The sequence below is a fragment of the Rhipicephalus microplus genome, chromosome 3 (genome assembly GCF_043290135.1).
Source record: "Rhipicephalus microplus isolate Deutch F79 chromosome 3, USDA_Rmic, whole genome shotgun sequence".
Classification (NCBI taxonomy): domain Eukaryota; kingdom Metazoa; phylum Arthropoda; class Arachnida; order Ixodida; family Ixodidae; genus Rhipicephalus; species Rhipicephalus microplus.
In genome coordinates, this window is record NC_134702.1 from 251,642,741 (window position 1) to 251,714,829 (window position 72,089).

General features: G+C 45.0%; 1 protein-coding gene and 1 pseudogene across 2 annotated transcripts; one reads left to right on the plus strand and one right to left on the minus strand.

Moving 5' to 3' along the window:
- Positions 1-18,320: 18,320 nt before the first annotated feature.
- On the minus strand, positions 18,321-37,410 carry LOC119159800 (uncharacterized). 2 transcript variants are annotated; one of them, XM_075890896.1, is made up of 5 exons: positions 37,222-37,410; positions 34,747-34,860; positions 23,557-23,668; positions 22,478-22,571; positions 18,321-19,530 (listed from the first exon to the last, which is right to left on the minus strand). In XM_075890896.1, the coding sequence occupies exon 5, from the start codon at positions 18,946-18,948 to the stop codon at positions 18,406-18,408; it is 543 nt and encodes a 180-aa protein (XP_075747011.1). In that variant the 5' UTR covers positions 18,949-19,530; positions 22,478-22,571; positions 23,557-23,668; positions 34,747-34,860; positions 37,222-37,410; the 3' UTR covers positions 18,321-18,405. The 2 variants fall into 2 exon arrangements, with proteins under 2 accessions (XP_075747011.1, XP_075747010.1); XM_075890895.1 differs by lacking the exon at positions 34,747-34,860.
- Positions 37,411-50,526: 13,116 nt separating this feature from the next.
- Positions 50,527-51,528, plus strand: LOC142803191 (uncharacterized; annotated as a pseudogene).
- Positions 51,529-72,089: the final 20,561 nt, after the last annotated feature.

Consider the following 72,089-nt stretch of genomic DNA (forward strand, 5'->3'; position numbering starts at 1 on the left):
TCGAGCAGCAGCTATGCAGTCGACTAAGAACCCGTTTTTTCTTCTACTCCAGGTTGGTAAATTTCACTCATGCCACTCTAAAAAGTCAAACAACCTGTGTCTGCTGCTTGTACCATGCCCAAGTGTACTTTTTTTATGTATTTGCGAATGTGTTCATGTTGTGAAACTATTGCTTTTGAGTGGTGACGTCGAATCCAATCCAGGTCCCAATAATTCTTCTAGTCTTCCTGATGAGCTGGCTGAAGTCGTGAAGGCAATTAATGCGCACGTTGACGCACGCCATAAAGAATTAAAAACAGTTCTTGATGAATTGAAGTCCAGTCAGGCGATTTTGGAGCAAACTGTGTCAGATATTAACTCAAGATTGGTTGCTGTAGAAGCTCGTGTAAATTCCTTCGACAAAATGCCTCCAAGTAACCTGCAGCAAACTATAAGTGATACTGTTCGTGGGGCGAACGCTGAATTACGTTCACGCCTAGATGATTTCGAGGATAGGTCACGGCGAGAAAACCTTCTATTCTTCGGAATACCTGATGCTGCAGCCGAAACATGGTCCCAGTCCGAAGATAAGGTTCGCGAGATTATGTCCACTCTAGGTCTCCAACTGCCGACCGATGCCATTTCACGTGCGCATAGGCTTGGTTCATACGCAAATAAGAAGTGCCGTCCTGTAATTGTAAAGCTTTCTAATTTTAAAGTTAAGGAAAGCATTATGGCAAATAAGGCCAAATTAAAAGGTATCGGTGTCAGCTTAAGTGAAGATTTTTGCAAAGAAACTAGGAACACGCGTAAAAAATTGTACGAGTACGGAAAGTCGACTGGTCAACAGTTTGCAGTGCGTTACAACAAGTTATTCATTAACAAAAAATGCTTCGTTTACTGCAGTCAAACCGACAGCGTTTGTGAACTTACCCGTGAATTTACTTCTTCACTTTCCCCTTCAAGTACCAATATTCCTAGCAGTGTTCTTCCCTCTTCCTAGCAATCCCAACCTACTAAACGTGCCACAACACCTGAACCAGTTTCAGTCTTGTTTACAAATATTAGAAGTGTGCTAAGTAAACGTGACGAGTTATCTTCTATAATTGATGACTGTTCTGCGGACATAGTAGTGTTAACAGAAACTTGGTTGTCAAGTAAAATTCGCAACACTGAGGTTTTACACTGCAAAAACACCTACAATTTTTACAGATCAGATCGAATAACAAGAACAGGGGGCGGTGTTCTTATCGCGATATCAGATAGATTTTCCTCTCATATTGTTCCCATAAGTTCGCCACTAGAAATCGTATGCGCGTGCGTTCGATTTGCGTATCAGGACGTGATTTTGTGCGTTTGCTACCGACCGCCTCGCTGCCCCTCAGACTTTTGCGAAAACTTCCATGACTGTTTGCACGCAGTTTCTGTCAGGTACCCAAATTCTCATATATTTGTCATGGGCGATTTTAATTTCCCAGAAGTTACTTGGGGCAGTGGGGATGGAACGGCTAGCTGTCTTTCAGCGGAAGGTAATTGCTTTTTAAACATATGCAATGATTTTAATTTAACCCAAGTAATCCATGAACCCACGCGCATCACAGCATTTTCTTCAAATATACTTGATTTGGTTTTCACAACTAATCCTTCGGTCATTTCATCGATTCACTACCTACCCGGGCTTAGTGATCATCGCATTGTACACTTCACCTGCGCAATGCAACCACAGCGTCCTATGCACGCAACTAAAGTTATAAAAGATTATGCGAAAGCTGATTATGCATCTATATGTACTGAGTTGGAAGTTTTCACTGAAAAATACATTGAATGTGCCGCTGATAACACTGTAGAGGAGAACTGGGTATCGTTCAAAAATAAGTTTAATTCACTTATAGATTGTTATGTTCCTTTACGAACTGTTCGAACGGCGTTCCGCTCTCCGTGGTTCACATCAGCACTTCTTCGCTTACGTAATAAAAAAAAACGACTTTACCGCAGCGCTTCATCATCTGACACCACGGAGAGATGGGCGGCTTATCACAACGCAACATTAGAATACAAAAAAGCTTATGCAGTAGCTAAACATAGTTTCTTCAGCGATACCCTTCCCTCTCTTCTACAGTCTAACCCTCGTAAGTTTTGGTGTCTAGTAAATGGTCCAAAAAATAAGAACATTGATCTTTGTGACGAACTTGGTTTGGCGATTGCAAGTGACAGGTGCTGCGAGGCTTTGCAAGACGTATTTAAAAAATCATTTTCCGTTGACAACTCCAATCATTTACCAATTCAAGCCGATCCTGGATATCCCCGAATGGAACCAATCATCATTGATCAATTGGGGCTATTTCACCTCATATTAAAAATGAAAGCCTCGGCACCTGGCATAGATGGAATCGCTCCCCAATTTCTCAAACAAACTGCCACTTATTGTTCAGTCATTTTTTCACAGCTCTTTTCACAGTCATTACAAAATGCCTCATTGCCCAGTGACTGGAAGGCGGGGAAGGTGGTTCCTGTGCCTAAACCAGGTGACTCATCTAATCCTTCTAACTACAGGCCCATCACCTTGACTAGTATTCCATGTAAGCTTCTCGAACACATAATCTATTCTAACTTAATTATATTTCTCGAAGAAAATAACTTCTTTCACAACAGTCAGCATGGTTTTAGGAAACACTACTCATGTGAAACCCAACTACTTCTCTTCACCAACGACTTATTTTCAGCTTCTGACACTGGCTCCATTATCGATTGCATTTTCCTTGATTTTCAAAAAGCTTTTGACACCGTTTCTCACCGTTTACTCCTACTAAAACTAAGCATGCTAAATATTGACTCAAACACATTACGATGGATCGAATGCTTCTTATCTAACAGAACCCAACATGTAACAGCTAACGATCATGACTCACGCAATTGTTCAGTAATCTCTGGTGTGCCGCAAGGTTCTGTACTTGGACCCTTACTCTTTCTAATTTATATTAATGACCTTCCATCCAGCATTACATCAACAATCAGGCTATTTGCCGACGATTGTGTCATCTACCGCATAATAACTAACTCTCATGATTCATCACTACTTCAATCTGATCTTGACAACATTACATCTTGGTGCTCACTCTGGTCAATGAAACTAAATATTGGCAAGTGCAAAATAATGAGGATCTCTCGAGGAAGTACTGACTGCACTAGCCCTGTTTATTCAATTTCTAATTTTCTGTTGTCGTCTGTCAATACTTACAAATATCTTGGTGTTCACATAGATAACAATTTAACATGGAATAATCATGTCAGTTATGTGATTAACAATGCTAACCGCACTCTCGGCTTCTTGCGCCGTAACTTTTCATTAGCACCTGTTTCATTAAAACTTCTTCTTTATAAAACACTAGTCAGATCTAAACTCGAATACGCCTCATCAATCTGGGATCCTCATTCTTGTTCACTTGTTAATGCACTGGAAGCCATCCAAAATCGCTCAGCTCGCTTCATTGTCGCTAATTACTCCCGTACCGCTAGCATCTCATCAATTAAAAATTCTCTAGACCTTCCTACCCTTTCTAACAGGAGGAAACAGGCCCGACTCTGTCTCTTTCACAAAATTTTTTTTATGAATCCTTAAATAAAGGGCACATTGTTCTCGTCACCTTCTTACGTTTCATCTCGCATCGACCATAACTTCAAAGTCCATGTGCCACTCTGCCATACCAACATATACTTCCACTCCTACGTGCCGAAGACTTCATCCGAATGGAACCACCTTCCTGCCTCCATCGCCAGCAACCCTGATCATGCATCATTCAAGACTGCCATCTCTAACTTGTAACCACTCCTCTCTGTAACGCCGCAAATGGCATTGAGAGTATTTAAATAAATAAATAAATAAATAAAAGGGTGTACTCATTGACAACTCGAAGCATATAGACACAAGCTTTACAAATGTGTGTTGCAAATGTGTCTCATTTGCAACATACATGTAAGTAGCACTGCATACACAGCTGTTTGAGCTGCTAGATGTAATACATACACCGTGCACTGAAGCCAAGTCATTGTACACAGCCTCTCTTCCACCAAGAATAGAATAAGAATGGACAGACTGACAACTCGTGAAAGCACCTTTTTGTTTTGTACGAAGCTGCTTCACTGGAAGTGAATGCAGCTCGAGCCACAGAGCATGCTGTTTCTGCTCTTTAGTATAGCAGTAAGTATGTGAACATGACATAATTATTAGAATAAATCAGGAAATTTCGCCCTCAAGCCACTTCTTGGATTGGAACCACAACTTGAAAACAATGCTGCGCTTACAGGGGGGTCGACCTCTAAGGAGGGGAATGAAAACCCCTGATTCTCGCCCCCTTCGGTGCACCACTGACGCAAGAACTCGGCGACAAGTACATGAGGGCATATAAGAGAGGGGTTATGTCGGCCTCTAGGGGGTGGTGTACAACCCCCTGCCGGTGCACCAATGCTTATTATATTCCAGCCAAAAAGGGCAAGGGGCAGCACAGGAAAGTGAAGGTGGCTTGCACCGCCATACTCTGGAACCACAGAACACCAACGACGCGCTGCGCAGAACTGAGAAGGAATCTAGCAATACAGGGCTTTGCTCAAGGAGACAGTCCATATTTATATAGTATTGGCAAATTTCTCTCCATTTCTCTCAATTTGAACGACTCTTTGCTCTCTTCTCCTCACTAGAGTATACCCCCCCTCCCCTCTTCCGCACCGTGCCATCGCCGATCCTATGAGTTAAAACACCGGCGCACAGGTCTACTGCAGGACGGGGAGTAGCTTTTTTTGGGAGGCATGCGGGATTTTCGGTGTCCGCAGTATAACGAGGCGTACAACCGAGGGGACTCTTTGACAGTCTGTATGGACAAATAGGATTCCAAAGTGGCACAAATATCCAAGACACGTAGAGTCAGGGGAACAAATTGACTTAGGAACAAGGGTGGAGCAAATTCAGACTTATGGTATATCACCATGAAGGGTAGCAGGAATAGGTTGAAGTGAGGAGAGATAAAAGAACAGCTAAGGGAGGAGAAGCTGATAGTATATGGGTTTGTAGACACACATCGTACCTGGAACAACTATCTAGCAATCCAGACTACAAACTGGAATAGTGTAATAGAACAGAAGGCCGCAGAAAGGGGGGCGATATTACGACATTTATTAATAAAAGTACAGACTGGCAAGTGGTCAAGCAGGAATGCAGAAAACATTTATGGCTAAAAGGGAAAGTGCCACAACAGATGATGCTCCTGGGCTTTGTATACTTGTGGACAGGTGTAAAAGCCAAAGAGGAAAACCAAGAAATGATGCAGTACATAGAAAATGACATTGATGAACTAGGAGAAGAGTGCGAGGTAATTACATTAGGAGATATGAATGCGCACATAGAAGATATGGATGGATATACTGACCCAACAGGAAGAATGGTAATGGATATGTGTGAAAGACAGGATTTAATCATTTGCAACAATACTGAGAAATGCAAATAGCAGATAACATGTGTGGTGGGAAGTATGCAATCGACGATAGATTACGCAATGATGTCACATAGGATGTATGATAGGCTAAGGGTGACAACATAGCTGAATATGCGTCCAGAAGATTAGGTAGTTATCACAAACGTATCAAGCTAAGTTTTGGAAGAGAGATGAAAATGGGAAGGAGGCATTACGAGCAACCACATGGTAATATATATATGTATACTTATTCAGAAAGGCAAATAGAAATAGAAACTAAAGAGATTTAGAAAATAATCACCGAGGATACTAAAACAGAATGGACATACACAAATCTAACTCGATGGTTTGAGTTGCAGCTTGCTAAGGTACGCATCAAATCAACTGGGTAAAGGAGACAAAAACCCAAGAGCTGGTGGGATGAGGAAGTTAAGAGAGCCATAGTAAGACGACAGGAAGCCTCCAGGGAACACAGGTATGCTAAACAGAGCAGTGAACCGGAAGATGATGTAAAAAAAAAAAGGGGGATAACTTTTTGAGCTGCAAAAGAGAAGCGTCCAGTGTTATCAGTGAAAAGATAAGAAGAATGGGGCCGAATGGATGGCAGACGTAAACAGAAAAGATAGAAAGGCAGCAGCTCTATTGGAACCATCTAAATTCTCTGAGTAATAAGACAAGCACGGAACAGAGGTTTATAACTACAGTTCAAGGGGTTAGGCAAGAAGGGGATGAGGCAGTAGAATATAAAAGAACAATAATTAGAGGAAAATTTAAACACCAAGGAAGCGCTGCATGCACCATACTGGATGAAGATAGACCATGCAATTAATGCAGTGGCTCCACTGGGACAACAAAAGTGGGAAAGGGCAAAGAAGAGGGTTTCTAATAGCACATCAACAGGCCCTGACAGCATCCCAATTATGCAAATCAAGAAATTAGGACCAAACTCTAAGCAAATATTAAGAGAGGCAGCGAACACAGCAATAATTATTGGTTAAGCCCCCAATGGGTGGAAACTAAGCAGGATGAGCATGATCTCTAAAGGAAAGAGGGAGAAAGCTGACATAAACAACTACCAACCTATAACAGTGACATCAGTAGTTTACAGGCTGGTGATGCAGATAGTTAAAGAAAGACTACAGACATAGGTGGAGAATGAGGGAGTGCTGGGAGAACTACAAATTCGGTTCCGTAAACGAAGGAGGTTGGAGGACAATCGGTTTTCATTGAAGCAGTGTATTGAAATATGGTAGGTGGAAAAGATTACAGGCTCCTGTGACTGGCATGTCTAGATATCAAAGGAGCTTATGATAATGGGATACAAGAAGACTTGTGGGGAATACTGGACACACTAGATGTGGAAGATAAAATAAATAATCTTATAAAGGATATCTATAAAAGTAACAGGCAGTTATAAAATGGGAAGAACAGGTATCCGAACCTTACAAATAGAATGCGGGCTTCGACAGGGATGTCCCTTGTTACCTTTGTTATTTATGTTGTATCTACAGGGACTAGATGCCAAATTAGAGGGGAGTCGACTCGGCTTCTGTTTCTCTATTGCCAAGCAAGGAAAACACGTTGAACAGTCATTACCAGCATTGATGTATGCAGATGATATAGCATTAATAGCCGACAACAAGGAAGATCTGCAGGGATTGTTAGACACCTGTGGTAATGAAGGAGATAGGTTAAATTTGATGTTCAGTAGGGAAAAATCGACAATGATGATTTTTGAGGATAACAAAGGCAGTGAGCATAAGATGCAGGAAGCCACACTATAAATCGTGGATAAATACAAATTTTTGGGCATATGGAGCAATAACGGGGATGAGTACCTAAGGGAGCACGAAAGATACGTAATGAGTGAGGGTAACAGGTAATGCAGCTGTAATGAACAATAGGGCACTGTGGTAGGGCACTGTGGAACTAAAATCGGTATGACATTGTGAGAGCGATTTGGAAAGGTGTCATGGTTTCGGGTTTGACGTTCGGCAATGTGGTCTTGTGCATGAAATCAAAGGTTCAAGCAAGATTGCAAATTAAATGTGGCATAAGTAGACTTGCTTTGGGAGCACACGGGAATATCCCAAATCAGGAGGTACAGGGTGACATGAGGTGGACATCGTTCAAGTGTAGGGAAGCTAGCAGCAAGGAAAAATTTGAGGAGCGATTGAAAAAAACGCCAGGCCTGCACGGAAGGCGGAGCACAGTTATAGTGAAAGCTACAAGAGTGGCCTTTCAGAGCCTTTTCAAAACACTCATTGGGTAATTACTGCAAGCGCACTTGCTTGATACCCACTAAGGTATTAATAACACATTTTTTTGGGTAGTAGGCCCGCATTCGTTATGCTATTTTTCATCATTCTTCTGAGAATTGTGGTATCCGCTAAACACTTGCAAGGGATTTCGTGCCAATTGTTCATGCAGTGGCTGAGGACGATGAAGAATTATGGCTGAAATGGGTATGGGCCACTGTTAATAGGGGAACAATAATAAGCTTTTGTTGCCTTTCGCGTCACTCATGATGCGCATGCATGGGATTCATTCGAGTGTCAAGACAATAGTTATAGTGCGAGAACAGAACGAAGACAAAGAGACGCGCTATAAGTATCGTCATGTCATACCAACTATACCAAACTGCCACACTTCGAGTGTCAAGTTTAGATGTCATATATTTTCGGTTCAAAGAATAAAGCTTTCATTTGTGAGTAAGCGCTCGTGGTGTTCAATTTCTTGTCCTCGTCTTATTTTTTTGAGCTAAATTTCTGCCCAAATGTGTAAACTTAGTCTTGCAAGACTTTTTTTAGCTGACAACTAACAGGACATTATGCTAGCTATCCGACAGTCAGATAGTTGTCTACCAGCTATAAAATGACGTGACAAAGATATCTATTAGCCCTTTCGACTGGTCGTTCAAGACATTCATTACACGTGAAATAGTTTTTTTGTGTGTTTCATGAGCTGGATGTTGCCAACCTTGATTTCGTATGTGAACGAAAACACGTATTGTGCTCGAGGCAAGTGGTGGGTTCGAGGCAATTGAAGTGACGGCTGTGGAATTTGAACACAGTAAACGGAGACGAGTGGCAGAAACGTACTAAGACTACGTCGGCATATTCCGCAGCATTATGCGTCGGCATGTGGGCCGAAACAAGAACCCCGTGGGTCACATTATGGCAGCACAAGGAAGTTACCTAGGCATGACAGGCACGCTGAGAGCCAAACCGTGGCCACCGCCGCGTGGTCAAGGCAAAAGACCTTGACGGCTGTAGCGACGAATGGCAGCTCTAGTTGAAGCTGAAGCATGAAATGCAGGCCCTGGTTCAAGTAAAGCTTGCCAATGCTAATAAACAGACCTTACAGAACCTGCGGGAAGAGGAAAACTAATGGGTGCAAAGTTCTAGAACCATTTCCGGTCACTAAATAGAAAAGAACAGCCAGAGTTCCAAATCATGGATAGCGAAGGAGGACAGTGAGGTGTATACCTTAATGAGTATGAGATGACATATTTGAAGCCCCTCTATTGTGATACAAGCATTATTGACAATAGTACATCGTCGAGACTAGAAGCATGCCGACGTTTCCGCACTTCTCGTAAACAAACTGGGTTTTCTCTAACCTGGTTGTTGAGCAGGCGCTCTCCCGCCTTCGGACACACGGTCAAGCAGCCAGACAGCATAATAGCTCGCATAACTAAGAGCCCAGACTCAGACTATAAGGATATGCTGGCTGGTTTCTTCCCCATGTTAGATGGTGCGGAGACAGGAAAGAAATTACGACTGGGCAAAGTAGCGCTGATCCGCAAGAAAGGGGGCCATCAGGTCGACTGACTACAGGCCGCTGGCAACTCACCTGCACACCCTGCAGAGCCTTCACGCAAATGATCAAATACTGGGTCTACGTATGGGTGGAGTCTATAGGTCGAGGTACAAAATGGCTTCAGAAAGGGCAGTCGGCTGGAAGACAAATTCTTCGTGATAACGGTATGTGCTGAGATTGCCAAAAAGAAAAACCGACGACTGCTTTCTGGATGCGGAGCATATGATAATGTCCCGCATGCCAATCTCTTCAGCTGCTTGAAAGACCTGGACCATCTGAAAACACTACTGCTAACAATTAAGCAGTTGTACAGCGTCAACACTTTTACGACTTTTTTTTATAGAGGCATGACACAATCTGTTATGGTTTCTAAGGGATTTCGTCACAGTTGCCCAATATCACCAATACTGTACCTACTGTATGTGTCCGAACTTCAGCTGGCGATAGAAGGGTCTTGTCTTGGTTTCAGCCTGAAATGCAGCTTCACCGTGTTAAAGAATTGCTAGCATGTCCACGATATGCACGTACCCTGTTGTGAAAGTGAAGGAAGACGACAGGGTGGAAGAAAGGCGCTCGTGCTATTTTTGCCTGTGTGGTGGTTGTAGCCTGTGTGGCTTGTGCGTTTCTTAAAAGTGAAGTATCCTCCTTTAACAATGTCTTGTGTGCTTCAAGGACGCCGCGAAGACAACAATTTCTGAAGAGGGATGGTCATTCCGTTGCCTCGGATGAGCAAACATGAGTTTTATCAGTGCTCGAGACTGGTTAGACCTAAAGGGAACGCATCGACGAATGATTCAACCTGATTGTTGGTGGAGACGCGGACTCACACCGCGGGGACACAATCACGGCTAGTAAACCACTACAAGTTCTTCAAGAAAAAGACAGACTGCTAGCAACTCTGCTGAAATGACTAATTTTGGCTGGGGTAGCAAAACTTAAAGCAGTCCCAACATTCCAGGTGATCACTGGCTTTAGCCACATCATCAGTCCCTTGGACAGCTCCGAAGATGCTCCTTCGGCGCACGAGTAGATTCAGAAAATTAATCGAACGTGTGTCTAACTTCATGGGTTGCCAGCTCTGTACATACTAAAAACCGTCAAGTTCTGAATGGTTAGAGCTGCCAAGCACTTGTACCATTCGAGGAGCTCCCAAATCACATCATGGGAGAATTTCCAGATATGTTTCCTTTGTACCTTTGTCAGCCATGGCTTCTGATTTTACGTGACAGGCTACTGTCTGCTTTCTACCGGAAGTGCGCGGCGGAAGCAGGTGACGCCCAGAGTCTACAGGAGCCAGAAGTCGCGCCTCCTGTAATCCACAAGAGACACGACAAACTCCTCTTTCAACAAGCCCCACCACATGTTGAGAACTCCAGAAATAGCAAAGCACTGACACAAAGGAAGGGGAAGAACCGAAGTTCAAGATATCGGCCGTAGCAACAGTAAACCCAAAAGACAAAGACAAATCTGAAGCCGAGGGCAAAAGAAAGCAGACCAACTCCAAACCTGGTGTTGCGAGAAAAGACAGCGAGGTGGACAGACTGAGAGAAAAACCCGGAAGGGTGAATGTAAAAGCAGGCTGTGAAAAGGGGAAGAAAAAGGAAGAAGACGAAGAAGGAATCTGGGGACTAAAGGCAACACTTAAGGATAAGCAGAAGGAGGGAGAGGTTGCAGAAGACAAAAAGCCAAAGACCAACAAAGCTTAAACAATGAAACGAAAGACAAGGTACCGGAAGAATCGGTAAAAGCGCTAGAGAGCAGACGAGAAGTAAGGAGAAAGAAGAGCCCTGGACCAAGCCGAAGGAAGGTAAGGAGCCAAAACCAACAGATCCACAAAACACCAAGGAGGTCGAAAACACCGGAGGAAATCCAGAGGAAGGATCACCGCAGACGTGCCAAAAGCCGAAGCCGGCTGACCAAGCTTCGAAGCTGAAGTCGGGAAAAGTGGACAATGGCACCATGCGTGTTTTAGATTTCCTTAAGGTCAAGCCAGTCAAGACTGCCAGAAAGTCCAACATTTTGACGAAAGTTTTGCACTATGAACGAGCGAACTTCTGCATGCCCTGAAGGGTTTTACGCATTCATGTTTTTTCTTTGTTATTTTGCTCATTGTTCATCTTGTTTCTATTATGCATGTGTCATTTAGTAAGCAGTTAAGTTAAAGGAGGATGGCAAAACATTTGCATGCAAAAACCATCTAAGTATTTTGGCTGAGAGCGACTTAACGAGAACGTTGAGTCACTTCAGGATGGTCGAATGTTGGAAAATGACAAGCGCGTCCACAGTATGCACGTGCCCTGTTGAACAGTGAAGGAACATGATAAGTTGGAAGAAAGACACTCGTGTTGTTTTCACCTGTGTGGCTTGTGCGTTTCTTAAAGAATTTAGTAAAGTATCTTCATTTAGAACGTCCGGTGTATTTTAAGGATACTTCCTGGGTACAACCGGGATAGACAAAAATCGTAAAATATAGAGTCTTGCTTGTGTAGGTGAAATCGTCTTAGTGGCAGCAAATCCTCAAGACATGCAGGCACTGCTCAACATCTGTACATCGGAAATTGAAGAATGAAGGCTTCGCTATAACGCCAAGTAAACAATTGTACTACACTTCGTGGGTGTGGCACTAGCAACAAAAGCCTGACCCTTGTTTGAAATGCGCTGGAGGTTGCCTCATCGTGCAGGTACCTGGGAGCGACTTTGATTATTTGGATTAATATGGCTGTACTCTTCAGATCGGGTGGCGGCTATTCCACCTAGCCGTAATACTTCGTGAACACAAACTAGATATTTTTTCCCTTTAAATAATGAAGTTAAGAACTGGCGTTTGCAGTGAAAGATTTAATTTTCACTCGTGCCTTGATTGTATTCACCAATCAGATAACCTCCTTTTAGTATATTAGTTTATTTTGCTTTCTTTGTCACTAAACCCCATTGCTTTGAAAAATTCTGCGCCATCATCTTGAACTATAGGGTGACGCCCTTTGCAGAACATTATCGATTGTTCGGCAGTTCCCTCCACCTCTCCACTTGCACGGCATACCGTGTCTACCCCTTCGTATTTTGCCCGATAAGCCTTGGTTCAAATCTTCCCGTCCTGGCCTCAAACAGTAGAGAATACCCCGAGAATTGCCATAGATCCTTTCCTTGGCAATTTCCTGCTATAAGTTCGATATATCTATATTGCCAACTTCTTAATTTTACCTAATCTTCACATGCCAGTCTTTGTTTCCCCCACCTTGTTTTTAACCAATAGTTTTTTTGGTTTGGCCCCTGCTGTTTTCTGAGTATTTACCCGTCAGTTTTCTGGTTCGTTTCCTCCATTTTGTATCAACATTCCTGGTGTACAAATAGCTGAAAACCTTCCTTGCCCAACATTCCTCCCCCACTTCTCTCAATCGCTTCTCAAATTTGATCTTGCTGCTAGCTTCCCTGCACTTCAATGGTGGGAAGGGGTCACGGGTCCTGGCAACAGGCCAGGACCCGTGACCCCTTCCCAAATTCCTCTCACAATATCATACTTATTGTAATTCCATAATGCCCTATTTTTCATCACTGTTGCATTCTGGTTACCTTTAGTCATTACGTATATTTCGTGATCCCTTCCGTACTCGAACCCATTGCTATCCATATGGTCAGATATTTGTATTTATTTGTTATTTCTAGCATGACCTCCTGTGTCTTAATCTCACTACCTTTATAATTATTAAAAATCTTGACTGCTGATTTTTCCTCACTGAATCTCAAATCTAACCTCTCTCCCACATTACCGCAGATGTCTATCAATCCATGCAAATCTTCCTGGATGTCGGCCACTAGAACCATATCATCTGCGCACATCAATGCTGGTAGTGCCTGTTGAAGGAGTTTCCCATGTTCGACGAAAGAGAGGCTGAAGCCAAGTCCGCCCCCCTCTAATTTGGCTTCAAATTCTTCAAGGTACATCATAAATAACAAGGGTGACAGAGGACACCCCGCCTAAGCTTTCGTTTTATCTCTGTGGGCTCAGATACCTACTTTCCCAATTTTATAACTACCTTGTTACTTTTATAGATATCCTTTAAAAGACTATAGTGATTCCCATCTTCCACACCTAATGTGTCCAGTATTCCCCACAAGTCCTTTTGAACCACGCTATCGTACACTTCCTTGATATCCAAAAATGCTAGCCACAGAGGCCTGTGTTCCTTTTCTGCTATATCGATGCAGTGCGTCAGTGAGAACAGATTGTCTTCCAACCTCCTGTGTTTCCGAAACCCATTCTGGAGTTCCCCCAGCACCCCTTCATCCTCTATCCATGCCTGCAGTCTTTCCGTTATAATCTGCATCGCAAGCCTGTGTCGTTTTACGTCACTGCTCATCGCGCTTGCTCAGAAGTGTTTACCATAATCCTCGCGAAACTGCTGAACCTCAGCCAAAGTAGCTTATGCTACAAAAACACTCAGGCACATTTGAGCACAAAAGAACTTTAGGATCCTGGGGTTATTTGCTAAATTTCACCCTCTCCAGCTACAATAAAAGGGTTATCTAAATAAAGTGCATTTTGCCGATGATTAGCTGAACGCATGACTTTCACTAACCTCCTAGAGCACAAGGTTTTTCTAAAACTTGTTATCAGATTTACGTGGAACACCTAGAATAAGTGATCACATGGGATAATCCATAAGTTAGTTCACGCTGTTTCCCGTCTTGTTTTCACCGTCTTTTTGCTACTGCCTAAATTATGGTAAACTAAGCTCGCACAAAGTATTTGCTTTAGGAAATTCTTCATTTTCACCGACAGTCAATTCCAAATGCGACGGAATTGCACGAACACACAGATCAGCGAGTAGCAGCACAATCGGGCTCAGCATCGCACTTAGTAGGAGGGTTATGTATATTCCTTAATCATAAGAGACTATGACGGTACCCACATAAGAGCGACAACTCTGAGCCCATGTCAATGTGTTCTATGCATGTCCTTTCCCATACTCCGTTTCATACATCAAATGCAACGCTATGAAGGCCAGCGAGACTACTTGCTATCAATGCATTCGCACTAAGAAATAGTACGAAGATTTTTGCATTTGAATTGATATATTTTCCTTTTTGTGCACCGTAGATAAAAATACCTTGTTATACGTCTTCTGTTTGTTCACATTTCTTGATGTTTTATTTGTAGGCTTTCGCGACCCTGTGCAGAAGCCTTTGTGTTCGTCTCGCACCAGCGCTTACAACGATGAAAGCCCAGGGCAAGAAGCGCTGAGTCACACATATTTCTGACCAAGCTTCTTGTATAACTTTCATGGCGTTGCACCTTATGTATGAAACGGAGTATCGTATACATCTGCCAGCATAAGAGGGCACACGAGGGGGGCAGGTGGGGCGGCCCCGCCCCCTGGTTTTCTTAGAGTCTGTGCGTAAAGTCTGTCCCGTACTATAGTGCCTAAAATATTCTAGGCATTGTAGCCATACAATGAATTGATTGATAGGGATTAACCATTGCGAATAACCATTTACCCCCCCTTTAAAGGGGACCCCTCCGCACATGTATCCACCAGACGGCACGGCGATGCTAAGGTGGTCAATGAGAGCACCTTGCGGTCACTCAAGGGTGCTTATAAAGTAAGATATATGGCCTCAACAAGCAGTGGCTGCGTAAGGTATAGTTATTTGCTAAATTCCTCATTGTATAAATTATCTAGTTCGCGTAGCGTAAATTGTGCACGTATTTTAACTTTTACATGTTATCCAAGGTTTATTTCTTCCGAGTTCGATCAGTTGCCATCCAGTGCAAAAATAAAAATACACTTCTATCAGTGATTTTAGAATGTACCATGAACATTCGAAAAAAACTATGGCGCTGTATACAAACACTTCCCTTAACTGCTCGGCATGCGATCAGCTCACCACCTTCGCTCGTTTGATGTGGGTGCCCCCACTTGCAGGTTTCAGCAAGGAAGCATCACGCAAACGAGACAGACTTCTTAGAATGTATCGCATGTTCACACCTTGCGAAACAACTCTGGGCGGTCCAAGGAGCCTGTGAAGCGATCGGGAACCTCTGGTCTCCGACCCCGTTGTAAGTGCAGCCCTCGGTGGGTTCTTAGGAACTTCCTTCCCAGGATGCAAATAAAGTGTTTCTGTCTGTCTGCCACACGAAAAAAAAAAGCCGAGTTCGTGTGTCATAATTATGCAACTGTATTATTAGGCACGTAGATACATGTATCAACAAGAATACAATCGACTGAAATTCAGGGGCTGCAATATTTCAGTCTTTCTCCTTCTATCAGTGCCACACGGTTTTAATGTAAAGGCTTCGTTTCAGAGTAGTGTGCTTGCAAAAACGACGCAGTGTTTCAGGAGTGGGCAGATTGGTAAGTATATGAAGCGCTCTTGAGGAGAGATTTCATAAGTAATGTTTTTCTTTTGATATTGTTTTCTAGCAAGCGCGATCACGCCAGCATTTTCATAGAAACCAGAGCGTAAGACGTTTTTGAGAGCGAAACAGATACAGAATCCAGACTCGTCTTATGCTTGTGCTATATCAGCAGGAATACAGCTACCGTATTTATTCTGGAAAGTTGTGGGTTCCCATTATTTTGACTTCGAGGCACCGTCGACAAGTTTGACACTTAGGTTGCCGCAAAAGTTCAGCAAAATGTTCATCAGTACTACAGCACATGTATAAGCAATATTTTGTTCATGTGATCATTCTCACGGGCATTGAAGTCAGGTTATTCTTAGTTGACCAGCTAATGCACCACCAGCTTTGTACTTTGTAACAAACATGTGTTGTTCGGGCATTAGTAGCAGTTCTCACTGCATAGCAACCTGCTTTACGACAAAGTAGCTGTGTGCAACACAGTTATTGTCTGGTAGAGGTATCCTCCTCGGTCGAACCATTTCCAGACACCGTAGCACTCATGAGTGTCATAGACAGTGATCGTCTAATCCGTAGTGAGGGCATCCCTGAATTTAGGAATATTTACCCTTTCTAGGGTCCTGTACATTGTATAGCGCCACGTTGACTAGAACGTCCTGCATCTTCGACAAAGTCTTGCTTCTGTCACATTTTTGCAACTAGGGTGTAATTACCTGCTTGTGTACTCCTTACCAGTACTGGTCAGTGGAAATTGTCAGCAAGATGCTTACAGGCTTACTCTGAAATGCTCGGCAACTGCAGGCTTTGAGGACGTTGACCATCGTGTCCCCTTTGAAGCAGCACTCCATACATATCATTTCCACAGCATGTCAGCGTCCCTCCTTTCACAATCTCAAACCTTTAGGGCACGAGAACACTGAAAGGAACGCGCAAAACACGAGCAGCTGAACTACGAAGGGATGCTCATTACTGTATTATAAAAAACAGCCTGGGAACGCTGGTTCTGCGGACACGCAACGAATGCGCAATCCCTTGGTGTACCGTAACCATTTGCCGCTTGACGAGACGCCCCGCATGCTGACGTGGTTAGAGTGGAAAGGATGCATAACTAAGCCCTCCTTTTTTTACGGTTGGTGTTCGCTACGTGCGGCTATGGTGCCTAGAATTTACCTAGTGAGGCAAACTATGAAACCTAGAGAAATAATCGATGCCAGCTCTACCAGCTTTCTTTGTGTTTAATTGCGCCACAATCGGCAAACGTTTGAACTCTAATAAAACAACCTGCCTTTTTATTTCATAGAGAGTGTTACCACCAAAAAACGCTTGTGAGATTTACGATTCAATGAAAATATTTTTGTTTGAACCACTGGGTAGTCAAGTTAGTAAGTACAAGTAGATACAAGAAACAATATGTCCCTACTAACGAGCAATAGTCGTTGGTAATTAGTGTTGAAAAGAAAAAAAGCCAGTTTCTATAGAACAGGGCAGCAGAAAAATTATCTAAATTCACTGCTGTCTAGTAGGTCCCCTACGATAAAAAGAATTTTCTCTTAATAGAATCCCAGAAAGGGGCCTGCTGCTTCATTATATAGGAGTGCAGAGTATCAGCTTGTATAGTTTTATCGCTTCATTAGTAATGGGTGACCAAGTACAACAATAAACTGCCGCATTCACAGAATAATAATTCAACTTTTTGTCACAGCACAAATAACGTTTGCATGGAAGCTTAGTGTAGTCTGCAGATCCACTAAATAATATGGTTCTAATTTGAAAGGAAAAAATGATGTTCACATGCAGACTTTCATTATTCTGCCCATTTTCATTGGAGCGTAAATACATTACCAATTATTTTATTGCCAATATCTATTTGTAGAAACCTTACATGGCACTTTGTCTAAAGGCATGGTAAATTTCGTTTGTTTTGTTGAACAGTTTTGCCATACTAGCAGTATAACGGAGACTTGCCTTTTGTCCCTCACACCATTTTAATAGCTATTAGGTAATGCTTTCGAGCAGACATTAACACCAGGTGTCATTGGAAAGCAGAGATCTTAAGCTTTCGGTATGATTACTAATGAAATTTATTTGTCAAGCCCAACGAGCACAGTGCATCCGCAAACAATGCGTAATATGCGGAGCGGGGTTCGCCGGAGTGGGACAGCCATATTAAGTAATATTATAGAGCCCCTGTTCAGCACTAGCTTGCTCTGCAGTGCTACAGCACAGGGAGGAAAAAGTCGCAATGAGCCTTCAAGGAAAATCATCGCTGCTGAAAAGTTGGAAAACTATCACTATAATGCAACATTTCCTCGTAATCTCGTAATATTTTCATGTCCTTGTAACAATATAATTGAGTGATTACAGTAGTGAAGGAAAATTTCGCCTTAGTTGTTTTCCCAAGCGTGCAGCTGACAGTGACCACTTTTCCAAGTGGGGGAGCTAGCACCCCCCTTTGCCCCCCCCCCCCCCCCCCCACCTCAGCTGATACGCCTATGCACTTGCTGCATTTAGACTCGACTGTAAGGGCAATGTGTTGAAGGGAATCGGTCTTGCCCAGCTTGTGCTAGGGACAGCTCATAAGTGGAATCAATAGGCCCAGATGATCAGAGCATGACACTTTCAGACTCGATGCAAGAAGTGTACCTGCACCTTGGTATGCGAAATGGAACACAAGAATAGAAAACCAGCGAGTATAACGTTTTCGCAAGCCCAATTTATTCTTTAGTGGAGCAATTGTAACATGAACCCAAATTCTTTAGTACGTACTCTGCCAGCAATTTATTTCATCTCTTCAAAAGGGTCCACTCTGCGATTAAGGTCGAGCAGTTGGTTGACAAAGTCCACGTCCTCATACAGGTCAGCCATTTTCGTGAGGAGGGCCAGTAGGTTGTCGGAAGCCATGCCTATCTGTTGGGCACATTCAGCAACAGCTGGTGGTGTCGCAGCGCCAAATGACCCGAATGGCAGCTTTGCTTCTGTTCTCTGGTCATCCTTGATGTAGAAAAGTGTGAAGACAGGATTGCGGTTGAGCTCGTCCAGCTTGCAGTAGACACCTGCTGTTGGGCCATGGCCGTCGCTGCGTGCCACCAGAGTCCTGAAGTCGTACAGCAGATTTCGTTTCTCTGAGTAACTGAGTGCGCTCTGGAAGGCACCACCAACGTACAGGACATTGTCCCACGTCTTGCTGCCGCCCATGCGGGTTTCGGTCACCCGCCACAGCACGTAGCCTTCACCCAAAGCCTCGTAGCAGTACTCCTTGGTGGACTTGGCCGTGTGCGACTGGACGAAGTGGCCAGTGTGTGGAGCACAGCCATCATCCATGACTACGACTGGAAAGCCCACATGGTATCCCGGGTCCAGCAGAACCAGACCACGACGAGTGCCCGCCAACACACGTAGGGCCACTAGCACGTGCTCCTTGACGCTGGATGCATCATCAGGGGGGTCATGGCTGCAGTAGGACGCCACATCAGGAATCCACTCTTCGCAAGAGACCAAGAAAGGCTTTGCGTATGGAAACTGCTGCTCTATGGCACGACAGAGATGCAGGCTCAAGCCTACACATGACAAGCCATCCTCGAACACCTCAGCCGGGTAGTTGCGGAGAAAGGTTGCCAGGCTGGTGGTGCTGCCTTGACGGTAGTCCCTGTAGAAGCGCAACAGGTTGCCCAGGGTGTTGTAGTGCCTGTGTCGCAGTTCCTTGCACAGCAGCTGTCCAAGTTGAGCCAAGAAAGCCTCCAGGTCTGCCGTTGTCTCAAAGGTCAATGGAGTGCCACTGATCGGGGCCCAGTAAGGCCGTGGCAGAAGCCGTGGCTCTTCAGCATGAGGCTTTTCGGGGGTTTCAGCCCCTACAGTATGCTTCACATTCCGTTTCAAAGGCTGCTCTGGCAGATGGTCGTTCACCTGAATAGATATTAATTGGCTTCTTAGCTTCCAACAATAACAAGATTCAAGAGATAAAAACAGTCAATGAAGGACACAAAGACAGCACTGGGGAGGACCCAAGCATGATGGGGAGGACCCAAGCATGATGGGGAGGACCCAAGCATGATGGGGAGGACCCAAGCATGTGAATCTTACTTCCAGTGTGCTTGGCAGTTTTCGTGAAGGAGAGTCATGAAACGCTCATATATTAACAAGTGAAGTTTTACTGATGTTAACTGCATCCAATTACTAGAGATGTCTGGTGACAGAATGCACATATGAATGCCGTTGGCCAACAGAATACCATCTAACCACCTTGTGCATGAGCAGCTTTGTTTTGCTTTGACTACCGTTCACTTGCAATATTATTCAATTCACTGGAAGTGTAGCTTTCATTAAGTGGCCAAAATAATTAACTTTAGTGCAAATGTTGCTTTGCATTGAGTGTTCAGGACTGATATCCCTTATGGCCAATATTACTTATATGGCAAACAGCATCTAGAAGTTCACAAGTGTCTGTGTCAGGGCTAGATGAAACATCTTGATGGAATAGGAAGGGCTAATGGAATAAGAAGAAAGGAGTATGCGATCTTGTTTTCCCGTCTTGTAAACTTTGCACTGCTTCTCATTCCACCAAGTAGTATGTTGACACTTTGCACTCTCTAAGAAGGTCCCCGTGGTCAAGAATAAGTGTCACTGCCTGCATCTGGGTTTTCTGCAACTCGCCAAGGTCCCTTGAAGATTTAGGAATGGGGATTCCACTGTATACAATTTCTAATAGCTTGTTGAAAAGGTCCTTTGTTCTTCCGTGCAAGTTACCCTCCTTAATGTCATTTTCATCTACCCAAGCTTGTACTTGGCAGTTAGTAACAGTTTTGACCACTGTGCAGGAAATACTTTAGTTGAGTGAATGCCTGGACTACTCGCTTCGAGACTAGGTTTTGCCGACGATGGTAGTGCACAATAGCCTCGTACCATCTTTTAAGCATTATGTGTACCACAAGCCAAGCCAAAGTGGCAAGTGCACAGTGCTGTGTGTAAGTGTATGTTGAGTCCATTCTGTGGCTACGCTATGGGGAGATACAGAAGCTACTTGGCTGCTTTCAAGTTGAAAGTGATTGATCATGCACTAAACAACAGCAAAAGAGCCGCCGGTAGGTACTTTGGTATAGAATTTCGTGTTCGTTATTGGCGACAGCATCACGGGCAGCTGAAAGCCAGCGAGCCTCGCACTAGGCTTTTCGTCTACCTAAGACTGGGATTTTTTTCTTTCCGATCCAAGACCAGAAGGCCACATCGAGCAGATGAAACTTTGCAGCAAAAAAGGCAAAGAGCGGGTACTAACACACTTGTTATCAAGTTTCTTAACATGATACTCTTCCAAGAAGGCCCAACATGCGGCGGTGAGCTTAGGACTCCCCATCCTTACGTTAGAGCAGCCTGCAATCCTCCCCCTATAAAACGGTCGTTCAATCTTTCAGGGCCCTAATGAACTAATAGTATGGAAAGCTGGGCGAGTTGGTTCATAAGACATTCTTGGTAACATTTAGGCACGCACGCAGTGAGCGGGAAAATGAAAGATGAGAAGACAAACAAGTGCCTTTTGTCGTCTTCCATTTTCCCGTTTACTGTGTGCATGCCAAAATGTTACCCCAATAAAGTTTTTCATCCATCCTTCAGAAGGCAATTGTGGATGATTGGGTTTGATGGCCATTAGCGCAAGGTCAACATCGTACGCTAATCTTTCGTGGGCTCCCGTTGAGTGAAGAATACTAATGCTAGGCCAACAAGCTTTGACTATGCTACTATTTGCTTGCAATTTTTCGCATTTCAAAGGAATCTTGCCTTAAGTTGAACCTGTGGTTTTATTATTAAGGCAAGTCTTGATTAGTACTATTAGTACTTTGCAAAGCTCATAGTCATTCGCTCGCACGAGATTTCCCATTTGCGGCCACTAGTTTTCCCCACCTTGCAAGTTTTTGTGGAAAATTTTCCTTGTACATTTCTCGCACCCCTCAGCTTTTTGCCGATTTTCCACAAAAAAAAAGTGCAAGGAACACTGAAGTAAATAAAATATATTTTTTTTAGAGCTCTTGATTTCATTCAATAAGTAGCCCAGTACCCCTTTGAATATAGACAGCTCAGCGTGCTTGGCGAGCTCAGCTCTCTACTTTCCAGACACTAAAACATGACCTTCGGTGTCAGCAGACTGTGCCTATATAAAGGATGAAATGGAGAGCGAAGCGTTTTTCGCACACACTGTCTCATTTGTAGCACCTGGCATTTTCATGTTATCGCACGAGAAGACCTAAAGACTGTTCGGCTGGCAGCCTGAAAAGTTTCTACTTTTCTTAGCAAGACTTGCTTACTGTTGCAGAAGTGCACAAAGCACCTTCTTATTCTTCCATAGCACAAAAACACTTCATTTTCAACGAGCACAAGAAGCGAATAATACCAACAATAATGAAAAAAAAAGCGCATGCACAGCACACTAATGAAGCACGAGATCTGTGAAAAGTGATGTGAAAGGTGGTGGTGATATACGCTTTAATTTGTTGAAAAAGGGGGGAGGGGGACCAGTCAGATTAAAAAACGAGCTTCTGAAAAAAAAAAAGAAAAAGAAGAGAGCACAAAGTGCTCCCTCTGTGTCGCTTGTTCACTTGAAGTCTTTCTTGCACTGTGGCATTGGCCAAGCTTTCCTGTGCTATGCTACTTCAACAGCAGTCAAATCCCCTCCTCCGCTATCTGGGAACGGCTTTCTGGCTTCATTAGCGAATAATATTTGTGCTTTGCTTAACTACAAAGCCTATCGACCGATAATATTTGTGCTTTACATATCTACAAAGCCATTGTACTCTATCTACAAGATCCCTATGCTTCAACAATTTATCAGCTGACTAGAAGAGAGTTGCTCGAGTCAACATACCGTTTGGGCCGCTTCATGGTTGCTGGCCGAGTAGTCATCCCAGGGAAGGAAGAGCAGAGTCCCACACCGAAAAATACCCACGAGGCCAACCAACCTGAAATCGATTGGCAAGATTGAGGCACATGGTACAAACAATTCTGCAGGCAGGCTTTGGGAATACACCACCAGTATGTCTGGTTCAATAAACACAGAGCAACGCCTCCAATTCACCAGCCATTAGTCATCATATGCAATCCACACACTGCTACTTAAAAAAGCAGTCAGCCATAACACACGTGACCAATTGCAGCACATTCACCTGCAGAGAAGACTGAGGGCGACTACAACTACCAATTTCATTCACCAAAAGAACACTGGTGACAGCAAAGCTGTATATTTAGGCAGGTTGCCCCTCAGCGATGTCAAATGCTGCTATATATGATAGCAAAAGAAGCACGTTTCGTGCACGAGAGGACCAGTGAGCTGGTGCAAGCAACTAAACATAAAGAACAGAACACTTGGCTGTTGTACTAGCTTCTTGACATATAATTATTTATATTTAAAGGCACATAGCATTGGTTCCGTAAATACCGCATGCAGGATTACTTTTTTTTTTTTCTGGACAGTGTGGCTCTTGCTGAATCCATGCTGCTTTTAGCATGCATATATGGGTGTCGCACACAATGTGGTAGCCAAGAGTCACCGAATCTTGTAGTTTGGCCTAAATGACAGGAGTGTGCATAGATACATAGCCAGTGAACGTCGTTCGCAACATTCAATGACCTCGGAATGTACCTGGAGCTGGGGTTTCTACAGAGTACGTCTCGAGGCACAGCTGACCCACAATCAAGTATTAAAAAGACTTTCTTTAGCTGCTTTTCCAATATAAACACTTGTTGCATTCACCTAACTTGTTCACCTCATGTGCCTCAACACAGCTATGGCTTGTTTCTTTCTGGGCACATAAAACCCACATTGCTTGCACGAACACGTTTCCAAATTGCTTAACTTGCTCTTTTGTCATAATGACATATTAAAACATAGTAAAGGCAAGACCTGCGACACTGCAAATTGAAAGTGTGTGTATATCAGAGTCTCACCATGATGACAAGTGGAGCCATACTCTGAGTCAAGATGGCCATTCAGACACAAACAGAGATACCAGGGACACCAATGGAGCCAGGTAGTTGCCTTTCAGCTTTAGCTCCTGATCTGAAATCAAAACAAGAAGACCAAATGTAGACAAGAGAAAAACGGAATTCGTGCTATGAATAAGAGATTGCTTGAATATGCAAGGTTTTTTACATGTAGTTTTGAACAGATGCAGTCTGAAGGAACAAAATACAAGTATTCTTGCAAAACAATAACCCATTCCTTGAGGTACAAAACACAAAACGCACATTTCATTAACTGCCCTGTCGTGGTGGTCTAGGGCTAAGGTACTCGGCTGCTGACCTACAGTTTGCGAGATCGAATCGCTGCTGCGGCAGCTGCATTTGCGATAGAGGCGGAACTATTGTAGGCCTGTGTGCTCATATTTGGGTGCAAAATAAAGAAGCCCAGGTGGTTGAAATTTCCGGAGCGCTCCACTACAGCATCTCTCATAATCATGGTTTTGGGACGTTGCACCCCGCATATCAAGCAATCAAACATGTCATTAACTGTATTGAACACACACACACACGCACACACACACGCACGCACGCACGAGAGAGAGCATAGAAAGCAGTTAGCTCATATGGCATTGATAACACCTTAGAGTTACTTTGAATGTGAAGGTAACATCAAGAGCAGTTCTAGTCGTGTCGGTTGAAAAAGTGTTTAGGGCCCCCTTTAACAAGTACCCATGGAATGCATTCAGTGACAAAAACCTTATTGCCCCACAAATTCAAAACCGCACACATTTTAGGAATCCGCACAGCATAAGCGGAGTTGGTAAGAATTGTCGCACGCTATTATCGCACTTTCTCTTCTCTCGTCTCTGCGAAAGTGCTGGGGGCTAAGCAGAAAACGATGGCAGGGGCAAAGAAAATATACCACGCGTGCCTCGCGATCTTGAGCACGTTTTTTTAATCTTTGAATGCGCGGCCTTTTCCGCATGATCGGGCGCGCATGCATGGACAAGTCACGACCTCCAACGGGGATTCCCTGTAACGACCGAGCATGTTAAAATCAGCGAATGGCTGATAGATATCCTTTTGTGCGTGACGATTGAGCGTCTTTCATAATTTCCTGAGAGAAGAGAATGCAATTTTCAGCCGACATTGATAATTTCTTGTGAATTCCAGGCCGCGTGCTGCACTATAATATTGCTACGGAGAGGAAGAAAAGGAAGAGGTGCGACTGACAGGCGCGCGACTGGGCCAATCAGCCATTGTGTCTCTTGCCTGTAGTTTTTACTCTGCAAATACATCTCGCTCAGAAGCAACCAACCTCGTAACATATTGGTGGAGGTGCTGGGTAACCATCAGGCAACGGAGCTCCGCAGCAGACGTCGCATCGCCCTTCCAGCCATGGCCAATGCTCAGCCCTCCGCGTCAACGTCAGCGTCTCCGACGAACATGGCGTCGCAACCGTACGTTTTCACGCCTCTCAAGGATCCCGGTACATTCTGCGGAACCGATGGCGTCGACGTTGACGATTGGCTGGCCATGTTTGAACGAGTGAGTGTGCCGAACAGATGGGATCCCACACTTCAGTTGGCTAATGTGCTGTTCTATTTGAGAGGCACGGCCAAGGTGTGGTATGAGAACAATGAAGAAGAACTCACAAGCTGGGACCAATGCAAAGCAAAGATGCGGGAGGTGTTTGGCAAAACCGCCAGTCGGAAGATCGCCGCCAAAAAGGAATTGGCCTGCCGTGCCCAATCCCCTACGGAGTCATACCTCGCTTACATTCAAGACGTGCTGGCCCTCTGCCGAAAGGCCGAAAGCGACATGACAGAAGGTGACAAGGTGGGACATGTTCTGAAAGGGATTGCCGACGACGCGTTCAATCTCCTGATGTGCAAGGGCTGTTCCACCGTAGACGCGATCATCAAAGAGTGTCGTCAGTTCGAGCAAGTGAAAAGTCGCCGCATTCTACAAACATTCGCTCGACTCCCAAACACCGCTGCAACATCTACTTGCGAGGACCAGTCAACACCACAACGTGCATCGCCGCCGGGAGACCTTACACGCATTGTTCGTCGTGAACTGGAAGCTATGGCGCCCTCGGCGTTCTATTCGCGCAGTACCGATGCCACTCCTGTTACTGTTCCTCTTGTTCAAGCCATCGTGCGCCGGGAGCTTGAAAACATCGGAGTGCATTCCGTGTGCCATGTCACCGCGCCTAGAGTCAGCGAACGCCCTTTCGTGATGCCCTTCTCCGACCGACGGTCTTCTCCACGTACTCGCAACCCGGCTGAGTGGCGAACTGCAGATGACCGCCCTATATGTTTCAACTGCCACCGCGTTGGACATATTGCCCGTTACTGCCGCAACACATGGTCCTCGGCACATCGCGCAACGACCAATATGACCCGTTTGGACGATACCGCCCGCACCTTTCCACCTGCCGAAGAGCCCAATGCCATTGACCATTCTCGGAACACTTGGTACAGCCGCTCGCCTTCACCACGTGGGCACCAGTCTCGATCGCCGCAAACACGTCGCCCATCGTCCCGTTCGCCGCAGCCACGGCGCTTCTCGTCCCCCGTGGCTTCCGGCCGCGTTGTCTCGGAAAACTGAGAAATGCAGCCCCCGGAGGTGGTGCTGCATTGACGACTTCCGCAGCAAATCCTCTTTCCGTTCCCACCAGACGAAGTGTAATAGACGTTAAAGTAGACGGCGAACCTGTACAAGCACTTGTCGACACCGGCGCAAGCATTTCGGTCATGAGTTCAAGCCTACGCACACGTTTAAAGAAAGTTCTGACACCAGCGGCTGCACAAATGCTCCGTGTGGCCGATGGCGGCACGCCGATGGTTCTCGGTCTGTGCACTGCCCGCTTACGTATAAAGGACCACACTACTTCTGTCATTTTAGCCGTGATTGACCACTGCCCTTATGACATTATCCTAGGCCTGGACTTCTTGTCGAATCATTCTGCTCTGATCGATTGTGCTACAGGCGTTCTTCAGCTAGAGTTGCCTCAGATAGTCGCTGACCCCCCCACTGCCCCGCCGCGCCTGTGCTCTCTTCAGGATGTGCGGCTGTCAGCTCAGGCAGCCACCTTCGTCGTTTTGACCGCACAGCCCCAAGTTCCCGATGGTCAATATGTCCTCCTTCCTCTCGCCGACGTCCTCTTGAGCCGCAACATTGCCATTCCCCATACGCTTGTGACTGTTACTGACAATTGTACCTCGCTTCCACTTCTCAATTTCAGCTTGTGCCCTCAAGTGCTTCCTCGTGGCATGTTCTTGGCCAGCGTATCTAATGCTGACGAATTCGAAATAGCAGCGCTCACCACCGAGATTGATTTACTTCAGTCTCCAGTAGCGAACAGCACCTGTTCTCGGCCAGATCGTTTCTCGAAGATGATTGCACCCGACCTCAACCCTGCGCAAGCCAATGACATCCATCGCCTTCTCGCGTCATATACCGACATTTTTTCTTTCGACGACAGACCTCTAGGGCAAACATCCACTGTTCAGCACCGTATAAATACTGGTGACGCCAGTCCTATTCGCCGACGCCCCTATCGTGTCTCCCCCACTGAGCGTAGAGTTATCCAAGCAGAAGTGGACAAAATGCTCAACAAAGGTGTCATAGAACCATCAAGTAGTCCTTGGGCCTCCCCTGTCGTCCTTGTGAAGAAAAAAGATGGTACCTGGCGCTTCTGCGTTGACTATCGCCACCTAAACAAGATCACACGAAAAGACGTGTACCCGCTACCACGCATCGATGACGCGTTGGACTGCCTACACGGGGCTACATACTTCTCGTCTATAGATCTCCGGTCCGGCTACTGGCAGATTTCTGTCGATGAAATGGACCGCGAGAAGACGGCCTTCATTACACCAGATGGTTTATACCAGTTTAAGGTCATGCCTTTTGGACTATGTAACGCCCCTGCCACATTCGAACGAATGATGGACTCTCTCCTGCGTGGTTACAAGTGGTCTACTTGTCTTTGTTACCTAGACGATGTGATAGTCTTTTCATCTACTTTCGATAGCCACCTGACCCGTCTCGCTGCAATTCTCGCAGTCTTCAGAACAGCTGGGCTACAACTCAATTCCAAGAAGTGTCAATTTGGTCACCGTCAGATTGCCATTCTGGGCCATATTGTAAACGCCGATGGTGTCCAACCAGATCCCGAAAAGATCCGCGTCGTCCGTAGCTTTCCAGTGCCCCGTTCTACATCCGACGTCCGTAGCTTCGTCGGCTTATGTTCCTACTTTCGCCGTTTTGTGAAAAACTTCGCTGACGTTGCCCGGCCACTGACAGATTTGCTGAAGAAGGATACCACATTCTCATGGGGCCCTGAGCAGGCTCAAGCGTTCGCCGCTCTCATCGGCTACCTAACTACGCCCCCCATACTTGCCCACTTTAATCCTTCTGCTGCCACAGAGGTTCGCACCGACGCCAGTGGCCACGGTATCGGCGCAGTTCTCGCTCAGCGGCACCACGGTAGACAGTGCGTGATAGCTTACGCCAGTCGCCTGCTTTCTCCCCAGGAGATGAATTATTCCATCACCGAGAGAGAGTGTCTAGCTTTAGTTTGGGCCGTCGCCAAGTTTCGGCCATATTTATATGGTCGCATTTTCACTGTCGTTACGGACCACCACGCCCTCTGTTGGCTGACTTCTCTGAAGGACCCGACTGGACGTCTGGCTCGCTGGGCTCTGAGGCTTCAGGAATTTTCGTTTAGCGTCAGCTACAAGTCTGGCCGTTTGCACAAGGACGCAGACTGTCTTTCTCGATATCCGGTAGATCCTCCTGATCCCGTTGCGCCTGACCTGGAGAGCAGAGTAATGGCGTTTACAGACGTCAGCGATATGCGCATCGAACAACGACGGGATGAGTCATTGCGCACTATCATCGACGCCATCCAGTCTGACAGCCATGACGCTGAATCCCGTATGTTCGTGCTGCATGACGGCATCCTCTACCGCCGCAACGTCACCACTGAAGGCCCTGAGCTTCTGCTTGTCATCCCTCGTCATCTACGGCCTGCCATACTTCAACAACTTCACGACGCACCAACAGCGGGACACCTCGGCGTTTCCCGCACATACGACCGCGTGCGACGTCGATTTTTCTGGCCTGGATTGTACCGCAGCGTACGTCGATATGTCGCCACTTGCGACCTCTGCCAGCGCCGGAAAAGACCTTCTTTGCTGCCAGCTGGATATCTTCACCCAATTGAAGTCCCCTCTGAACCATTTCATCGCGTGGGACTCGACCTTCTTGGCCCTTTTCCGACGACGACACTAGGAAATAAATGGATTGCCGTCGCCACAGATTATGCGACCCGTTACGCGATAACAAAGGCCATGCCAACCAGTTGCGCCACTGACGTCGCGGATTTTCTTCTTCATGACGTCATCTTACACCATGGTGCACCCCGACAGCTGCTTACGGACCGCGGCCGCTCTTTCCTGTCCAAAGTTGTCGATGACCTCCTTCGATCGTGTGCTACAGCCCATAAGCTATCTACCGCCTACCACCCACAAACAAATGGCCTAACTGAACGTCTCAACCGCACGCTCACAGAGATGCTTTCGATGTACGTCTCCGATGATCATCGAGACTGGGATACAACGTTGGCCTATGTGACCTTCGCATATAACTCCTCTCGACATGACACTGCGGGATTCTCGCCTTTTTATCTTTTATATGGTCGCGACCCCATATTGCCATTTGAAACCACCTTGCCTCTCGTGCCATCTCCTTCCGAGTACGCGCGCGAAGCCATTGATCGGGCTCACATGGCTCGTCAAGTTGCCCAGTCTCGCCTCACCAGGTCACAGGATATGCAAAAAGCCCGCTACGACCACCGGCATCGAAATATAACGTTTGCCCCAGGTGACCACGTGCTCCTCTGGTCACCGTGTCGCCGTGTAGGTCTCTCCGAAAAACTTTTGTCCCGATACGCCGGACCCTACCTAGTCTTACGTCAAGTTAGCGACGTAACCTACGAGATAGCGCCATTGCACTCCAATACGTCACCAAGTTCGTCACTAGTTGACATTGTCCATGTTTCGCGCTTGAAACCCTACTTCTGTCGCACTTCTCCGGACTCTCGCCGAGACGGCGCTCCAACGCCCGGGGGTCCTGCTACGGAGAGGAAGAAAAGGAAGAGGTGCGACTGACAGGCGCGCGACTGGGCCAATCAGCCATTGTGTCTCTTGCCTGTAGTTTTTACTCTGCAAATACATCTCGCTCAGAAGCAACCAACCTCGTAACAATATTTGGCTCGCATGTTTTTGGGAGGCGCTAGTACCCATCAGCAGAGTTTTCTGACCATGCTCAAAAAGTGTTGCAGGGCCCCTTTAAGAAATACCAGCATGCTAAACGTCTTTCCTTTTAGGAGCAGCAAGCAGTGTTAGTGAGGATGGACCTTGGCCTTGTCCAGTTTATGTATGCTACTTGTTTGAACATAACAGACCGAGGAGAAACCAATTTTTTCACCCTGGGTGTTGGGACATTCAGCAGATACTAATATGCATAGTTGATCACTAATGCCACAACGTGTGCATTGTATGCATAGTTGCTTATGCCAGTATCCCTGAATGACTGCAAAAAAACGTTCTGGCAGCTGATAAAAAAAAAAAGTACACTGCGACAAACATTTTGACATGACAGTTTTGTCAATAAAAGCTAAACACAAAGTGCACAGTTTGTTTTTAGCTCGTTTTTATATATTTGCTCGAATATGTGCCACACACGAGCCGATACGTATACCGCTGCATTGAAGTTAAACCTGCCCTTCCCGAGTCACAAATGTTGAACACAAATATAATTCTTAAAGGGTCATAAAATTATAAACGGAGATACCCACACTGGTCTCTAAAGCCAAAACACCATTATCTTTAATACAAGATTTCACTACTTCAAGCGATTCCACATGCGGCACAGAATAAAATAGATCCAAAATATCAACCGAGAGTGCATACCCATGCCCTTAGACGTCGAACGAAAATTGGGTAACCTCAGGAGTATTTGTTATCCCAAAGAGATATTCCACAGTTAGCATATTGCCACGTTCCTTTTCTCAAGTTTTGTTATCGCCCCAATACACTACACAATTTTCAGCACAAACCGTGCCTGCTGTTTTCGAGAAGCTTCAGGACTGTAGCGGATCATTTCGATAAGATCACGCCAACTCCGCAAACTGTACAGATTATTCTGGAATCTACGTCACCGCTAGCAATCATGCTAGAACATTCGATGGCAAGTGTATAAATGCCGACACGCTTCGCCGCTTGTCAGTTGATTGACAGCCGACGCTGCATGCACCACTATCAGTGCAAGTGTGCTACCATAACCAGACTTTCTGTTTAGCGGCACTGGTTCGCCCAAATAAACAGTTTGATCTGACCATTCCGTCTCCTTCCTTCTACCATGTCACGACAATATGAAGTTGCTGATCAACAGATATCTGCTCTCCAAATTCTGCGACGAATTTCTTTTACCTACAATACATCGAAAAAGGATTTTCAGGCTTGCGTTTTCAAGATGAAGAACCGACAATACGCCCAGCTAAGTTAAATGAACAGATTAACGCATTAACAGCCAAGTTTCACAGTGCTTGCAGCCCGCAACTTGTTTTCTGGCACTTTGCAATGCAGACGTTTGCTGAAAAAAGGAATCTTGGAGCGTTCCGTCCTGAATGATGCACATATATCGTTTTCACCATAGCTCAACATGAAGGAAGGAGAGGCAGGGAGAATAAACAGAATTGTTTTTCCACACAAAGCAGTCTGTCGTCTTTCCTTTCTGTTAGGCAACTGAAGTTCAAGAAATAGGCAGCTTTGCCAATCGCATTGCTCTCTATCGCCACGGGGGGCACGCCTAGTTCCCACCTCAGGTGCATTGCAACTAATCTGTTTTGTCTTGCCTAAAAAGCCACTGCTGCTTTCAAGCCTCACGAACTTGTTTGTCCGAAATGGGCACAGCGAGTGGTCAGGAGCCCTTCTACCATGTTGAGGTCAAACAATTGCTGCATTCTCGGGAAAACAATTTGCACGACGATTTTCAATTCGCGCATTGCCTGGGGCATCCGCCAGAAACCACTATTTATAAAAATGGTCTGTCGAAAAAAATCTGTTTTTTTTGTTCTCGCCAGAACAAAAATAAATTCGGCCAGATTTAGCAGATAATTAGCTGATTTGGCATCACTGAAAGGAGCACCCTTCACAAGTTGCAAAAATAAAGCGATATTTTCCCCAATTTTGCCCTGACCTGTGCCCACAGGTCGGTAAAGCCTGTGGAGCTCGCCAAGGCTCGCTCATGAAATATATTTGGTGGTTTAAAGTCTCTCCGACTCGTATTTACTAAAAATTTTACAAGCCAGAACCACTAACACTCCCAAAATTTTTTCTTCAGCAGAACTCACTTGGTCACCAAAACATTTCTCACCCAAACTCATACTCGCAACTTGATCCGAGTCGGAGCGAGTCGACTTTGGAATCCATTACGCAAGAATTAGCCGTTTCGACCAAGGTGTCAATGGTCTTCAATACCGATATCTCAAATAACTGATACTCTTCTGGTCAGCAGTTCACACAGTACCTTCGTGTAAGAGTTATTACTGCTGAAAAACCTGTTAAGCTGTTTTTCTTGGAAGAGATGACTACGTAAAACATTTATCAAGAACTTCCCTGGAAGAAATTGAGAGAGGGAAGGAGATGTCAATGCATTCCCTTATGTAATTCACACCTGTAATCAATAAATATTGAAATGATGTATGAACAAGACTGCTTCCGAATAAGTGTGAATAGACGCAAGAATAAACGTTAAAGGGGCACTGACGCAAAAACTTTGGCCTCGCGTTTTTCTGCTGCAATTCATTGCTAGGGGCCTATTAGTCATGACACGGCACATCCTTTGCTGCAGCAGGCGGCAGATAATTACAGGCCCCTCATTATCAGTCAGTTTCAGTTTGAGAGAGTTCCGAAAACTGGGTGCAACTGTCGCCACCTAGCGTGTGCAGCTCTTGATCACATCAGCAAATGAAACTGTGATGCACTTCCACACGGTCCGCAACAAGAATTATTTTCTAATAAGAAACGGGACTTGAATGTCGCCCAAGACAAAACTTTTTAAGCATGTGCCACTGCCACGCACTCGCAACCAGCCACCGAGAAATATAGACTTCGAGAACTAACGCGGCAAAAGAAAAATGGCGGCTATGACGTCGTCATAACTTGTTTCGTTGACCGCAGCGTGGCGACGCGAGGGAAGTAGGGGGTCATCTCGGGGTCACTTTTGCGGGCGCCTATAGCGCTATGGAATCGGTCGCTCACACAAACATCAAAATTAATTTAAAATACCTTCCAAGCTATATCCGCTGTTGATATCTTGCAGATGATATGCTAATGTTCACGAGAATCGACCCCGCAGGCTATCTTGGCCCCGAAATTTTGCGTCAGTACCCCTTCAATTCAGGTAAGGCTGATACGAATGCTGTAAAATAAATAGACCCAAAAGCTGGCTAAGGAAAGTGGAACTCAGTCTGGCTCACTCAAAAAAATGCATGTTGCACTTCGGACTCTCTCGGACTCGAACTCACTCATACACTGAACCATGGCTTTATCCGAATATGAGCGAGTTTACTCATGAGCAAGTTCGCTGACCTAAGCCTGTACTTACAAAAACAATTTCAGCATTGCAACTCACACTGCTCATGAATATACATACTGACCATGACCACAACAAATTATTGTTCAATAAATATGAACAAAAAAACACCACCACAACACCTACGGAAAAGATCCAACACTCGGCCAGATCGCCTTGGTGGACTACTCGGGATTTTCATGGACGGCACAACAGCGATGGTGGTGCTGCCGTGGTTGCCAGCACACATGCAGCCATGATGTTGGCTTACCCTCAACAGGACGGTTTCAGCACACCTGAGTGTGCTTGGCGAATGGGGGCGCAATCTGAGTGTTCCATCAAAGGCACAACTCTGTTACCTAAAGGTACAGCAACTCTATAGTTTTGGACACGCACCTCTGTGGTCTGCAGAATTTTCACTAGACTGCACATTCTAGAAATTTTGTCACACGCAATATTATACAAGAGTATAAGTTGAAAAAAAGAAAAAAAGCTCACCGCAAAAAAACAGCCCCCCCCCCCACCCCCCCACCCCCGTCAATGGTTTTGTGGTCGCTTTGCGACATTCCGCTTAGCAAATCCTCTTGTCGGTATGAGGGCAAGGTCAGTTGGCCGTGACATCACATCAACACAGCGAGGCCATTGGCTGGAAGCAGGTTTTGGAAGACCAAGAGCCACTTCCCCACCTTCCCGTACCCGAGTATAGCATTTTCTAAAATACAAGGCTGAGAATGGCCGAGGAACAGGGCTCGGCAGAGATGCCCAAAAAAGTATTCCGGAATGCAGCTGTACAGTTGGGAAGCCTAAGATATTAATACCAAGAGACATTTGCAAGTGACGTAACAAAACATTTCAGAGATACTCTCCCAAAAAGAGGAAAAAATTATTCCGGAAGACAGATACAGCAATACAAATACTGAAATACTTTTCTTTATGTCGGGGATAGTCATACTCCATACAGGCATTTCATTATCTTATCTCCATACTCTGAGAGCCATTAAGGCATTAAATGGAGGCCGACACTGCACATAATTGTTAATAACAACATATTTACAGATATCAGTTGGAATAAAAACAACGCTTCACGACAGCAAGAGTCACACGCATTGTTAACCGAAATCGGGATACTTGGCGGCAACAGTATTAGCTATGCTAGAAGTAGCACAGTTCAAGCGAAGCGTTGAAACCATGAACAAACAAACTGAGAAAAGGTATGCTTTTATTCACAGCGGTCAGCATGTGTCTCGGACTAAAAAAAAAGGAAAGTAAGGCTCCTGAATCGCTTGCTGCCGCTGTAATGGCAGCTCTTACTTCCACGACCTTCTACTTAGCAGACTAGTGGTTCAAGCTAGTTGATTTCCAGTTTTGCTAAAGTGGCCTAGCGCGAAGCAGGAGGGGAACACATAAACAATGAAGAGGAGCACTTTCTTACAGTTTAAGGTTTAGCGTTTCCTAGAAACATAGCAAAAGCAGAAAGAAGAATGAAGAAAACAAGGAATGCGAAAGGAAATGCAAAAAGACCACCTTCCAATCGCCGTATGGCCATGCTGGCGTCTTCAGAAATGCTTTGGAGAAAGAAGTATTGTTGATGGCACATGGCACCACACCAAATTCTTCGGGTGGTTTGTGGTTTTCACACTAGTTTTTTAGTTGGGTCCCACAAAAAAAAAAGGAGAAAAAAAGAATGTGAGAAAAGAAAGCACTGCTCGTTCGATTGGCAGGAGGGAACATATTGTAAAAACGTTGCTGCTGGTTGGCACCCATTGTGCACAATACAATGCTCCCCGCAATGAAAATATCACTGCTGGAATTCAAAATGGCAGTCTAACATTGTTGGCAAGCTCAAGCAGGCGATCATTTAAACATATTCCAGTGCTGCCTGAAGGTGCACAATGGGATGCTGGTAGCAAAGCGACTACCTTGCTTTGAAGAAGGTACGAGTCAGTTTCACCCTCAGCAGAAATGTAAAAATTGTAGGTGCATATCTCCCGGCAGACTGCCAAGGTCACAGCCGAAAAACAAAACAAAAAAAAAAACATTGTAAAAACGTGTCAGCTCCTTTCAGAAGAAAAAAAAAAGTGTTGAGATACCCGTGTCGAGGATAGTATTCGTTACGGACGATACATCGTACATGTATTTCAATACCGAGATACAAATACATTTTTGAAAAGTATCTCGATACAGCGATACAGACACTCAAACGTATCTAGAATACTACCGCGATACCCTTGTATTGCGATACTGCTCAGCCTTGCCGAGGAATAAGTATATAAGCACATGTCATCAGTAGACAACAATTAGCCTTTAGTTTTACTAGTGAGGTAATGATTTAGATGTGGGGTTTAACGTCCCAAAACCACCATATGATTATGAGAGACGCCGTAGTGGAGGGCTCCGGAAATTTCGACCACCTGGGGTTCTTTAACGTGCACCCAAATTTGAGCACACGGGCCTACAACTTTTCCGCCTCCATCGGAAATGCAGCCACCGCAGCCGGGATTCGAGCCCGCCACCTGCGGGTCAGCAGCCGAGTTCTTTAGCCACTAGACCACCGCGGCGGGGTTTACTAGTGAGGCAGCATAAACATTGACTTTCTTCTTGTGCTCCATGTGAAGTAGCTGGTGCAAGTAGTACCTCTGACAAAGCTGTTCGAGAGCCAATTTCTGCCCATTATGCTGATGCCTCATGGCCACCTGGCCCAAGGTGGATGGCCTCCCCCAAGTGGTGAAGGTGAGCAGCCAATAAGAGTAAGCTAGGCAGAAGGCCAAGTGCTTCTTGAGGGCAGATATGACTCTTGGGTGCAAAGTGGCCCTTAGTTACTGTAACAATGTGGTCCAGAAACCTGTTGCACCGATACCGAATGAACAAGCTTTGTGCCTCAAGTTGAGAGCTAATCTGCCATAGTAAACTATTTTGGCAAAGTGTTCATACGTGTTTCTTTAGCAGATACTCTGTAGCCAATAGTTCGCTGGAAACTTGTACAGGATGCATGAAGTAGTAATAGCCCTAGTTTTACTCGGTATAGGGTACAAATATGCAGGAGGTCCAACAAGCTATAAAAATGTTTTAACAAGTTTGTGTTTGAATGTGCAACACCAGATGCTTTTTTTGTTTATTTGGGAGAACTAACAGCGATTGGGGTCACAATGTAAATTGAAATTGGGCAATGCAGCACACAACTGAACGTCATGATGAGATATGTACAAATGCACCAGAGGGCCGGCTGCACTCATACATTCTTTCCTGAATCGGAGCGCGCAATCAAAGGCTTAAAAAAATTGGGAACAACTAAAGTGAAAAAGGTATAATGTCGCACCATATGATTCACACAATCGCAAATAATGCGTCATACAGTGCGATTCGCAACAAAATGAAAACCACGAAAGGGAACCACAAATGACGAGTCATGCGACAAGCGCATGGTATTGTCAGAGAAAATTTTTAACTATGTAGCTGAATATGGTAGCAAAACGAGATGATTAAAAATAGAGATTTTTCTGAAGTAATATTGAGCGAAGCTTTGCCCGGGACGTTGAACAATTTTGTGGACATATACCCGTGGCACCTAAAGCTACTAGAGATCCAACGTCCTTGTCTGAGGAATTTTAATTGTACGACGACAAGCGGGCGTAACCGAGCCACGCTGGAAGAAAAGGTGCTGCAAGGTCGCAAGCGCTGTCTAGTACCGCGTGACGTCCCTGAGAAGTTCCTGTTGACGTCGCGGCAGCTCGGCCTACGTTCGCAGCGCGATCGCTGCCAACGCGCAATAGATAAAGGCCTGCCGATTCGGCATCCGCGACCGCTCCACGTCCTTGCATTGTTTTCTGTGCCGAATCTTAACGAAATCACTATGTATAGTTACACGCGCACGCACTTGCTGCTTGTGATGGTAACAATAGCGACCGCATGATAAACTGCAATGCGCAGGAGGATTTTGGCGACGGTTGACGGATGTCAGTGACCCCACCTCGAAACGTTTCATGCGTTGTTAAGACTTACCCATACAACGGTGCGCTTCGACAGAGAACCAAGGAAAGAAAGGGGCGCCTGTTGTCGAGACGGCAGCTCTACACGCACACCACACACACTGGTGCTAATTATCAGTCGCAGTTACGGCAGTCCCTTTATACAAAGCGGGCCAGTCCACGTGACCCGCGCCTGCACCCTCTGCGGCTTGTCGCCGATATCGCTATGCCGAGCCGCAGCCGCAGCTGTTTTTCGCCAGTCGATGACATCACAAAGCTGACATCATGAAGGCGTGGTTTGCGCGTGCGCAAATAAAAAAAGGCTGTTGCTTTTCTTTTCCTACGGAGGAACACGCTTCATGCCAAAGTACTGACCTCTGCGTGTAGTTGCATGAAGGCCGCCGCGCAGCCGACGCAGCACCGACCAAAAGGGGTATTTCTGTATATTGCGGAGCATGTAAAGTACTGTTCCTGCATAGGTGTGTAAAAAAAAAAGAACCAGTTAGGGTGCAGCGGCTATAGCTGAAGCTCGAATAGCCAATCCTGAGATGTGCGCGCTCCGCTTTGATAGAATATCTGCATCGTCTGCTACAGCAGCCGCCATGTTCCGGTGGACCGCAAAGGGAGTGTGGTGGGCCGCTTGCGCACAACATTCCTGTCATGCTGCTTTCTATCTTCATTGCAGCATCGAAAAAAATCAGTGTGTGACCTTAGAACCTTCGTTTAGCTGTGCGAGTACCCTTCGATGACCAATACGCAGTATAAAATCTATCCCCAGACGGCCACTTTATTTCATATGGTCTCTCAATGCCAAAATAATCCCAGTATATCGGCCGATCACCATCCTACCACATTCGAGTGGCAGGTGACTCAGTCCAGCTCTGACCCAGTGTAGTAACAGGCCCTGGTCGACCAAGTTCGGACGACGGCAAGAGTTAATGGTCTCCCGTCCAAGAGGTCCAACCGCTATAGCGACTTAATTATTTATTGCCAATAAATGTTTAACATCTCTCTCTCTTCGGAACAAAACCAAAACACAGAAATGAACGAAGTCACAGGTGTGTTCGCCGCCCGCAAGCACTAAGACCAGGCTAATCTATGTCATACCCTTAAAGGGTCCTTGAAACTTTTTTTCAAGTAAACATGCAATGAATTCACTAGAAGAGCATATTGCCTCACGAATTCAACGCCACGATAACTTTATGAATCTGTCCAGTGTGAGTGGCGTTACAAAGGCTTGTCGCAAGCTGCAATTGCATTCTCTCTTCTCTCGTCCCAACGAAAGCTCTGGAAGCTAAGCAGGGATGTATGGCAGGGCCACAAAAAACCATCACGCGCGCTTCGTGGCCTTAAGTACTTTCTTTTTCTTTTTTGTCAATGACTTCGAATTCACAACTTTTTCAGTGTGATCGCGCCCGCACGCGTTAGAGTGCCTCGATGCGCGCGCCCCCGCTTTTTTCAGCGGAACGCGCGGGCATCAAAGCACCCCAGCATGGATGGATGGATGGATGGATTGATATGGCTGTACCCTTTAGATCGGGTTGTGGCTGACGCCACCAAGCCGTAATACTTAATGAACCAAAAATTAGATTTATTTTTCTCCTTTAAATAGTGAAGTTGAGGACTCGTACTTTGCAGTGAAGGGTTTATTTTGGCTCGTACCTTGGCTTTAGCTACCAATCAGATAACCTCCTTCGCGTTAATTCTACCTGCATAAACTCTATTTTGTCCTCCCTGTCCCTAAACCCCAGTGCTTTGAAAAACTCTGCGCCATCATCCTGAACTATAGGGTGAAGCCCTTTACAGAACATTATCAAGTGTTCGGCAGTTTCTTCTTCCTATCCACACGCACTGCATACTGTGTCTACCCCTTCGTATTTGGCCCGATATGTCTTGGTTCGCAATACTCCCGCCCTGACCTCAAACAGTACAGAACTACCCGAGTTTTATGATAGATTCTTTCCTTGGCAAGTTCCTGCCTAAAAGTTCGATCGATCTCTAGTGCGGATTTCTTAACCATGCCAGTTCTCCACATTTCGGTCTCAGCTTCCTTCACCTTCTTCTTAACCAATAATTCTTTTTGGTTTGGCCCCCTGCTGTTTTCTGATTACTTACCAGTCAAATTTCTCGTTCGCTTCCTCCATTTTATATCGACATTCTTCCTGTACAAGTAGCTGAATACCCTCCTAGCCCAACGCTCCTCCCCCATTTCTCTCAATCGCTTCTCCAATTTTATGTTGCTGCTTGCTTCCTTGCCCTCAAATGATGTCCATCCCATATCACCTTGTACTCCCTGACTTGGCGTATTCCCGTGAGCTCCTAAGGCAAGCCTACCTATTCCACGTTGCTTAATTTCTAATCTCGCTTGAACTTCTGATGTCATGCACAAAACCGCATTGCCGAACATTACACCAGGAACCATAACCCGTTTCCATATTCCTCTCACAACATCATACCAATTGTAATTCCACAGTGCCCTATTTTCCATCACCGCTGCATTCATGTTACCCTTAGTCGTCACGTATATTTCGTGTTCCCTTAGGTACTCGTCCCCATTGATTATCCATACACCCAGATATTTGTATTTATATGTTATCTCTAGCGTGACCTCCTGTATTCTAAGCTCACTACCTTCGTTGTCATAAAAAATCATGACTGCTGATTTTTCCTTACTGAATCTGAAATCTAACCTATCTCCCTCATTACCGCAGATGTCCATTAATCTCTGCAAACCTTCCTTGTTGTCGGCCATTAGCACTGTATCATCTGCGTACATCAATGCTGGTAGTGCCTGTTCAATGAGTTTTCCTTGTCTGACGAAAGAGAGGTTGAAGCCCAGTCCACTTCCCTCTAATTTGGCCTTTAATCCTTGTAGGTACATCATGAATAACGAGGGTGACAGGGGACACCCCAGACCAAGCCCGCGTTTTATCTCTGCGGGCTTGGATACCTGTTTTTCCCACTTTTATAACTGCCTTGCTACCTTTATAGATATCATTTATAGATATCCTTTAAAAGATTAGTGACTCCATCTTCTTCACCTAGTGTGTCCAGTATTTCCCACAAGTCCTCTTGAACCACGCTATCGTACGCTCCCTTGATATCCAAAAATGCTGGCCACAGGGGCCTGTGTTCCTTTTATGCTATTTCGATGCACTGCGTAAGTGAGAACACATTGTCTTCCAACCTCATGTGTTTCCGAAACCCATTCTGCAGTTCCCCTAGCACCCCCTAATCCTCTACACATGCCTGCAGTCTTTCCTTTATAATCTGCATCGCCAGCTTGTAGACCACTGATGTCACTGTTATAGGACGGTAGTTGTTTATGTCAGCATGGATGGATGGATGGATGGATATGGATGTACCCTTTAAATTGGGCGGTGGCTAGCGCCACCAAGCCACAATACTTAATGAACCAAAAACTAGATTTATTTTTTTCTTTAAAAAGTGAGTTTGAGGATTCGTTTCTTGCAGTGAAGGGTTTAATTTTCACTCGTGCCTTGACTTTAGCAGCCAATCAGATAACCTCCTTCTAGTTAAATCTACCCGCTTAAAGTCTATTTTGCCCTCCCGGTCCCTAAACCCCAGTGCTTTGAAAAACTCTGCACCATCATCCTGAACTATAGGGTGAAGCCCTTTACAGAACATTATCAAGTGTCCAGCAGTTTCTTCTTCTTCTCCACACGCACTGCATACTGTGTCTACTCCTTCGTATTTGGCCCGATATGTCTTGGTTCGCAGTACTCCCGTCCTGGCCTCAAACAGTTGAGAACTACCCCGAGTATTATCATAGATCCTTTCCTTGGCAAAGCACGCGTGAGGAAGTAGCGGCCTCCCACGGCGATCTCTATAACGAGCGAGCCGCCATGTTCAAATCAGCCAATGGCTGATAGATGGGACTCTGGCGTGTGATTTTTGGGTACATAATGCGATTTGTCGTGAGAAGAGCGAGAACAATTTTTAGATGACTTTGATAATCTATTGAGAATTTCAGGCCGCGTTCTGTGCTATAATATCTGGCTCGCGTGTTGTCAAAAGCTTCTACTACCGATCGGCAGCGTTTTCTGACCATTCTCAAAAAGTGTTGCAGGGCTCCTTCAATACCCATCGTCGCTGAACGATCGCAGCGCCAGTGCCCCCTCAAGTTAATGTTAAAATACCATATGTCCTCTCCTACACACTCTGCACACACGCGGGTATGGTGGCTAGAATTCTAGCCACCATAACGCGGGAGCTCGACCGAGTTCCCGCAATGCGAGCGCCCTCACACGCCGGAGCGTGCTCCTCCTCTCCACTCACTCTCCGCCCGCACGGTCTGCTCCAGTGGCCAGGAGCTAGGATAAGCGCGCGCGCCAGCCACTAATGCTATGCTAGAGCGGAACGATAACGCCTGCCGGTGCACGGATACCGACAGACGCCTGACATGCCTTGATTAAGCAGTGCATTCGTATTGAAAAAAATATGGAAAGGACCACTACAGAGGCCAGTTGCACTATTTCAGATGAGTTCGGCGGGGATCTATTGGGATACCGCGGCCTCCACAGTGCACTGGATGAGTCGGCATTCGTCTTCAGGCTCAGACGCATGCAAGAGGGACTCCCATGACTATGGTGTGTTTGTGTTCTTGTGCGTCCACGTCCACAATATATGTATGGGTGTCACCTGGCCCCACTGTGGTGGTCTTAGTGGCTAAGGTCACAGAACACCTACCAGTTTAGAGAACGGAAACTGTACCTTTGGGCTGTTGTATCAAAATAACATGCAATACGTAGGGGCGGATTACTGAACTGCAATACCGTGAGGCGAGATGGCGCTGGTAGTACTATCATCATCAATAAAGAGACGCATTTTTTTGCTGCAGCCTGCAGGTGGTAGGCTCGCGGCCGGTTCGCACTGCTCGGTTCCTCTGGTGTTTTTTTTTCCTTGCTAAATCGCGCTTCGCGTCTGTAACTACGGCCAGGTGACCTAGCTGGCTTAGACTGGCAAAAACAACGCCAATCAAGTAAGGTTTGCACCGTTTATTGCGAGTGTCCAAGCCGGTACAACCAATCTATACGGTCAGGTCCGAACAAAACAAGTCACTCATACATATAGAAAGCTTTCAACCAATGTGTAAAACTCTGGAAACCTAACAAGCATATGCATACAACTGAACATCGCGATCGCTGAATGAGCGTCGCTCTCATTGTGTTGCGGCGTTCCAGTTTAATAGCGTGGCTTCAGGACAAGAATCTGATCCTGCCTTGAGATTCGGCGCTTGCCCCGTAGTGTTTATCTTGAAGTAAATGCATGATGTGGAATCGGGACGGAAACTTGCACATTGCCGATAGATAGCTCGTGCAGTCAGAGCAATATAGTTTTGCTGAATTCGTTAAGTAAGCAATTGCGGATGCGTGCAGTTCTGAATTTTTCTCGCTTTGCAATGCTACGTTGAGTACTTCACGATTGTGCAATGTCGCGTCGTGTTGACAGGGTAGGCACTAGTTTTAATTCTAAGCCATGAGCCCATATCATAGGCAATATGTATTTAGGTGATGGGCCTAAAAATATTTCAGGCTTGCTACATTTATTGTTACAGTTAAGTTACACAGTTACTACAGCTACAATTTCTCGTCGCAGGTAATGACCGGCCTGCTGAGTATGCAGCGAACATGCATGCTAAAGAAACAGTTATGAGGTGTGCGCTTACAGATCGAAAAGGCCCAATTCCAAGAAAATAAGCTTTAGGCATGCATCGTACATTTTTTTTTTGTTTGCACATCTTTGTTGGTGCTCTTACAGTACACTCTCTGCTCAGCTCTGAGCACAATCTCTTTTTTGCGTAGCCATATCGATAGAACTTGAGCACTCTCTTGCAAGCAAGCACTCCTGAAATCAATTGGAGGTACATGATGTGAATCTGTCCAAATACTGGATCAATAAAGGTCACATTTATTACACACTTGTTCTTGTGTTTACTTTTCCAGTATACTTGTGCTTGAAAGCTGAAGTTGTTTTCTCCCTTCTACTTTTATAGGTTAGGACATGAAATACATGCTATCTTGCAGGGTGGCTGTGGATAAGTCAAGATCATTGTTTCATGTACCTGTGAGATTTCCTAGATTTTTTTCATGACAGTAGTGCACAGAATTTCACTTAGTAGATTAAGGCACTATAGTTATGACAACTTAAATTTAAACAGAAGCACATGTGCTCCCAGGAATCCGGGACGTTTCTCTGCTATATGAAAAAAAAAAAAAAAAAACAAATAGTACCACATCCAATGAACACGATCTTGCTTTTCACGACAGCATTCACGTATTTGAGGAAGCTGTGCAGCAAGTGCTCATCACCTTTATGATATATTATTGCAGGAGCCCATTGAATATGTGTGCAAAGCTAAAGCAATTGAGTGCAGCCTTATGAGCTTTGGCGCAACTTTTTGTAAACTTGCATGAGCTAAACACAGTTAATTAAGACAAAACAGTTCTGGGTGTTGTTCGTAAACTGCCACAAGGCACAACTAAATGTCGGAAAGCCTGTTAATGCCCCTCACTGCGGGGGTGTTCGTTTTGTAATGCAATTAATAATTTCTGACGATTAACATGCCAACTATGAAGTGATCGTGAGTCGTACAATGGTGGGCAAATTTAGATTGATTCTGGCTTTCAGGAGCTAAAACAAATGACGTCGTATAGATTGATTCTGGCTTCCAGGGGTTAAAACAAATGACATCGTAGCCTCGCAGGAGACAATACTGCTTGTCGAAACATTTGCTCTGACACCTTATGTTAACAGATTTTTCATATTTTCAAGCTTTCATCTATTAAGGGTCAGTTTAGTTCACCTGCACCAATCGGAACTGGTTCACAGCTGTGCACTAGAAGTTCAGAACTTGTGCAGCATGAGTTCAGCAGTGTGGCATCGCAAGTGAATGACAAGGTGCCGTCAAGGTGGAATCCTTATTTTTGTTTGCTTAATTTAATTAGGTGCAAACATCTTGGCAAAACACGCTGCGTTTGTAGAGGTGGGTATGGTATACTGCGTATAATGCTATGTTGTTAAGCTGTGCGTGCGGCTCAGACGCACTCGCACTTTCATGTGATCTTTCCTACACACAGCACTTGTTCAATAGCGTAACAAAGGATTGTCAGTTTTAAGCAGCATGCACTGGGACAACACATACATGTTTGTCATGCTTGACACGCGGCAATTTTTAAGGGTTACTTCCCAACTTTCCACGTGAATACAATTATGTTGATGGTGGCTTCCTCAACAGTAAACATTTTATCTATCAATAAATTTTTAATAACTAAAGTAGCTCACAAGAAATTCAGTTTTTAAATGCGAAGCAATCCTTGAGGAACCAAAGGTATTTTGAGCATTTCTATTCACTTATGTACTTATCTGGTCAGCTATGTCTGGTACTCTTGTAGTTGCCGCATCACTTTAGTCTATCCCGAAATCAGCATAGGGGGCACGGGTGTATAAGATTATGTTTCTCATACCCGCATAAATAACGTGAAAATAATCTTCTGTGTTCGTCGTGAAAATTCCTTTCAGCCATGTGTGTCACATACCGGTATGCCACGGGTTGTACGGTGTGTGGGTAGGCGCCTTAAAGTTTGTATCTAGCTAGGAGCAGGGACAACGACGTGAGTAATTTAAACGCGAGAACCTTTAAAAGACCCGCCATCGGCATCGTTGATCCGAGGACTGCAAAGAATAAAAAATCGGGATGCCAGTAGGAATCGAGCCCAAGCATTTCGTGTGGCAGTGATGTCTTCTACCACAGAACCTGGCAAGGCCTTGATTCTGCTTTCGAAAAGGTACTGTGCATAACTCAAGTCGGTGCAAGGTGATTATGGTTATAATCACGTCACAATCAAGTATATAACAAGGAGATTAACAATACATATGTACTTATACTATACAGACGCACGTCACGTCCGGTTAACATCAATTGTGACAGAATGGTGTCTTGAAGGACCAGCTGGTACTGCGACATTCTGTGACAATGTGGCTTCAGTGTCAAGTCTTGTTAATACTAATACGCTCTCATATGATTCAGCAAGCTTTAATCAAGCATCGCTCAGCAAGGAATGAATGTGTCAACAAATGATGTTCACATCATCGCAACATAGCGCGCACTTCGTTTCCATGAAATTTATGTCCGTGCCATAACGTGAGAGCTCACTTTGCGCCAGGTCATAAATTTAATTTTAAACACCAGTGTAGTCGACCACTACTACTCTATTTACAAAAAAGCAAAAAAACAAACAAACATCGATGTACCCTGTAACGCACGTCCGAAAGAAAATAAGGTATGTGGTATAGACAAGCACTCGCTGACATATTCGCATATATAAAACCGATCACAGTTCATGTGATTTCTGCCGAATTTCAAAATGAAGCTGTTGTATGCAGGGGTCTACTAAGATTTCAGCGACGTATTTGCGTTACGGAAAGACGTCGGAAAAAATGTACGCATTCGCTTGTCAAAAAAAAAAAATCTACAATGGGCATCCAGCGGACGGCCTCTCAATCCTCCACCACAAGTGCCGAGCACGCCATCCACTGGGCAACGGCCACATATTATAATTGCTGTACAAATGCGCCTTATGTATGACACATTTTCCTCTAAGAGTGCTCTTAGTCAGCGGGGTAGGGTCGCCCTCTTTGAGGGGTAAAGCAATTCATCATTACATGGCCACGACGATTAGCACCTGCAACGCCTATTCGCAATTTCCAGGTACCTTAGGAGTGTGGCAGCTTGGGCTAGTTGGTATGGCATGACGATAGTTAAAGCGCGAGAACAAAACGACGACACAGAGTCGTTCGTGTCCTTCTTGTCTCTGTGTCGTCGTTTTGTTTTCGCGCTATAAATATCGTCTTTCCAGGTACCGTGGCGTCACTGAGTGGTGGCGTCTGGAAGCTTTGTTTAGATGATTGAAGTTTTGAACCCGCTTCAAACAGCAGACGCTGCTCCTTGTTTTCACGAGTTAGTGATCGTTTTTCAGCGTTGTGAATGGTCTCGATATTACCGTAACCCTTCGAGTTTCTCAAGTTAAGAGGAAAGTAGAAAGAAAAAGCCGATTGATTTCACCATGAGCCTCGACCCTCACAGCCTATATACACCGGGAGGAAAATTAAGCATCTCGTTCAAAATAGAGCCCCGAAAAGCCATCAGGCGTTAAGAGAGTTAAATTTAGCAGGCAAATAACCCAGGCCCGTGAATGTATGCAGCACCCATTTTTTGCACGAGTACAGCAACTTGCAGGTTTGCAATTCTCGCGCTTAGTTCGTCTGCTCGATACGATACAATTTTGCGCATATTTGCCTTCCGAATATGCTAACCGGCATTTATTTACTTAATATAGCATGCTAGTGCTCCCCTACTTTCTCATAAACATATATCGAATGGCCACCGAAGCGCAAAAAATTGCATGCTTCGCCAAAAGTGTACTTTCCACTGTCGTCTTTTCGGGGCGATCATCTCAACGACAGCCATGTTGAATGTATAGTCACGCCACCAATAGGTCGTGGAAGCTGCGAATATTGCTGCACGCCAGCCACATTTGGCATTTTTTCAATACAAGTGTGATTTTGTCACTGCCTTAACGTACCGCGAGGTGGCAGCCTTCGCCCAAGCGTCGTTTTTTTGAGCGCTCCGGATCTACTGCACAGATAAGTGTTTTTGCATGTTTTGAGCTTGTCTTTATAATTATAAGGCAGCGGTTAAAATCTTCGTAGCACTTATTTTATGGTACGGCTTTTTCGGGGGCCAGTCACCAGGTATTTATTAGTTAGCGCGGGTGTGTGTGTTTAAATTTTTTGTTTTTTTTCTTTTGCCACCCCGTGGGGGAGGTGCGCGTACATTGAACACGCAATTTTTTGTAGTAGAGCATAGACTTTCTTTTTTCGTAGTGCAGGGCTCGAGTTTAGTAATTATCGAGTATAGGGACAATTGGTGTCAGAAAGACATGGTTAAAAAGACTGCAAATTGTTCAGGATGTGGAGTGGGTTTGAAAGTGGACCCAAGCGTTGAAGCGGATGGAGAAGAGGCTGACGCGAAGTGTAGGCAATGTGAGGTCGAGAAAAAAATGGAGAAAATGATGATTGTCCAGAGTGAACTGCTGATGAGAATCGTCGAGCTCGAGACTGCGTGTGCGACAGAGCAAGAGAAAACGAGGGCAATGGGAGAAAGACTGAAGTCCGCGTGAGAAAGCACTAGCGAAGCTGAACAAAGAAGTGGCCTACGGAGAGAACAGTAGGGAACCGGCAACCAGAACGGTGGAGAAGGAAGAGCAAGCAAGTTTGGAAAAAACAGGTTCAGCTGGTTCAATTGTCGCAAGGCCCAGCTTCAGCGAGGCAGTGGTGGGGCTGGGAGGGGACAAAGCAGCCGGCGTCACAGGTGCAAGTAGCCGCCAGGTGCAGGACGCTCCAGCTGAAAAGTCACAGCATGTGATAATCGCTGGGGACTCGAATTTAAATCGATGCACAGAAACCATCAAAGAGAGGGTAAGAGGTGACAAGAGGGTTGCAGTAGGGGCGTTCCCAGGACGCAAGCTTGAAGCAGTCATGAGGCAAGCGAGCGCAAAACTCAAAACTACAGCTGATAGACGAAACCTCGTGATAATTTCAGGTGGTTTAAACGATGTCTTAAATGAAGATACAGCAGGACTAGCAACCACACTGGCGAAAGTCATCGATGACATGCGCGCCACTTCTCCTAAGGTACAGGTAGTAATATGCACGATACTTGAGGTACCGGTGCGTGATAGCAACCTGCAAAGAGCAGTTGTCAACGCAAACCAAGAGATATGGGGGATGAGTCGAGAGAAAGGCTTTGAGGTGGTGGAAATAAACAGAGAGGAGCATAGGTGGGGTGGTTTTCAACGAGACAGAATTCCCTTCGATGGGCAGCTAGGTCATGAGGTGGGTTGGCGATTTGCAGGACGCGCAGTAGCTTTTTTCGGGGGGCAAGCGAGCCCTTCGGGGTGCAGGGTAGCTAGTAACGAGGAAAACAACCAGGGAGACTCTTCGACAGGTGGCATGGACAGATACGATTCCAAAGTGGCGCCAATATTTAAGATAGGTAGAGTCCGGTGCATAAATAGATGTAGCCACGAGCGCCAAGCCAATTCAGACATAGGGTATATTAACATGCAGGGTGGTAGGAACAGGCTGAAGTGGGAAGAGACAGAAGAACAGCTAAGGGAAGAGAGGCCGATGGTATACGGTTTTGTAGAAACACATCTCAGGGACATGGAACGACCTCCGAACAATCCGGACTACGCGTGGGAATATTGTAATACAACAGAAGGCAGCAGAAAGGGGGGTGGTATTGGGGCATTCATTCATAAAAGTACAGACTGGCAAAGGATCAAGCAGCAGTGCAAGGAACATTTATGGTTAAAAGGGAAAGTGGCAGTGCAAATGACACTCCTTGGTTTCATGTACTTGTGGACGGGAGCAAAGGCCAGTCAGGAAAACCAGGCAATGGTAGAGTGTATATCAAAGGACATTCAGGAGTTTGGAAGAGTGTGCGATATAATTATACTCGGAGACATGAATGCGCACATATAAGATATAGATGGGTATACCGACCCGACAGGCAAAATGATCATGGATATGTGTGAAAGGCTTGATTTGATCATTTGCAACAGTACCGAGAAGTGTGAAGGGCAAATAACATGGGAGTTAGGAAGGCTGCAGTCGACGATAGATTATGCACTGATGTCACATAGGATGTATGATAAGCTCAGGAGAATGCACATAGATGAAGGTGGCTCGAGAAGTCTGGGTAGTGATCACAAACGTATCAAGCTAAGTTTGGAAGAGCATTGAAAGTGGGAAAGAGACAAGATGAGCAACTACAGGAAAATTTTTATTCATAAAGGCGAATTGAAATAGCCACTAAACAAATTGAGAAAGTAAACACGGAGGGTAATAAGACAGTGTGGACATACACGAATCTAGTTAGACTCCTTGAGCTAGAGCTTGCTAAGACGCGTGACAAGTCACCCCGGAAAAGAAGACACAAACCGAAAAGTTGGTGGAATCAGGAAGTTAAGAGAGTCATAGCAAAACGTCAGGAAGCCTCTAGGGAACACAGACATGCTAAGCAGCGGGGTGAACCGACAGATGATGTTGAAAGAAAATGGGAAACCTTTCTAAGCTGTAGAAGTGATGCATCCCTTCTGATCAATGAAAAGATTAGAAGAAAGGGAGCTCAGTGGCTGGCAGAAGTACATAAAAAGATAGAAAGGCAGTTGCGAAATTTTCGAAACATCTAAACTCCCTAAGAAATAAGACGAGCCTAGAGCAGAGTTTTATAACTACAGCCCAATGTGCTAGGCTAGAAGGGGACGAAGCTATTGAATATATAAGAACAAGGGTGACAGAAAAATTTCAACAAAGAAGTGCCTTATGCACCACAATAGACAAGGATGGATCAAGTGTAGCAATGGCTCCATTTTCACAACAAGAGTAGGAAAGGGCTGAGAAGAGGGTTCCAAGTAGTACATCAACAAGCGCAGATGGCATTCCAATTATGCTGATAAAGACATTGGGTCCGAAGTCTAAACAAACTTTGAGAGAGGCAGTGGGCAGAACAATAATCGATGGGGAAGTCCCTGATGGATGGAAACTTAGCAGGATGAGCATGATCTATAAAGGAAAGAGGGACAAAGGTGACATAAACAACTACCGTCCTATAACAGTGACATCAGTGGTCTACAGGCTGGCGATGCAGATTATAAAGGAAAGACTGCAGGCATGGATAGAGGATGAGGGGGTGCTGGGGGAACTGTAGCATGGGATTCGAAAACACAGGAAGTTGGAAGACAATCTGTTCTCACTGGCGCAGTGCATCGAAATAGCAGAAAAGGAACACAGGCCCCTGTGGCTAGCATTTTTGGATATCAAGGGAGCGTACGATAGCGTGGTTCAAGAGGAATTGTGGGAATACTGGACACACTAGGCGTGGAACATGTAGTCACTAATCTTTTAAAGGGTATCTATAAAGTTAACAAGATAGTTATAAAGTGGGAAAAACAGGTATCCAAGCCTGCAGAGGTAAAACGGGGGCTTAGGCAGGGGTGTCCCCTGTCACCCTTATTATTCATGATGTACCTACAAGGATTAAAGGCCAAATTAGAGGCAAGTGGACTGGGCTTCAACCTCTCTTTAGTCAAACAAGGAAAACTTATTGATCAGGCACTACCAGCATTAATGTAAGGCAGATGATATAGTGCTAATGGCCAACAACAAGGAAGATTTGCAGAGATTTATGGACATCTGTGGTAATGGGGGAGATAGGTTTGATTTTAGATTCAGTAAGGAAAAATCAGCAGTCATGATTTTTTATGACAACCAAGGTAGTGAGCTTAGAATACAGGAGGTCACGCTAGAGATAACAGATAAATACAAATATCTGGGCGTATGGATAAGCAATGGGACCGAGTACCTGAGGGAACACGAAATATATGTGACGACTAAAGGTAACAGGAATACAGCAGTGATGAAAAATAGAGCACTGTGGAATTACAATAGGTATGATGTTGTGAGAGAAATATGGAAAGGGGTCATGGTTCCTGGTGTAATGTTCGGCAATGCGGTTTTGTGCATGACATCAGAAGTTCAAGCGAGATTAGAAATTAAGCAACGTGGAATAGGTATGCTTGCCTTAGGAGCTCACGGGAATACACCAAGTCAGGGAGTACAAGGTGATATGGAATGGACATCATTTGAGGGCAAGAAACCAAGCAGCAACATAAAATTTGAGAAGCGATTGAGAGAAATGGGGGAAGAGCGTTGGGCTAGGAGGGTATTCAGCTACTTGTACAGGAAGAATGTCGATATAAAATGGAGGAAATTAACGAGAAATTTGACTGGTAAATAATCAGAAAACAGCAGGTGGCGAAACCAAAAAGAATAATTGGTTAAGAAGAAAGTGAAGGAAACGGAGACTGACATGTGGATAATGGGCATGATTAAGAAGTCCGCACTAGAGATCTATCGAACTTTTAATCAGGAAATTGCCGAGGAAAGGATCTATGATAATACTCGGGGTAGTTCTCTACTGTTTGAAGCCAGGACGGGAGTACTGCGAACCAAGACATATCGGGCCAAATACGAAGGGGTAGACACAGTATGCAGTGCGTGTGGATAGGAAGGAGAAACTGCCGAACACTTGATAATGTTCTGTAAAGGGTTTCACCCTATAGTTCAGGATGATGGCGCAGAGTTTTTCAAAGCACTGGGGTTTAGGGGCCGCGAGGGCAAAATAGACTTTAAGCGGGTAGACTTAACTAGAAGGAGGTTATCTGATTGGGGGCTAAAGTCAAGGCCCGAGTGAAAATTAAACTCTTCACTGCAAAGTACGAATCCTCAAACTCAATGTTTAAAGAAAAAAAATCTAGTTTTTGGTTCATTAAGTATTACGGCTTGGTGGCACTAGCCACCGCCCGATCTAAAGGGTACAGCCATATCCATCCATCCATCCATCCATCCATCCATCCATCCATCCATCCATCCATCCATCCATCCATCCATCCATCCATCCATCCATCCATCCATCCATCCATCCATCCATCCATCCATCCATCCATCCATCCATCCATCCATCCATCCATCCATCCATCCATCCATCCATCCATCCATCCATCCATCCATCCATCCATCCATCCATCGGTCTCGCTCATAGCGTCCATCGAAATAAAAAATAGCCTTGCGACACAGGCGTATACCTCACGTGAAAGTAATGGGTAGTTTGAAATAACATGCAAGTCGGCTTACCTGTAAGACTTGTTTTTCAACCAAAAACTCTCGTTCACAGACTGCTCTTCTCGCTCAATGTGCAGCGAAGGTAGGGCGGCTCGAATGGGGAGGTGCACGGTGTGGGGAGGTATGAATACTTAAAAGCGAGCCGTGTTTCCCTCACCGAGCGGGCAGTGGTGCGCGAGAGCTCCGCTAGGTCGTGATTTAGCGCGGCGATCGGAGGCGCTGCTGCTAGCGTGGCACCAGCGCGGCGGAGACGGCTGCAGGTGCAGTGTAAGCCGGGGGAGGCTGCTGGCCACTCATGACAAGTGCTTCTCAGCAGTGCTTGTGTTCCACGTGGTGTGACGACTTTGTTGTGTTTGCCCTTGAAAGACTAAAGGGCTCCTACAAAGAAGAAAAAAACACTGCTGACTTGTTTTTTTTTGCCTAAGTGCAACGCGGAATACAGATCGTGCGCTGAAAATTTTTCTATTTTTTGTGCGCTCTGGCATGCAAAGACAGGTTAGCAAAAAAGGAGCTCACCATCGCAAGGGTGGACAAAGTGCTCCAGGAAAATACTGCCGTCAGCGAAGAACATTTCGATGCATGGTAAATGTTTTGAATTTATTTAAGGGCAGAAAAGACTTGTATGCATGTGTGGAAGGCATCGGCAAGTGAAGATATTAAACACTTTGTGCCGCTCTTAACACCTCGGTCATTGCTTTTCGATAAATACATTTATTTACCTGAAAATTATGTCTTCTCACTTGGTTTTTAGATACAGCGCGCGAAAATTTGTGCATATTGTGGAAGGACAGGAAGAATGCAGCGTGACAAGAAGATCTAATGCAGCGTGTTTTGCTGTTTCTTAATTGATTCCTGTTCATTGTGAGTTGCGTTCTGTAATCACTTGTCATTGGAGTTAGCGTGTTATTCTTGCTTTTAAATTGTTTCTGTGAGAATACAAGGGTATATTCTTACTTTTTTTGTTTCAATTGCATTTTACTGTAGCTCTGTCGCCCTGCTATGTACATCACAATCATTCTCAATTCTACATTTTACAAGAGGTCCCCTTGCAGTCTCTGACTATGGGACCTCTTTCTGTATACCCTGCACATGTATTCTTCTTCATTTAGCACAATAAAACCTTCTGTTCTGTTCTGTTCAAGACTAATTTAAGAGATGATGCTGTACCCACCTTATTCCCAAGCCTGCCTAAATATATATCGAAGAGTTTGCCTAAACAACGAAAAAGACGAAATGCTGCTTCATCGGACTACGTACCAGCAAAGAAGTTACCCGATAACCCTAGCACGTTGGAGGATTGCCCAAATGACTCGACCAGCTGCCAAGGCAGGCGACTAGAGATTGGGACCTAAGGGGACTTCTGTATCCGTCAGAGTCTCTCTAAAACTTGGTAGAGACTGTGGAAACCAAGTTGACACATGTGTTTAGCACAGTGCACCTGCATTTGAATTTAGTAGCCAGTCTTCTACGATCTCTAAGCAGTTTCCGGAAATTTGCTGCGTTGAGCATTGGGAATACTTGAATAAAGCAGTGGTCAGATGAATTTGCGTCACGAGAGTTCTTTTTTAAGGATCTGAACCAAGCAAAAATTGAGAAAAAAGTCAAGCGACTGAAGCCCTTTGTCACGTAAGAAAAATGTGCGTTAGTGACTTACTGTAATACATTTTGTTGCAGCCATAAAACTAAGTGTTGTATCAGTTCCTACACATGTTTCAGAATACTGCCTCAAGTGTAATAGAAGTCCAGCATTGAGAAAATAGCAATGCGTAACTGCACTCGGTAAGTTGCACTGTCCAGACAAATTTAGCAGCAAACGTCACAATCTATCGCGGGTTAGCACAACGTAATGTTGGCAAACTAACGTCGTCAAAGACACCCCGCTTCACTAGAGGAAGCTTTTTTTTTTACTCTGTTAAGAAGTAGTTCAATGTTATAGAAAATGAAACCGTTTTGGCTTCAACAAGCCTATAAAGAGTGGCGCTGTCAGAGGACGCTTCGTCGAAAACTTCGCCCTAATGAAATGTTCGTTCAGCGAAAGATCCGTGTATTCATATTAGGTGAAATAGCTGTTTGATATTTACTTTGACAAAACTCTTCTACTGGCAAAAAACTTGAAACGACCATCGCGGATTTATCGCAACGGAGAAAGCTGGCAGTGCCTCCGACTACAGCGCCACCGCTGCAAGCTCGCGAGTGGGAGCAACTAAGAAGCGGTCCGTTTTTACACCTCCCAATTCTAGCCACCCTAGCGAAGGCACGCGAGTACAACAGAATTACAGTGCACTAAAAGAATTCAGTGCGATGAGCGAAGGGAGTGCCGCCTTGCTTCGCATGTCACAGTGAATGGCACCCGAGGTAGCGGCGCTGTCGTCGGCCACTCTTGAAAGCTACCAGTTTTGTGCACAAGTACGTACGCACGACCGTCTCAATTCAGTGGTGTTCTTGGTGGCTTCTCGTTCTGTGTGGTTGTGTTCCACGCGTGCACTCTCATGTGAACGTGGCCACGTGCGGCAATGAGTGGAAAGCAACGCCTCAATCACTGCTACGCTCCAGGGTGCAGCACAGGGTACGCGCAAACTAACAGCGCGAAGAAGCTGTCGCTATTCAAGGTACCTGCAGACCCGGAAAGAAGATCCACGTGGGAAAGAAACCTTCATAGAACAGACAAGGCGCTGACCCTGGACTGCGCGGTATATGAGCTCCATTTTGACCAGCGTTTTATTGTGAGGGACTAGGTATACCGCATAAATGATGAGGAAGTTCGCATTCCACGTGGGACGCCCACGCTCACTTCGGACGCAGTCCCCACAATTTTGCCAAACCTACCAGCTTACCTGAGCAAGCAGCCCACTCCGAAGAGAAATGAGCGAAAAAGGAAGCGCGATGACGATGTCCCACAACAGAAAAAAGGCGCGTGGGGAGATTGCGGAGGTGACAGATGCCGACGAACCTTCTAATGGCAATGAAGTCTTTGCGGCCGCGACTGTCGCTGCGGTGATGGAAATCGAAACGGCCGGGAAGCGCTGGACGCTGCATGAACTTTACGACGTCGACGGAGTGTGCTTTCCCTCATGTTCCCTCGACTCACTTTCAGGCGAAGTCACTGTGGAAAAAGCCGTCTTCTTCACTGCAAGCAGTGTCGGTGCTTTGCACTCGAAGACGTTCGTGTGTGGTAAACAGGTGGCTGGCGCGTCAGTGACAACAATTCAAGATGCTATAGCCACTCTGCAGGAAGCCCATGACATGTATATATGCAAAGGCGCAGCATTGCGAGCTGAAAGCAGTCTCCCAACCAACTTAACAATGAAATTGCAAGGCCAAATTAAGTGCGAAGGCAGAGCAGTGTACAGTACTAACTGCCAAGACAGGGCAACGAAAGAAGGAATGGCTTGCGTCGTTTGCAAATACGTAAGAAAAGCCCTTGTTAGGCGGCAGTGGCGCCTCAAAAGGCGTCAAGAAGGGAGCCTGAACAGTCATAATGTTAGCTCGCTGTGCCGTAGCCGTCTTTCGAAGAAGCTGCAAGCTCGTACCCGAAGAAATCAACGACTTTTATTGAAGGTAGACAAGCTCACCTTACACATCAAGAAAATCAAAAGCGAGTGCGCTGCGACAGCTGATGAAATACTCGCTAAAAAGATAAGTGTGTTGTCGCCAAAGCAGCAGCTCGCTGTCAGGCAGTGCTTTCAGGCATCCAAAAGGAAGAGCTTGCGGGGCATGAAGTACGACAAAGAATGGATGCTTGAATGCATTTCACTCAAAATGAGAAGCCCGAAGCTCTACCAGTATATGCGAAGACAGAACATTTTGGCACTCCCAAGTGACACAACCCTCCGTAAGTACACCGCTCCGTACAGAAGCGACTATGGGTTCAATGAAAAGCTGCTGAGTGTGTTCCAAAAAAAAAAGTTGCCCACCTGGATGCGTTCCACCGACATGGTGGATTAATAATTGATGAAATGAAACTGGCTGAACATTTATCTGTGACCACAGGTGCGAAAATTGAAGGCTTTGTGGACGTCGGACCGTATACGGCCAAAAAAGACAAAACATTGCCATGCAATCATAACCCCGTCGTAATGTTTGTGCCGTGGGTTGGCAGCTGGACACAAGTAATTGGTGTTTTCGGGAGCAACGAGAACGTGAAACGGGACCTGTTGGCCAAAATTATTCTGGAATCCACAGTTCTAGCAGAAAGAGCCGGCCTCTTTGTGGACTACATAACATATGATGCAGCAGTTTGGAACCGGAAAATGTGGCGCATCCTTAACATTAGAGCTTTTTTAAAGGAAGTGGTGTGCAAAAAACCACATCCTGTTGACAGCAATCGGTTCCTACACTTTTTTTCTGATTTTCTTCATTTAGTCAAGAACGTTCTAAACAGGCTCCTTACTACAACTTTTGACACCTCAGATGGTGAAGTTTTGATGCAATTTGCAAGAGAAGCTCTCAAATGGGACAGTAATGCAGTCACAATGAAGGCGATGCCGGGGATCACCAGTGTCCACATAAGCCCAAAAAATTTCGAAAAAATGCGAACAAGTTATACGTTCCAGTTGTTTGGGCATGGTCCTTTGCGAGCATTTTTTTACCGTACTCAGTTGGAAAGGATCTGTGGTAAAATTGATGCGACAGAGAAATTCTTCATGAGAATGAAGTCACTGATTGCTGTGATGACAGCAAGGTACACAGCCGAAGCTCTCATACCCAACTCTGCAAGTGAAGAAAGCATTAAGGAAATGCTCAGTTTCGTGGACAACTGGGAGCGTCATGTTGATACGAAGAAGTTTCTCAGCGAGTCAAGTGCTTAGGGCTTAAGAGTCACTTTAACACGTACTCTAGAACTCCTCCGATATTTGCGTGAGAAATATGTTTCGCTACTTGTTGACATCCAGGCTGAGCCAAGATAAAGTGGAAAACTTTTTCGAAATCGTGAGACTTTCTTCCGGCTGCAACTCACACCCGACGCCACAGCAGTTCCTGCTCACTGTTCACTGTCTCTCTTTCTATAATTTGGCACACAGTGTTGCAGGCGGGAATGCAGAGGGCGATGTCATTAGTTCTCTTCTTCATGTTGGGGACAAGGAAGAAACTCCAAAGCAACAGCTGATTGATCAAATGAAGCTTTGCGGGGAAAAGCAAGCGGGACCTTCAGGCTCATGTGAAAGTGAAGCTGTGGAACATAAGTACCACATCCAGAGAAGCGACTCAAGGCTGACTTATTACATTTCCGGATATGTGGCGAGAAAGTGCCTGCTTCCCACCAAGTGTTCTGCATGTAATGACAGCCTCCTTCTCCCAGCAGAAGAAGGGCGCCGCTTGCATGCGGCAGAATTCGTGCGCCACAATGATCAAGGTGGTTTGCTCTACCCATCGGTTGAACTCTTCCGCTTTATGTCAAGACTTGAAGATACTTTCACAAGTTGCTTTATTGCACGAAACGTTCACCGGGACAGCGTAATGGACATCCTGCACATGATTCATTGTGCCGCTCCTTTGAAGGTGGAATGCAGCGCTCAAGCCGACAGTCTTACTCCTCGCATAGTCAGCTTTTATGTCACCACTCGGCTTCATTTTTTATGAAAGGCTTGAACAAGGCAAATGTGCGGTCAAAGAGAAAAGCAGCGCAACACCTGAAGCTAAGTAGACTAACTTATCTGTACTTCTACACCGTTAGCTTTGTGCATTCAAGGTGCACGAAAAACTTTTGTGCAAGTGAAAAACACGTGCAATAAAATCGAGTGGGAAGAGTGCTTTTGATGTTTTTTTTTGTACGTATCACAGGCTTTAAAAATTATCGTGCCTGAGTTTAATGCACGTGCCCCTTATAGTTGACATTCCCTACGTTTTTCATTATGACGATTATCACGCGGATATTTGGTTTCACGGATAACATTTGCTTCAAAAATTTAAAGCTCGCCAAATAGCCACAATGCATGAATGCTGCGCTAAGGGGAAAAATACAGAGCATCGTCTAGCCTTCTACTGCTACCAGCTTTTCTTTGCCGAGGGACGCGAAATCATACTTACAGCATAACATACCAATGCGGTTATGGAATACGCGAAGAATAATTGAAAGCCCAGCCACAATAGTGATAAAACAGCGGAGTTGCGTTACCCAACAAGCGTTACATTCTCCTGTTCCACGTACGCTGCCAAGGAGAGCCAGGGCGAGTTTTCAAGAGTGGTCGATGGCAGCGCCACCGCTGCAACTACCACCGCGTGCGTCAGGCAGCGGGGCGCGGACGCGTCACTGGAAAGTGTTCTAATACACTGTACCACAATGAGCGAAAAAGTAGTCTGTGAACGAGAGTTGTTGGTTGAAAAACAAACCTTACAGTATAGCCATCTTGCAGATTATTGAAAACTGTTCATTGCGCGTTCCTCGTTTGCGCGTGCCCCGAGAAACATTGCGGTTGGGCTACGGGGACGAGACGCGTGCTTATCGTTTTCTTAGATACCACAATGGGATGGCGCACTCAGTCCAATGTCTAAGTTAAACTAAATAATAATAATAATAATAATATGTATGGTTTAACATCCCGAAACCGTCATATGGTTATGACAGACACCATAGTGAAGGGATCAGGAAGTTTTGACTACCCAGGGTCCTTTAACGTTTACCAAAAATCTGAGCACAAGGGCCTTGACATTTTCGCCTCCATTGAAAACTCAGTCGCCGCAGCCGAGATTTGATCCCGCGACGTTCGGAATTGAAGTCGATTGCCATAACCACTAGATGCAACGCTGATCTTGCCACCCCGTCTCTTTCTCTGAGTATGCTTTTGTGGTTATCAATCATCTACAGATATCGCAATGGTTTGTTTAATAAATGAAGAATAAATGTTAGTCGTTCAGATGTAGATGTATCAAGCGTCCACGAGGGTACATCCACTTTGAATGGTGCTATAGCCATCGAACACCAAAACATACATTTTGAAAGCCCCCCTTTATCAATGTAAAGTAAACATTAAATTACCTCTGTAAAAGCACGTTTTACTTTCGTGCTAAACCGATTCCTATCTTTTCAATGAATGATTGATCCTATACTTTTTCAAAGTAAGTAATACATTTTCTTGCATATATTAAGGCTTGCGTGCATTAAAATTTGCCTTGTTTGCTGATAGTCAAATGGTTCGGCGCGTGCAAATAACAACATTGCTATTATATTGCCTTTATTATCAACTTCTCAATCATTTTCGTCAAAAAATGCATAATTTGCGGCGTTAGTGGCGTAGTACAATTTTTACACTCATAGTATTTGTATTAACATCTTTTCTTAAAGGGCGCCCAAGAGCACCCATCATTTGTATGGGCGTATAACTACGCCAATACAAATGGTGTAAGTAAACACTTTTTTCAAATAAACAAAATGTGGGAGTTTATAAGTTTCAAGCGTCGGACTATCCCTCGTTGCTTCCTTTCGAAATGGTCGTTAGCTGTATATGATGAGCCTAAACATTCTGGGTCATTCACACAGCACTAGCTCGTTACGCGAGGCACGCGGAAATGATTCATCACGTAAATATTTATTTATTTAGATATACTGTCGACCGTCTAATGAGGGTCTTTACAGAAAAGGTACGACATACTGTACAATCAAAGTAGGCACATAACTATACATTTCACAATGATAAATCAAATGTACATTTATACAAATTCATGGAAACTCTGCATTACAAATGAAAAACGAAACGCACACACCCTAATTCACAATGCAACATATAAGAATATCAATAAACATTACAACAAATCATATAAAAGTAAATAAAGTAAGTGCACAACTTCATTAATATTACCCTCACTGACTATGTTACTCGATAACCCCTTCCAATTTCTGATGAAATCAGGGAAGAAAGCATAACGGTACGCCTTCGTTCGCACAAAATAAGGTTGAGTACTCGTGTGTGGTTTGCCCTCTGGCTTCGTTTCCCAAGTTGTTGTACGTAGTTATTACTGTTAATTTTGAACTCCCCTTTCAACAATTGAAAGATGAACTTCTATATATTTTTACGTCTGCGCTTGTGTAGCGTCTCCAGATCACGGAGTTGTAGCATTTATGTGACTGAGTCGTTCTGCTCAGATCTCGAGAATATAAAGCGAGCCGCAAGCCGTTATATGCGAAGTTTATTTACCAGTACTTTTTGAGGGGGACTCACAATATTGGCATATTCCAGTATCGGCCGTATAAAAAGTTTTAAAAGCAAGAAGTTATACGTCCATACTTGCACCCTGTAGTTTTTTCCTTCATAAGTACAACTTCTGTGAAGCCCTAGAGCAAACATTATCAATATGCGTGTGCCGCTTCAGGTTATGCGTATTGCGAGACCTAGGTACCTAGACGCATTAATTGTCAACAAGGAGTGATTCCCGATTCGGTATTCAAATGACATTATTGTTTTTCTTTCCTAGAAATGTGGGTAACGGTATAGATTTCCAATAATTGATTTCTATTCCCGAAGCTTCACACCACGAGTGTAATTCCTTCAGACATTCGGCAATACTCAACTGGTCCCTCCCACCAGTCACTCGTGCGTAAACTAAACAATCGTCAGCAAACAGTTTGCGCTTTACTCGAGGTTTTGCTATATTTTGACATATGTCAGAAATAATAAGGGCTCAAGAACCGAGCTTTGAGGAACTCCAAAAAACGCTTCCAGTGAGCTAGGCTTAGAGTTGTTAATTTTCACGAATTGCTTCCTGTAATTTAGGTACGCTTTAATCCAATTCTGTAGAAGTTGACAGAATGTAGCACAGCGAAGCTTATACAGTAATCTGTCGTGAGGTACCTTATTGAAGGCCTCAGCGCAATCTATGCAGACGACATCAATTTGTTCATTCATACGTAAAGCAGTCGCAAAGTCATGAATAGTTTCAATAAGCTGTGTTGTAGTCGAAACTTTACTCCTAAAGACATGCTGATAAGGATAAAGGTAATTTTTATATTCCAGGAATGTGACAATATGCTTGACAATGATATGTTCTGATATTTTGCAACAGATAGATGCCAGTTACACGGGACGGTAGTTATTGGCGGACAACCGATCACCACTCTTCAACACAGGGACAAATACAGCTGTGCTCCTGTCAGATGGCACTGAACTAGAACAAATAGAACAAATAGACTTTTGAAAAATAACTTCCAAGTAGTAAGATATCCACTCCGCATAACTCTGCATAAAAGGGGTGGGTATTTGATCAAGCCCGCATGCTTTTTTAGAATCAAGGGACAATAGACTCTTCAATACTCCTTCTCGGCTGATAGTAATATCACCCATCGGCTCAGATAAGTGGTATATTACATCCTGTGTTTCAGCGTCACATCCGCGCCTTGTAAAAACTGACTGAAAATTATGTTGAAGCGCCCTAAAAAAAAACAGACGAACAGAAGAGGCTGACAAGGACAGCGCTTACTCTCAAAACTGAAGGTTTATTAGTCAGAAACATTATTTAAAGCGGATACATGGTCTTTCGCGCTTGTGCATCAGAACAGGGTGCAACAGAAATCACTCGTGTCAGGATTATGAAAATTGTTCATATTATGTGTCATTTATTATATTTTACAAGTACTCGGTGTCGAGATACGCGTATTCTTTATCATGCAGCATAATAGTAGCTTGGCTAACACATTCATGTCCCCTCTTTCGGATGTGGTAAGATTACACTATCTCGCGTGTTAGCTGATCCTTGTGTCGAAATAATGTTTCCATTTCCTCAAAGACAGGGTAACATCTGCAGTTTTTATAGTGATCTACAAGATGACTGTTGCTCGATGCCTTAACAGATGCGAGATGTTTTCTAAGACGGTCGTTCACGCATCTTCCTGACTGGCCTATGAAGACTTTTCCACAAGAAAAGGGTGTCGCATGTACTACTCGTTTTACGCGAACATGTTTCTGTGTTTTACGGAGCAAGATTTCGAACTTATGGGCTTATTAACGCGTGCACACACAAGCTTGCTATAGTTGCTGCTAGCGAGAGCAAGCGCTGTCCTTTTCAGCCTCTTCTGTCCGTCTGTTTTGTAGTGCGCCTTAACATAATTTTCAATTATGAACGTAATCCAACTGGCCCAACCTGCCATCCTGCTGTTGATTGAAAGAAAATGTTTAGTCTATCTGCAATATCAGCATTCTGCGTCATGATTTCATTTCGACTTTTCAGCCGGTCAATTTTATCGCGCCTATAAGACATATAAAGCCAGAACTTGCGAGGCGAATGTTTAACGAAAGAACTCAACTGTTGACCAAAAACGCCCTCTTAGATTTTAACAAGTCTTTCTTCAATTCTTTCCGTGTGCGTGCTATTTCTTCGAAGGCGTGGTTGCGTCTTCTCCGCAGCCTTTCTAACTTTTGCTTCTTTGAATAATATCTCGTGTTATCCAAGGATTACGCTTTTTAGTCTTCTTTACTAGGAATAAGTTTGTTGATGCAATATATAATAATACCTTTAAAACATAGCCACGATTCTTCAACTGTTTCGCCCTCGGATGCGGGCTAAAAATGACCAAATGAATTCCTCGACATGTCAAGAATAGAATTGTCGTCTGCGCTTGTGTAATCTTTTACTTGCGCGGTCTTATAGGTTCTAGCTCGTGAAACACTCAGTGGAATAGTAACAGAGACCAATATATGATCAGAAACTCCCTCATCAACGCATATTTTATAATTGCACATTGTGTTTGAAAGGAACACCAGGTCCAACACTGACCAAAACGAAGATGTTATCCTTGTATACTCGCACACTATTTGCGTTAAGTTAGGAGCGAACATAATATCCAACATCTTTTCAAAAGATGTTGGGAGATGTGACCAGGCAAGAAAGCGTCCCAGTTAATATGGGGTAGATTAAAGTCTCTTTTAGGAATCAGCCTGGTGTTCCCATTTACATAGGCACAAAGAAAGTTATTCAATTTATCAAGACAGTCTGACGCTATTGCGGGTGGTCTGTACACGACACAAAGAAGGTATACTGTGTGAAAAAGGCTTATTCTACACCACACTGTTTCTGGTACTTTGCTATGAACTTGTGAGGCCACAACCCCCTCCCACCCTCGTCAGCCCCTGTCAGATCTAAAGATTTGGTAGCCGTCTGGCACAATGCAGTTATCAGGGACGCAACTGTGTAGCCACGTTTCAGTTATGGCCAACACATCAGGACTTTGCGATAGCAATATGTATTCAAGTTCATTGAAGATGCTTCGGGCATTAAATAAGAGAAACCGGAGCTATGTCTGTGGTGAAAAAAAGGGGTGTTCCTAGCGTGTTAGATAACATACTCTCGTTTATTGTTCTGCTTTTTGCTGGATCGGCAGCCTCAAGAGCATTTCTCTGTGCCTGTTTATCAGCACGATTTCGAAACAGGTATCGTTCTTTTAGAATGACAGCTCAGTTGTATAGATCACCGTTCATTTTAATCTTATCATGCACCAACTTAAGCTGTGCACCGTTAGCCCTATCTGAAGCTGCACTTTTCCATAGCTTGCGCCCTATTTCAACCGTGTGTTGGGCGTAGTCATGGCTTATGGTTATATCGGTCTCTTTCTGTTTATTGCAGTTTTAAGAGCAATTTCTTTCTCACGGTAATCATAAAACTTCTTGTTTATGGGCCTATCTTTCCCAGGTTTTTCCTTACCGAGTCAATAGATTTTTTCAATTGTTTGGTTTTCAATACCAAGGGTTTTTTTAAAGATCGCATCGACCGCAACTTTCTTCAAATCAACAACGAAGCTTCCTTGCTTTCGGGAACGCCAAAAACCAGCAGAAGTTAAGATTACTGTGTTTACTGCGATTTTCATAATCTGCAATTTAGCAGCTTGTTTCTGCACGATATTCTCTAGGCTCTGAATTCATTCATTTATTTTCTGTATTACCGTAAGATAGCCGCTTATTTTTGCAGTTCTAGCGTTCAATACACCGATTTCTTTGTTAAGCGCGTCAATTTCACGGTCCGAGGCCTCTTGGTTATCTAGAATAGCTTGTAACATTTGAGTAATAGTTGGTCCAGGGTTTTCCTCTATACCACCCGACAGCAGAATAGAAATTGTTGTACAGCAATGACAAAGAATACTGAAACATCTTTCAGGGCATGGAACCAGCGTGCATAGGTGCAAGCCAAGTCTTAGGCCTGTTGTTCGTCGGATGCGTGCCGTGCCTTTTGAAGAATCTGCTGTAGTGCTCGTCCTTGAGTAGATCCACCACCGATGACGTAATGCGCAGTGACTGAGCATTCGAATACCAGTAGATAAATCCCAGCCTTGTCTCGCTGTCCGTCTCGTAGAACGATGGCAGCTGCGAGGCAGTACGGCGATGAGACGGCAGAAAGACACAGCATAGCCTGCATAGGTGCAAGCAAAGTCTTAAAGCTGGTGCACACCGGCGACTAGCAGCGGTCGCGCGACCATTCGCGAACGGTCGCAAATGTCCGCAAAGCGACTGCTTTGGCTATAGTCGCTTCCTGACCGATTCTTCAGTCGCGTGACTGCGGTCGCAAAGCTGCTAGAACCGATGAGCGATGGTCCATTTTTGTTTGTTGTTGTTTTTTCATTGTCCTGGCCTTCTGCCACCAGATACAAACGAGTGCGTTCCTCTGGGTCTGTGGCACCATGGCCACCATGGAATACTTGGCTTGGAGATGGTGGGGCGCAGCAGTTCAAGCAAAGGGTAGAGCTTACGTGGCGGAATTCGCAAGAAGCTAACAAACGTCAAAGAAAGAGAAAATAAATTGTGCACTATCTTTCCCCGTATTCAGAATCGTTTTTTCTCCTGAACTTTACTTGTCACCGCATTCAATGCAGCGTGTTTGGAACGCGTTTGTGCTTCATGCCTTGGCAACGACTTAAGACATCGCGTTCGAAACGCGTTTGTGCTGTATCGTAGAGTGTGGCAAGTCATTTTAAATTCAACGACGGTTTCTGAATACGTACGACTCTCGATAATACTCCTCGTCGTCTCAGCGCCGCTCTGGAGGTAGGTGACTTGCATGGCCGGCCAACTCTCGCGATCGAAGGGACGGTCACACCCACCACCGGTTTTTTTAAGGGGCGAAGCTCCTTTCAGCGGCACCCGTTCGTCCCTCGTAGTCGTAGTATCAGTATGCAACCAGTCTTACATTTTGACCTCCAAGGTGGTGTCGGTGGGAGATTTTTTTCTGTGCGTTGTTGAAGAATGAAAAATTGGCAGCGTGCGCGTTAACTAAAAGCCGAATACTCCCGTCTCTCATTCCCCCTTAGCAGCCATTGTCGTGTACATTGAGCACTATCTTACAACAAAGGGTTGCTACGTTATACTCGCTGGACGTAACCTCCTTGGTTTTAGAAAGGTTTAGCGAGCGTTGAGCCGCAGTGCCATGAATACAGTGAACTAGTATATACCATGAACTCGAGGTGGCTAAAGGTGGGAAGTAGACACGAAGCGCAAACCGTAAGAAAGTGTGCGTGTGCCTCCTCTCGTTCAGCCCTTGGAATGTCCGCTGGATGCCGGTGCTTCTATATGAGGAATATAGGATGAAAAGATGCGAGATGGTGGTACTTAGAGTGTTGAATAGGTGGACGAACGGACACACAGACAAATGCATGGAAGGACGCACAGATGAACGTGCGGACGCACGAACAGGAAACATCGCACGGACGGGCGGATCGACGCACGAGCGGCCACACAAACGCACGCATGGACGGACGGAAGCAAGAACAAATGGACAGACGGATGCTTCGCCCCACTCTCCATCATTCACTCCGTGGATATGCTGCCATTTTTTTTTCTTTCGAGGCATCTGTGCTGCCAGCGCTGACACCATGGCTCAGCGCACCAGCACCATGACAATCTCTTGTTCTTCGCTTGAATTGAACTCCTTGACGCTGTTGGGAACGCTGTGCGAGAACGGACGAAATCAATAAATGTGGCGCGCTCGGTTTGCTCCACTCACTGAGCTGGTGGCGATCAGCTGATCGGCGCCGGTCTCTAGAGTTCTCGCTGATAACGAGATCCGGAGGGGACTCTCCGGTTTTGCGACTTTCGGTCGCTCGCATGCAGCATATGCAGGTGACGCTCTTTGGTTGGCAGTCGCGAATGGTCGCGCGACCACTGCTAGTCGCCGGTGTGCACGAGCCTTTAGGCATGTTGTTCGTCGAATGCCTGCCGTGCCCTCTCTTATGCATGACCACTTATGCACGACCACGCAAGAAGCAAGAAAATGAGCTATTTTCACCTTGCCGTACTGCTTGCCATTGGTTCTTTGGCACTTAAAATTTTCTGCGGGCCATAAAATTGCCTGCTTGTTAAATTACGTTCCGAATGTCTGAAATGCCGTGGTGTTTATTACAGAGCATGCACATTAAACAGCACTCAAGTTCACGTGCTGAACAATATCCAAAATATTTTGGAATAGCCGGGGAGAATTTCTTTCTCAATGCAATTCGGCTAGGCTATTCGCCGATCACATTAGAAGCGGCTACTTATAGCATGAGCTGGCGCGGTAGATTCATGTAAATATAATAAAATATTTTCGCTTGTATCATAACGGCATTTAGCAGTTTGTGGGCTTATGCATATTTGTGAGCTCATTCTTGCTTAGAAAAAAAAAAGGAAGAGATAGACATAAGCAGCGCTGCACGTCTGCGCTTCTATGCTGTGTGAGTTGTATTTTGAGCTGTAAAGGACATTTAAAGTTGAATGTAAACCAACTTGCCCGATTCCTTATGAAGTATTCTTAGGGCTAGAAACCATGGTCTTTCACCTTCTCCATATCCAGTGAATCAAGTTGCAGGGCAAGCTCAAAAGCTCAGCTTCCCACTGAGCTCGAGTCTACTGCATTATTCGTCACCACTTTGCAAGCTGCTGCCATAGCTCCAAGTTGCCATAAGCAAGGTTGATCAGATTTATCGGAGACTACTGCGGAAATTTTTTTGGCACTTCCAGTACGGCGAAACTATATCATTTAGAAAGATTCGTCGCAATCAGCGGCTCACAGCAGCTTCGACAGAGCAGCAGAGATGCTAATCCTTTTCGATGAAAGAAAATAATTTTCCTGGAGCAGCAAATGCCTTGACCTGTTCATAAGAAGTTAGTAATTTCCTTTCATAACTGCCTCAGCCAGTCGCAGCAGAATAAAAACACGAACAAGCGATGTAATATAAAGCACCTGTTCAGCGCTAGCCTAGCTGCTGTGCAGTGCTACAGCACAGGGCGGAAAGCGTCGCAAACAACCTTCAAGGTAAATTGTCACTGCTGAAATGCTGGAAAATCATCACTACATGATGACATATATTCATAATATTTTAATTTCCCCGTAACGATAAAATTGAGTGATTACAGTGGTGAAGGAAAATTTTGCCTTTGTTGTTGTTTTCTTTAGCGTGCCGCCGACAGTGACCACTGTCCTAACCTTTTTCAGCGAAAAGACTTGCGCCCCCCCCCCCCCCCTGGCGGATACACCTATGAATATTGCCCGGTTTCACTGTCAGTAATTCTCAGCGCAAACCGCTACTGCGGTGCTCGAGAAGCTTCGGGACTGTAGTAAATCATTTTGTTGAGATCACGCCCACTTTGCGAACATTACAGATTATTCTGAAACCTACCTGGCCTCCAGGGTAAACGGTGGAATATTCGATGGCACATGAAGAAATGGCAACGCGCTTTACCGCTTGTAAGTTAATCGACGGCCGCCGCTCATTTGCCGTTCTCAGTGCTTGTGTGTATCGCTGCAATATAAATTTCCCTTCACGGGCATCATCATCATCATCAGCAGCAGCAGCATCATCATCAGCCTGACTAGTCCACTGCAGGACAAAGGCCTCTCCCATGTTCCGCCAGTTAACCCGGTCCTGTGCTTGCTGCTGCCAATTTATAGCCGCAAACTTCTTAATCTCATCTGCCCACCTAACCTTCTGTCTCCCCCTAACCCGCTTGCCTTCTCTGGGAATCCAGTTAGTTACCCTTAATGACCAGCGGTTATCCTGTCTAGGCGCTACATGCCCGGCCCATGTCCATTTCCTCTTCTTGATTTCAGCTATGATATCCTTAACCCCCGTTTGTTCCCTAATCCACTCTGCTCTCTTCTTGTCTCTTAAGGTTACACCTACCATTTTTCTTTCCATTGCTCGCTGCGTCGTCCTCAATTTAAGCTGAACCCTCTTTGTAAGTCTCCAGGTTTCTACTCCGTAGCTAAGTACCGGAAAGTTACAGCTGTTATATACCTTCCTCTCGAGGGATAGTGGCAATCTACCTGTAATAATTTGAGAGTGCTTGTCAAATGTGCTCCACCCCATCCTTATTCTTTTAGTTACTTCAATCTCGTGGTTTGGCACCGCGGTTATTACCTGCCCTAAGTAGACATAGACTTTTACAACTTGAAGTGCACTAATACCTATCTCGAAGCGCTGCTCTTTTCCGAGGTTGTTGTACATTACTTTCGTTTTCTGCAGATTCATTTTAAGACCCACCTTTCTGCTCTCCTTGTCCAACTCCGTAATCATGAGCGAAAACATCTAAGCTTGGTCTTGCAAGACTTCCTTGAGATAATAACCAGTGGGACATTAGCCCAGGTGTCCGACGGTCAAATAGCCGTCTACAGCTATAAAATGTCGTGACAAAGATATCTATTAGCCCTTTCGACTAGCCGTTCAAGACATTCATTAGGCGGGAAATTGTTTCTTTTGTGTTTTATGGGCTGGATATTTCCAACCTTGATTCCGGATGTGAAGGAATCATGCGTGGTGTGCTCGACGCAGTGCAACCTCTATAGACTATGTGCTTGTGTCGCAGAGTCTTTCTCGCCTTCTCAATGCCTTCGACATAGATAAGGAAACATACTAAAGCATTGGAAGCCATGATTATTGTATTAAAGATGAGTTCTGAACTCAATGCCTCTAACCAAATAACCGCATGAGATCCGAGGGTTCAATGCATCTTCCAAAGAAAGCTATTTAGGTGGGGGACGCGGAATGCGAAGACAGTAAACAGAGATGAAAGGTGGAAACGTGCGAAGACTACGTCACCATATTCCGCAGCATTATGCGCTGGCATGTGTCCCGAAACAAGAACCCCGTGGGTCACAATATGGAGGCACAAGGAAGTCACCCAGGCGTGACAGGCACGCTGAAAGGCAAACCGTGCACACCACCGGGTGGTCAAGGAAAAATACCTTGACGTCTGTAGCGACAACTGCCAGCTCTACTTGAAGCTGAAGCATGAAATGCAGGCTCTGGTTCAGGCAAAGCTCGCCAATGCTAATAAACAGACCTTACAGAACCTGCGGGAAGAAGGAAAAGCCACGGGTGCAAAACTCTAGAACTATGTCCGGACGCTTGATAGAAAACAACAGCCACAGTTTCAAATCACAGATGCTGAAGAAGGACGGCAAGTTGTAGACCTGTGATAGTAACCGATGCACCTTTAACGACCTTGTATTGTCAAACAAGCATCAATGACAATCGTACAACAGTCAAGACTAGAAGCATGCCGAGGTTTCCACACTTCTTGGAAACAATCTGGGTTTTCTCTCACCTGGTTGTTGAGCAGGTGCTCTCCCGCCTTCGGACACACAGTCAAGCAGCCAGACAGCACAATAGCCCACATAATTAAGTGCCCAGACTTAGACTGTAAGAATATGCTGGCTGGTTTCTTCAACATGTAAGATGGCGCCGAAATATTGAAGGAATTGTGACTCGGCAGAGTAGTGCTGATCCCCAAGAAAGGAGCCATGCAGGTTGAGTGACTACAGGCCACTGGCAACTCATCTGCGCACCCTGCAGAGCCTTCACGCAAATGATCAAATACTGGGTCTACGTATGGGTGGAGTCTAGAGGTCGAGGTACAAAATGGCTTCAGAAAGGGCACTCGGTTGGAAGACAAATTCTTCGTGATAACGGTATGTGCTGAGATTGCCAAAAAGAAAAATTGACAACTGCTTTGCTGCTTTCTGGATGCGGAGCATATGATAATGTCCCGCATGCCAATCTCTTCAGCTGCTTGAAAGACTTGGATCATCTGAAAACACTACTGCTAACAATTAAGCAGTTTTACAGAGTTTTACAGCGTCAACATTTTTACGGCTTTCTTTTCTGGAGGCACATCAGAATCTGTTGTGTTCTTCAAGGGAATTTGTCAGGGTTGCCCACTACCACCAATACTGTGCCTAATGTATGTGCCCGAAGTCTTGCTTGTTCGATCCTTTCTTTTGTGGCTCTCACCCGCTAAGGGGGATCGGCCAAGAAGCCGGTGGTTAATGCAAGTCAGTACCTTTATGTTTTCCAGGCTAGGGGAATAGTATTACTTTGTTTTGACTGTGAAATTAATTTTGCACAATGTAAAAAGGGGGGGGGGTGGAGAAGAGAAATAATAAAATTTGTTGAATATCTGAGGTGTATTCGTTATATGAAATTCTTCTGTAGGTTAAATCATTACAGTGTAACAGCTAAATAATCAATGGTAGATTGGCTAGTAAAAATCGAGAGCTGATCAATGGCTTAGTAAGGTAATCTTGTTGTGTTACATAGGTATTCGCAGAGTTCCTATCGCTGTGCCCTAATGGTCGATATGTTCGGGTTCATTACAGCTTGAGCACAGAGGGGATGGCTCTAGACCAGACCTATTTAAGTAGAAATTAAGAGGTGGTACACGGCAACGAAGCGTTGTTATAGAGACTTTCAATTTACGCGTGGGACACCATTTATTATTTCATGTAAAGTGCAGGTGCGAGAAATGTGTATTCGGTATCGTAATTTTAGATGAGTCTTCAAGAAGGGAAAGTTTTCTGAACCTCGCTGCTGTTACATAAGCTGTAAGAGGCATGATTGGCACGATCGGAAGATCGAGGGATGTTCGCGCGAGTGTGTCAGCCATCTCATTTATAAATATACTACGATAGCCTGGCACCCATATCATTCGCACTAGACGAATGTTTGCTTGGATTAATGATTTAGGAGTTTTTAGTACTGCTGATGCCGACGACGATAACGAAAATTGTAGCAATCCACGGAGTGAATGATGGAGACTGGAGTGAAGCATTCGTCCATCCATTCGTTTTTGCTTCCGTCCGTCCATGCGTCCAATTGTGTTACCATCTATGCGTCCATCCGCCCGTCCGTGCGTGCGTCTGTTCGTGTGTCCGTTCCTGCGTTCGTCCATGCATCCGCCCCTGCGTCCGTTCATGTGTCCGGCCATACATCTGTCTATGTGTCCGTTCGTCCATCTATTTAACACTCCAAGTACCACCATCTCGCATCTTTTCATCATATATTCCCCATATAGAAGCACCGCCATCCAGCGGACATTCCAAGTACTAAACGAGAGGTGGCACACGCACACTTTCTTATGGCTTGCACTTCGGGTTTACTTCCCACCTTTAACCACATCGAGTTCATGGTATATACCTGTTCACTGTATTCATGGCACTGCTGCCCAACGCTCGCTAAACCTTTCTGAAACCAATAAGGTTATGCCTAGCGAGTATAACGTAGCAACCCTTTCTTGTCAGATAGTGCTCAATGTACATGCCAATGGCTGCTAATGGGGAACGAGAGACAGAAAAATTCGGCTTTTAGTTTACGCACACGCCGCGAACTTTTTATTGTTTAACAAAGCACAGGAGAAATCTCTCACCGGCACCACCTCGCAGGTCAAAATGTAACACAGGTTACACACTATGACTACGACTACGAGGGACGAACGGGTGGCGCTTTAAGAAGCTTCGGCCCTAAAAATGAACACACGGAATACGAGTCAATCATTATCACAGCTGTCGAATGAGTCGCAGGAAGTTTAGGAAGAGCCAATGTGACGGTCGTTAATTCTGCTTCAACTATTGGTGTATAATCTGGAAGGCGTAATGAAAATGACCAGAATAATGAGAGAGAAAAAATACCCACACCTGCCTTCTCGCCCCTCATAGATGCATCTGTTGTAATTACTATATTAGTAACTAATTTAGACAGGTGTTCTTCTAGTAAGCCCATCAAATATTTAGAAGGCAAGTGTTTAGCATTCATTTGGAAGATATCGTCAAATTTTATTTGCACTTGGCCGATTGGCTTGTCAGATGGTCTAATCTCAAATATATTAGAATTTAAAGCATCTAGAAGTGTTTGAACAAATAGCACTTGGGGTTTATATACAAGGGACCAATGCTCATTGAAGAAGATAT

Excerpts from the sequence above, each read along its gene's own strand:
- LOC119159800 (XM_075890895.1), bottom strand. The coding sequence starts at position 18,948 with ATGGATGATGGCTGTGCTCCACACACTGGCCACTTCGTCCAGTCGCAC.